This window comes from Cryptomeria japonica, chromosome 11 (assembly GCF_030272615.1).
Source record: "Cryptomeria japonica chromosome 11, Sugi_1.0, whole genome shotgun sequence".
In the NCBI taxonomy this organism is placed as follows: domain Eukaryota; kingdom Viridiplantae; phylum Streptophyta; class Pinopsida; order Cupressales; family Cupressaceae; genus Cryptomeria; species Cryptomeria japonica.
Window position 1 is genome coordinate 520,602,796 of NC_081415.1, and position 72,089 is coordinate 520,674,884.

At 34.9% G+C, this 72,089-nt stretch overlaps 2 protein-coding genes across 3 annotated transcripts; both read left to right on the plus strand.

Annotated features, from left to right (window-relative positions):
• Positions 1–9,744: 9,744 nt before the first annotated feature.
• Positions 9,745–51,966, plus strand: LOC131070499 (uncharacterized). Of its 2 annotated transcripts, XM_058006063.2 has the most exons (8): positions 9,745–9,897; positions 10,002–10,176; positions 38,658–38,804; positions 42,105–42,203; positions 42,878–43,069; positions 44,064–44,183; positions 48,884–48,955; positions 51,449–51,966. In XM_058006063.2, the coding sequence occupies exons 1-8, from the start codon at positions 9,827–9,829 to the stop codon at positions 51,671–51,673; spliced, it is 1,101 nt and encodes a 366-aa protein (XP_057862046.2). In that variant the 5' UTR covers positions 9,745–9,826; the 3' UTR covers positions 51,674–51,966. The 2 variants fall into 2 exon arrangements, with proteins under 2 accessions (XP_057862046.2, XP_057862047.2); XM_058006064.2 differs by lacking the exon at positions 42,105–42,203.
• Positions 51,967–56,985: 5,019 nt separating this feature from the next.
• On the plus strand, positions 56,986–62,021 carry LOC131070500 (uncharacterized). Its single transcript, XM_058006065.2, has 4 exons — positions 56,986–57,422; positions 60,003–60,135; positions 60,264–60,378; positions 61,482–62,021. Exons 1-4 carry the CDS (start codon positions 57,244–57,246, stop codon positions 61,544–61,546), a joined length of 492 nt encoding a protein of 163 aa, XP_057862048.2. The 5' UTR covers positions 56,986–57,243; the 3' UTR covers positions 61,547–62,021.
• The last annotated feature ends 10,068 nt before the right edge of the window (positions 62,022–72,089 follow it).

Below are 72,089 nucleotides of genomic sequence, written 5' to 3' on the forward strand. Positions count from 1 at the left end.
CCACTGATTACACTAACTCTGCACTTTATTGGTGCTTTGCATTCTTTCTCTGCTCTTCACACTATCCGAGCTCTCCACACTCTTTTCACCACTCTGCTATTCACCTAGCAGTTCTGTCTTCTTCACCTTGCTAGATCACCTTTCTTCAAAATTGCACACTACAAATTTTACGATCGATCCTTTTGGTTTTCGCCAAAAACCTTTATACTATATTTTGCCAACACATACCCGTTGATTCCTCAATCATTTTACACCTAATACTTAGTAGATTTTAAATTCAAATATTTCCAAATCTTCCTGCACTCTACATCAATCTCGTCAGCAACTCATCCTTATATGCCTCTGCAATTCATAATTTCACCAACCTCTAGGTCGTGTTCTATCTTTTTAATGTGAACCAAAAAATCCACACAAATCTCACCTTAACCGGTTGTTAACTACTGTAGACTTCACTATCTATTTGTTTGATGATATCTCGTCATGACTGACTCACCTTTGGTCATCGCATCCAGCTTACCAGTCACCACTCTGAGATTCTTGGTGGATATCATTCTTCAACTTGTATCAATGGTTCACCAGTGTAACTCTTCATCTTTTACCACCGGTCATTGATCATCAATCAGACTGATCACTTGTCTGTCTAGAGTGTTCTGGTCGTGCATATGACTACAAAACTGCAATCTAAGTCACCTCTTGTGACCACATCATCATTTCATCTGCCAATTTTAAGAAACAAATCTCAACACCTATCAGGTGCTTGACTAATTGGTCAACCACTCTGTTTATCCTTCAACTGATTAGTCTTCTACCAACATATTGCTTAAGTGTGTCAATAATGCATATTTGGGAAGCATTGAATCCTTCATACTATTTGCAGCCATTACCACACCTCCTTGCCTATGAGCTTGGCCTTATTCACCAATAAGTGTTAGTCATCGATGACAATACTAACTGGTGAACCGGATGTGCCAACACCATTAGTTTTGATAACAATAATACCCCCAATGGAGGACTATAGTGGAAATGATGAAATTGATGAAGGGCTTGACATCTTTATTGGTCCATAGCACATCCTGGAAGAAAAGGAAAATAATGATGAGCTGCAAGTAGCTCTTAAAAAGTTAAAGGATTTGGAACAACAACTGGCAGAGTTTAGAGATATAGAGAGATAAAGCTAAAGGGTAGAGTGAAAGAGTTGGAGACACCATTGACACTCCAACATCAAGAAAGGGTAGGATTGGGTAAGTTAGCCAATCTAGCTATTGTGGAATTGTAGAAGAAAGGGTTCCCTACCGTTAAGGCGAAGGATACACTAAAACCGCCCACTACACTTATCCTCGATATTGCCTTATGGAAGCACATTTGAAATTTGAATGGCACATGAATCAATGGGAAAAGGAAAAGCAGATGCTCATGGATAATTATGAGGCAAACTTGGAAGCAAAGGAAACAGAGATCAATAATTTGACTATAAATTTTGAGAAGATGTTTGATTTAGCCAATTAGCCCAGGAGTTGCCGACCCCCTACTAGAGTGTATGTAGTGTACTTGCAAGATTTTTTTTTGTATTTCCAGATTATCAAATTTCTCAACAATGCACCCATATCTATTATTACATTAGGGGCATTCCTTATTGCATACTCTAAAGGTATGTTTGACACACAAGATCAAATCTATGAGCTTTATCTCCATAATTTGGTAGTCTCTTACAATGCTAAGTGGAATCCCTTTCTTTATGTAGGGGATGTGAAACTAAAAGCATTAACATCATACTTGAAGAATGAACAAGAATGAGGGGAACTATACTTGGTTTATCAAGACAAGTAGAAGTCACACCCATTGATGGTTAGAGAAGAGTCAGTTGATCCCAACAAGATTGTGGTTGAATGGGTCATGATGACCAATAGGCTAGAGGTAGCCATGAATATTTGTGAATGCAAGGAATAGGATTACCACGTGTTCAAAAAATTTATGCATGAAACAAGGAAAAGACCATGGTGCACTGCCACAACTAATGGGAATAGTTATCCCCATAGCTAAAAAGAGGAAACCACACTCCATCCATCATTTTATTGCCTTGGATTTAAGAGAACGTAGGTATATGAAGGCCTCAGAAGAACTTGAGACATCTTGGATCCCACTGATGTTTCATTCTCCCCGTCTTCTTTATCCAGTATCACATTGGACTAGAAAGTAGGTGATAGATATGACAAGGGAGAGGGAATGATGGAAGCAGATTACAAAAGATAAAGGCTTCTACTTGCACCAGTTCTCAAGAATCACCAAGTTATTAAACTATAAATCAAATGTCTTAGGATTAAACCTTAGGCCCTAGTCTACTTGAGATAAGCATAAGGCAAAGTTGGGGCAGAGGGGGGGGGGGGGGGTGGGGTGGGGGGCGATGAATTCTATAGTTGTCATCATTTTACTTATTTCATGCTACTTCTATCAAACTTATTATATGTTTTAATTATACTAAACCATACCATCATCTAGTTTATGGTATGTACATGACATGATGATAAACAAATATGCTATGTATTTTTATAATTGATATATTGTAGATGATCATTTTTCGTGGATGAATGCTTGTTTTGAATGATTAACATGAAGCTTGAAGAAACTAAAACCAAACTTCATCTCAAGAGATCATTGTTTCACTCACAACCAAAGAGAGATTCATCTTTATGGTTCATGTGGAAGCAGTCAAAGGATTGCAAAAAGAAGTGTGGTTGTGTTGAGTCTCTACTGACTTTGTTTGCTTAGAAAACATGGAGAGAAATCATAGTAATGAAGAATGATGATGTTCTCCCTCATAAATTCATTTCAATGTACCTATGCACGTTCCTCATTTTATGTTACTATTGAAAAAAGAGTCTATTCTAGACTAGGACTCATGTTAGATATAGTTGTTGTTATGGTTTGGACTTGTTGAATAAGTTATCCTTAGTAGCAGGTTGGAGTGACATGTGTTATAGGATGAGTTTGAAGAAGTAAATGCTCCACTCTCCCAAACTTTTTAAAAAAGAGAGTCATGTTCAAGTTATTTTTTCTTCTCTGATAGATAGCTTATTCAAATCAATTATTAATTTTAATCGTTTATAAATGACACTGACAAGATTTTTTGAATATCAGTGAGTATCATTGTTGTTAGTATGAACGTATGAATATTAATGAGCAATAATTATTATACTCTGAGTTAGCGTACTATTTTTTTTTGGAGATTGCATTCCTCAAGCAAGGAGCACTTGAGGTAGTGTATCTCTCCCTCTCTTTCTTTCCATTAGAATAGTTTTATTTATATATGCATTAGATATATTATTATTATTCTCTTAATTATTGTTGGTTAGTTTATGAGTTCTATTAATATAGTCACTTATCTAGAGTCTCGATTGCAATTGAATTAGTACAATGTTACCAATAACCACCTTAGAGTCACTTTCCAAGTAACCCACAACAACTGTTGTATAAGATGATTTTCATTTCCAACGTTGTTATACTTTGCTTAGTTAGCATTTCCTTCATGCAATGATAGAAATCTTAAGAGCCCTTTGTTGCATGTATAGTGCTTCATCCAAGAGTTACGTCCTTGGTCGATAATTAAGTGAGCCTCTACGTAGGACATTAGGTTACCTCATTGGGCACTCAGACTGGGCTGAGTGGATGACATACTATGCCAACCTTATGTATATAATATATAATAGTTGTGCAGTCATCGATCACAACCATAGCACTATTAGTGGTCTAACACAACCCCAAATTCCTCTTTCATTAGTAGTAGTGGCCAATCATTTGTATAATGGGTACTGGGAAAAAAGCAATGGCATGTATGGTATCTGTTCCCAACAAATGTCCTATAGAGAGTGAGAAAGATAGGCTTCCACATGAGACATGAAGTGGTAAGTATCAAAGTGTATGTCATTTAATAATTTTTAGCTGTATTAATTTCCATGCGTGCCAAAAGAAACAAGAAACAAATTGGATGATTGAGATGTAAGTACATCTTTATTGGTTACTACAAACAATCAAAAGCCTTCAAGTTGTTAAATCCAATCACTAAGAAGATAATCATCAACAAAGTTGTATTCAAGGAAGAAGAAGCATGGGATGGAAGCATCGATAAAATAATCATAGTTGGAGCAGTTGCAGTACGTGAACATTACCTCATAGTGAAAACAATCAAAAGGTCAAATCTGAATAGAAGGTGATCAATCTAATTCACAAGAAGATACTCCATCAATAAATTCTCAACAAAATAATTCAAAGGATTTGAGAACACCAAGGAAGTTTGAACAAGAGAATCGTCAAGCCATCCTTATTTTAAATCAAAAGTAAGCGAGGAATCTAATCCTACACTTGCATGATTGAGATCAATAATTAAAGGTAAAAATACTAGAAGCTTACAAAATATTTATGATAAATGGGAAAGTATAGAATTAGATTCAATTTTTGCTTGATTCAACCATGATCTTGTATAATTTGAGGATGCAATCAAGGAAGATAACATGATTAAGGCCATAGATGAAGAGATGGATTGTATTGAAAAGAATGACACATGGGAGTTAGTAAACTTAACTAAAGGTATAAAATGCATAGGAGCCAAATAGGTCTATAAGGAGAGGTTGTTAGGTTTCGTGAAATGAGAATCCCACAAGCCCGGTTATCTTCTGCAAGAATACCTGTCACACAATAAGAGAAAATTGAACAACAAAGAGAATTGAAGACAATTAACAATAATTGAATGTATTGCTTTGAAATTGCTTAATTACAATAAAGAATATGAAATCCTTATAAAGAAATCTAACTCTAAAGATAGAAATCCTAAATGGTGGAGTCTTCAAGATAGATTGAGAGTTGAAACACAATGCATGACTCGGTCATGTATGCACAAAAAGCATAATAGACTAATTAATGCATGATACTCTCCAAATTCTAAACATAGTTTGCTTTTCCTAGTTTGCATTATGCATGGAGATAAATATTAATTAATTATTCATAATTAATTAATTAACTAACTAACAAATGCCAATAATTAATTACTAACTAAGGCATTGATTATTTAGTGAATTCATACAATTAAGTGAATAATTAATATATGAATTATTTATTCCAACATCCCCCCTAAATGCACAACTAGGAGAGAGGCAAATATATAGGAAAAAAACATGCAAAGATGAATGCATGATGGGTCCAGGCCTAAAGCCTGATGAGGTACCCATGAACAAACATGCAAGTTTCTCATAAATAGAGCAAAGGAGAAAAATCTGAATGGAACAAAACTCCTCTCAAAAAGAGAAACAAAAAAACAAGCATGAAGAAACATTGAAGCATGAAGAAGCTGCAAACACTGTCATAGAATGACAACTACGATGTTGAAAAAAGAACCTCAGAAAATAGGAATGCTAGAGTGTCGATATGGTAAGTATTCCATCTCACCGACAATGCATGGGTAAATGGCTGCGATGCATCTCATAGTACATAGGAATAAATACGTAACCGATCCATCTCATAGACAATGCATGGGTAAATGGCCCTGCATCTCCTAGTACATAGGAACAAGTATTGAATACAAAGAACACTCCAACGCAAAACCAAGGAAGTATTAGAAATAATAGTAGAAACCCCCTCATAATGCTGACAAGGGAGAGTAAGATAGGTAAACTAAATCTAAATGCTATTCTCCATGATGCTAAAAAAAATAGATATGTGTGCCAAAACGATGGAGCTCCGATCAAAGGAGGATAGAATAGGGCAAGAAAGTCACTGATTACTTCAACATGAAGAGGTAGTGGGATGGAAAGATATCTACAAAAATGGACTTGAGATCTGTATAAAGCTCTGAATCACCATTTCAACGATATCTCGTTTGTGAAAAACGGAGTCCAGATGCACAAGATATGCCTCCGGGAGTGCAAACTACAACTTCTGACTTCAACTGACAAAAAAATTGCAAAATGAAAAAATCAGAAAAATATACCTCCATCTCTAGATCGAGCTCGGAAAGAGATTTCCAATGGTATATGGTTTTCCCAATTTTGACTCCATATGACCAAGTTATGGCCAAAACAAAAAAAAACACCTCTTTTAGGGCACAAAGAGGGTCAAAGAAGGGCCATGCATGCTGATTGTACCGCTAAAGTCAGCATGATGTCACATAGATGTCAGCAGTCGAAAATCAAAATCTCTTTAATTTTTTTTCTTTTTTTGATGAAAAATTTCTGATGCAAGTACAGGTATGGTTGTATGGATTTTTGTGCCTCGAAAAGCGTGCCAATGAAAAAATCATGTCCCAGATGCCCCTGATATCGAAAATAGGCAAATTATATATCAAAATTCATGGAATCAACCTTCTGATACCAACCATGAGGTCTTTTTGGGCCCAAAAATCTCCAAATTTTCAGGTACCCTCTGGAACAGAGAAAACCCTCAAACTTTGAACCCTTGCAAAACGGACTCTGTATATCAGATTTCAGTGAAACGAAAGGTGATCCTAACTATCTTGAGCCTTTTGGAATAGATGGTGAGATCTAAATTAACCCAAAATGAACAATTTTCCGTCTGAATGCAAATAATCTCCCAAAAAGCAAACAAAAATCTTCATATCTGAGCTTTGATACCATGTTAGAATTCATGATTGTTGAATTCCCACAAGCCCAATTATAGTCTACAAGAATACATGTCACACAATAAGATAAAATTTAACAATAAAGAGAATTGAAGACAATTAACAATAATTGAATGTATTGCTTTGAAATTGCTTAATTACAATGAAGGATATGAAATCCTTATAAAGAAATCTAACTCTAAAGATAGAAATTCTAAATGGTGGAGTCTACAAGATAGACTAAGAGTTGAAACACAATGCATGAATCGGTCATGTATGCACAAAAAGCATACTAGACTAATTAATGCATGTTACTCTCCAAATTCTAAACATAGTTTGCTTTTCCTAGTTTTCATTATGCATGGAGATAATATTAATTAATTTTTCGTAATTAATTCATTAAATAACTAATAAATGATAATAATTAATTAACAACTAAGGCATCAATTTTTTAGTGAATTAAAATAATTAAGTGAATAATTAATATATGAATTATTTATTCCAACAGAGGTTAGTGGCTAAAAGATTAGAGAAACAACATGGAGTTGATTACAATGAAATTTCACACCTATAGTAAGGCTTGATAAAGTTAGAATGGTCTTAGAAATTGTACTTAAAATAATTGGAAGGTTTATCAAATAAATGTCAAATCATCATTATTGACTGGTTTTTTAGAAAAAAAAGAGGTTTATGTACAACAACCACCAAGATATGAAGTAAGCAGACATGAAGACAAGGTATGCATGTTGAAGAAGGCTCTTTATGGACTCAAACATGCATCTAGAGCATGATATAATAAAATAGATTCACACATGATGAGTAATGGATTCGACATAAGTTGTAGTGAGCCTATATTATACATGAAGATAAATAAGAACGATCAAATCTTATTTTTTTTATATGTTGATGATTTGACTTTTCCTGGTGATCTATCTATAGACATGTTTAATTAGTCATGAAGAAAGAAGAAAATGATCTATCTATAGACATATTTAAATTGGTCATGAAGAAAGAATTTAGAATGACAGACTTAATATTGACGAGGTACTTTCTAGATATTGAAATTATACAATTCGATAGGCATTTTTATTTGTTAGTCTAAGTATGCTAAAGACGTGTTGAGGAGATTTATGAAGTTGAATTTTAAATCATCACATACTCCAATTGCAACAAAAACCAAACTTAGTAGAGAGTTCATGAAGGGAATAATGTTAATCCAATCATATTCAAAATAATTATTAAAATTTTGTAGCAAAAATACCATATACTATGTATGAAATTAGTCTAATTTTGATGTTCATGGAGTCACCTAGGGACTCACATTGACAAGTTCTAAAAATGGTATCAAAATATATAGTAGGGACAATATGATGATATGAAATATAATTTTCCACAATTAATGATTTTGATTTGATTGGTTATACTAACAATGATTTTGTATATAACATGTATTATAGGAATATTACTTCAGAATGTGTATTTCATTTTATATTATATGTAGTTGCATGGGTATTAAAGAAGCAACCTATATTGATAATTTCATCAATAGAAGTGCAACATATAAAAGCAACATCTATAACATGTCAAGTAGTTTGGATGCGAATAATATCAATAGATTTAAGGTATGATCAAGAGGAACCAACAACAATTTAATGTGATAACAAATAAAAAAATTATTTGTCAAAGAATAATATTTTTCATAACAAGAGTAAGCGCATTGATCCAAGGTACCATTTCATTCAAGAGCTACTGAATGGTAGAGAAATCAATATGGAGTTTTCTAAATTTGAAGAACATTTGGCATATATATTTATGAAGGCATTAGCAAGAGAATGATCTAAATGTCTAAGAGAGAATATGAGTGTTATAGATGTCAAAGTAATTAGTGGTAAAAATTAAGAGGAAGTATTGAAATATTCTAGTAATTTCCCCCACAAACTAAAAATTTAGCAAATAGTTTGTTTTAGAAGTAAAAATTATATTTATTATTATTAGTATGCCATTATTTTTGGCATGTTAGCCTATCTTCTAAAATTATCTATGTAATCTCTAAGTTCTCTATATAACGAGGCACTTGTAAATAGTTTTCAATCATGTTGAATAGATTTCATTCTTTTATTGAAGCATAGTTTCTATCTTTGCCTTTGTCCAACAAAAACATTATAAGAAATAGATTTGAAGGGTTGTTTATTGTTATACTGAAGGATTAAACAATAACTAGTAATCACACATAATTCAAATATGAGCCAAGGCTGATAAATTAAATAGAGAATAAAGTGTGCTTAGCTCTTGTTGGTTTTACGTGTCAATGTGTGATGGTTTGTTGTTATATTGCAATCGATGATCAAAACTAGAAATTTGATTCTATATGAAAAGTTTGGAGCCTATGATAAACTTTGTTGCATAGTGAAATAATTCAAGAGAAGGTCGTGCCATGTGCCCTATCACGAGACTAAATTCTTTTCATGGATCTAGTCCTTCTGCTATGGATCTATTTGATACTTATGCGTCCTTTTGTGTTGTGCTGCATTTTGTACCTACTACTAGATTTGGTTTTGTATTGAAAAAACACTATGACATTTGTTGTTTGGAAAAAAAGAAGATTAGGGACTTCTTTTCTATTAGTCAAATCACTTATGTTGTTGACAATATTCATGGATATGCCATGGAGCTTATGCAATGTTTATGTTGTGATTAGGTTGTCTTTGAGCTTTTGATTTCTAAAATACTTCACTAATGTAGTGATATTCCAAATCAACAATGAGAACTGATGACATCAAACTATTTATATGCCCAATCCTAGTCATCCAACTTGAGGTATTTGACATATTGTTTGATAGGTTAATGATCAATTGTTGTGAAAGTAGCTTAAGAATAAGGTTTTCAAAAGTGAATTTTGGTGAACTAGGTTATATATTGCAACACAAAAGATACGATTGTCATATACCACCTAGTTTGAATTGACAAAAATCAAACTAATACTGATCAAGATAATGAATAAACCAATTTTAACCACTAAATTTAAGATTAGAATCAATTTATACATACAAATTAAGGAAATACACTCCCTCACAATTACATGTACATGGTCTTTGTAATAACCTAAACCTCGTAATGAAACATTAAACAGATATAATTGGACAATGAGTTTACTTAAAGAAGCCGGGAAAAACAGGGATCAACATTCGTTTTGTGAGGATCCACTCCTCCAACACATATGACATGCACTCTCTGGTAACTGTTGGGAGCATTTTGCCAAGCCTTCTCACGTTACGCCCACGTTTGTTCACACGGTTAGTGCAAATTTATTCAATAAAATAAATTTTACAGGGTTATATGATACGCTGAAAAGCTACTAGAGATCTTTGGACAGTTTGTTCATTTACTTCTGAAACAGGTTTTGTTTTTCAATGACGTCTGCGGTAAGGTCAGTTGAAGAAAACGAAAGTAGAGTGAAAAGAGTTGGCACTCATAATGGAACTTTTCACTGTGATGAAGCTTTGGGCTGTTACATGATACGCCTTACTGCTAAATATGCTGGGGCAGAGATAGTCCGCACCAGAGAACCAAAGGTTAGTTTTCTCTGTTAAAAGAATAAAAAGTTGATCATTAAAAATAATGTCTATTTTGGAATTCCGTAGGGTCATTTTTTTTCAGTCTTGTTTTAGAAACTTATCTTTTCCATCGGCTCTGCTGCCGATGTTTAACCTAATCCTTTTGTCTAATTAGCTTTGGGTATGGCGGAAAATAATGAATTTTGCATCACAGACCAGCTTCCATTTCCATGTATGGAGCACCTTGAGTTAGGGAATAAACTTATGGTAATGCATATCTTAAATCCATTTCTCTGTGTCACCATGGACGCGCTTTAAGGTACAGTCGAATGTGACTTCATTAAGGATCCAAGCCCGTTCCATATTGATGTTGGAGAACTAGGCGTCTAGTAGCCTTGGGTGACCTAAAAATAGTTCTTTTCATTTTCCTCTATTTTAGTTAGTGGACTTATTGCTGTTTTTGGTTTAAGTGTTTATTTTGAGTTATAATGTTTACTTGGTTGTGTGTTTGGAAGCTTGAGTAATTTATAAAGATGTTAACGTGGAGGCTATTGAGTAAGCCATTAGTGCCGCATGAGGCAAACAGGCCGAAGCAAAATTGTCTAAGTAAAAGTCAGAGTGAACTGTCGGGGAACAACACAGAGCTAAGCATGTCACCACAGTGCTGTATGTTATTGCACAAGCTTAGGAAATCCATGTCGGATCCAGTCTGTGCATTGGAGGCTGGCTATGTTGAAGAACCATTATTTGGCCAACAGGTGGAAAATGACAAACACTCTTTTCCGGTCATGTTAGACTCTTTAGAATGGTCAAAAGTGTTTGAGTGGCATTCAGAGATGTATAAAAATAAAAGGGAATATGCAAGACCACATGATGGAAGCTGAAATACCAAGATTCTTGAAGCTTCAGTTGCAAACATGTAGCATGGCAAGGAGCTCTCAGTTCCCATATATGGAGGGAACATTAGCCACCGTGTTAACATAAAAGTGGAAACTTCCATCTGTTAACAGGCTGCTGAAGTCTTAAGTCAAGCGCAAGAAGCTGAACTGTTGTAGATATGAGAGCTGGAGCAACAGTTGAGAGTGAGAATAAGGTGGTTTATAGGCATTGTAGATTGTCTTTGCATGTAGGTTGAATATTCATTGGGCTAGGTAGTGTAGATGAGTTGGGTTTCATTTGATTATGGGGTGGCCCATATGATGTACAAATCTTTTGTAAATAATATAGATTGTTGTTATCTTGATTCTTCATTGTTCTTCTTTGTGTATTTTTGAGCAATGGGTAGCTAATTGTTCATTTTACCCACTTCTAATTTGCGTCAACTGCTATATCAGAGCAAAAGATGATTCTTGTGAGTTAAAGATGTGTTGGCTACATAACAAAGTACATTTGTGCATATTTTGCATTGCAAGTGCTCTAGAACTCCGATGAACCCACAAAGGAAGAAGGGGAACACAAAACAATAGATAGGGAAGAGTTTTGTGTTTTGTAGACCTCGCTATCATGTTGAGAGCCCTTTAGGTGAGCTAGACACCATGGAGATTGTGCAAAGAAGAGAAATGGTTGTGACAAAGGACGTTAGCGAGGACAAGATCTTAGATATTGTTGTCATTGGACAAATAGACCTTAGACTTTGAAGAGGAAGTTATGATAGAAGATAGGTTTGCTAGAGCCATTATGAATGTTAAAATAAACTGAGTTTTGATCTCCCATCCTACTTAGGTAGCCTAATTCAGAAAAATTGATAGACTAGATGGTTGAGTTGGAGGAATATTTCTCGCTTAATCGATCAGAGATTGCCAAAGGGTCAAGTATGCAAGCACAAAGTTGAAGGGACATTCTACATGGTGGGACTTTTTACAAAGTGAGTATCTTAGGAAAGACAAGAAGAAAATTGCAATCTGGGATGGCATGGTTAGGGCTTAAGGGAAAGTTCATGCCACAAAACTTTATATGGACCTATTCAAGAAGCTCTAAAATATGTGCTAGAAGGAAATGTTCGTAAAAGAATAGATAGATGAAATATATTTGCTTAATATACATTCTCTAAAAGAGGCCTACCAACTAGTGTTCATAGTAGACAAGTTGTTCCGCAAATGATAGAGCACATTAGAAATCGGTGGATGTGGAAGAGCAAGTAGGGTATTGGAAGACAAACTTGCATGTAGAAAGTAGTTGTGGAAACAAGTCTTGTCAAAGGATGAGCAAACTTCAAGCTGTAGAGGAAAAGTAGGCCATAGGGAAGGTGGCTTTGGGGGACCTAATATAAATGTGGTCAAGTGAGTTGTTGCGCATATGAGTGTTTGTTGGCCAAGCAAGAGCAGGGCTACAAAGAAGCAAGTGCATGTTGCAGAAGCCAAAGGAGAGGAGAGTAAAGTGGAAAGCATAACTCTAGAGAATGCAGAAAACTTGATGATGCACAAGGTTGCTCAAACAAGCCAAAGATATTGTTATACTACTTTATTGAAGTTTATACTGCTGTTATACCATTGCTGCCATGATTTATTTACATGTTGATATTGTTTTTATCAGTTATTGACATCTCTCTCTCTCTCTCTCTCTCTCTCTATATATATATATATATATATATATATAGATATATATATATATATTAAAAAAAATTCATATATTGCTGTCCCTCCGCTGCCCCCCCAAAATGGTCTTCGGACTGCCATCTCCGAAATGTGTCCCCTGCCATCCCTTAGTCCCCATCCTGAAACGTTGTGGAACACATATTTGATGTTTTCTGCAAAATATGACCTAAGATGTGGTGAATAGATATGCTTTTTCAATACCGAGCCTCCCATATAAATTTTTGATAGTCCACTTCATGCGGTACACTTTGTAACATGCATAAATTTAACTGAAGCATTTATACATAAGATAACTTGCTGAAACGAAACTAGCCGTTACAAATATAACCGTTAGCATGATCAATTTCAAACTTAACATAAAAGGAAGAGATATTTAAAAAAAAAAAAAGAAAACATTAACTGGAAGTAATTACATTGAACTAAATAAAACATAAACGTAAAATAAGAAAATACAACATTGCATTAAATGAAAGAGAGAGAGGGTTTAGAGAGTACATTTTAACTGATGCTAACATTCTGAACTTCATAACTTTATCAAGATACCAATGAGGAGGAAAAATGTCATCAGGGCGCTTTTTCACCCAACCACGGACTATCTAGTCCCCTGTGCCATATCCAACTGGATTGGCTCGGCCCTTCACAGGGAGGTAACGGAAATCTAGCTCATGCCATTTGAACTGGTGGATAATCCTACACAAATCCCTAGTCGGTCATACCCTATAGGTTCCCCCTAACTGGTATGACCTCTGACTGGATTGTGTATTTGGATTAACATATTGGCTGACGCTTAAAGAAGTAACATCACTATGTCTAAGGGTTTCTAGGTTATTGTAAACACGCTAAAACATGAAGTCAATTGTTTACATCCTGCTTGGTTGGATTGAATCCCTGAAGATGACCAAATCCTCAAATCTGTCTCTATGCTACTGCATTCTGACTCTATGAGGCTCATTGGCTACCATACATGTTTGGACTCAAGTTTTCCATGCTGGTCAACAAACTCGAGATGACTTATACCTTTAGAATGAAACCTTTCTTGACAAACCTTATGTTAACATACTTGTGCCCTTGAGCTAGCAACTTGCTCTTTCATGGGTACAAAGATGAATCTAAGTTTAATGAATATGTAGAAATCACCGTCCTACTTCTTTCATGAATCAATGTTCTGTACAAATATACTAGTCTTAAGTACGATAGTTGAATAGTTCGTATTCCACACAGTCTCAATGCTATTTGCACAAGGAAAGTAGCCCATACCTGGCCTTTATTAACTGGCATCCGCCATTAAGTTACAAATGATTAACAAACGATGCCCTTTTTGCACATGAAGGTTACATGAATCTTAACCGTTAGTAGTTCACCACAGATTGGCATGTTTGATTGTATCGGCTGGTATTCTACCTCATCCTGAGGTTAAAAGTCTTATTTATTTAGATACAATTTGTTCCCTTCTAGTTCCATTGAAGCATGGTTTAAACCAAAATACTTACTTTAGTGAGGAATGATGAGATAGACGACATACTGCTATCACCCTCATCAACATTAGCTTCTATGTTTTGTGCGTATTGAGAGTATTCGTGCTGCTGCTATACTGTTAGAGAAATTGTTTACTTTGTTTGAATGCCAACTGCATTTGGGCTAAGAAGCTACGTATTTCTATACATAGGACCATAAGCATTAAGAGCGTTATAAGTTCTCTTGCCTATCAACCCCTTTCTTATGGAGGTAATATTGACTAAAGGTCTAAGTACTTCCATAATGTTTATTATGCCCAACTGCATTAATGAGCTCTGAAATGCTATTCTAGTGAGACGTTTCTTACCAGGCTGAAGATATTTTAACCATCTTGATTGACGCTTTGGTAGGAGGACCCCTTTGGCCCCAAAGGTATCCAAATAGCTGCGATTACACTTGCGAGTGAAATCATAATTACTCCCTTAATGACTGCAATTAAAGGCTCTATTACTCTTTAAGTTACTGTTTATTTCATCTCATTAAAGATTGCAATGATTTGTGATGGCTCAACAAAATCCCTAGCATGGGAAAATAGGGGGCATAAGAGCCGCCAGTTGTACATCCAACTCATAAGTATGGGATATAAACTTTGTCTGACATGACTCTGCTGTCCTAGGCATTTTGAGAGTAATCTCTCAACGGTGATGCTAGCTGCATCGAAAGTACAACGGTGCCCTTCTACCCTCTTTCTTCCTAGGCTCTTTCTTCCTAGGCTAGGGTATTAGTTAATTCCATTAACTAGAGATAGTAATCTCAATTAGAAATTTCGCCTGTTTCTGCTGTTTAATGTTATTTCAGTCTTAGATAAATCTGAAATGCTCAGTTAAGGGGTAAGGAATCTTCTTTTTCAGGTCAAAGGAAGAGCACCTTTTCTAAACTGAGAGGTAAGGTTATAAATCTTTACTAGTTTACCCTGCTGATTATCAGTTATTAACCATGCTGATATATTCTTACCAGTACATGTTAATGTACATGTACAAGGATACACATGTACAAATACCTTCACATACACATTAAGTATTACCAGTTATAAACCATACTGGTATATACTTACCGGTATATGTCAATGTACATGTACAAGTATACACCTGTACCCACACCTTCACATGTACATTAAGTTTTTTCAGATGCTTCAGATTTAGAGCTTAATTTTCTTAAAGCAAACGTAACAACCAGTTCGTATGCAGGGGTTTTGTATTAATTTACGTAAGTTTTCACAAAGGCTGCTGCCACAGTTTAAGTTTCATAAAATAGAGGATATAAATTTTACAACCAGACATTGATATAATGCAGAGCCAGTAGTTCTATTAAAGAACTCAGAGAATTGTAGTTTGCCTAGAAAATTTTAATGAAGAACAGAGCTTCTGCCGTTAAGAAGGAGCTAACAGCAGGGTCATAGCAGAAAATAATATATAAATTTCCTTATAATTTGCAAACTATTCAAACCCTTATCCAAAATCAGAAGTATAGGTTCTTTTTATGCTTTCTCACTTTATATTAGACTTGCAGAGACCGATGTATAGGTTTTTATACACACATGTTTATATATACCTTTATGTATATACAAATATATACGTGTACAAATCTAATGCATCTTCTCATAGTATGAGAAAAATTCAGTCAACAATATAACCCTCAGTCATCGATATAAACAGATTTGGGAGAATAAAATTATCTTTCCATTTTTCTTCAACAAAACCCAAGTGGAAAGAAAATAAGAAAACAGTAGCAGCTTATATTCCTTGGAAACCCCATTCTCTAGTTTCTTAATGCTGAAAGAAATGAAATATTTGCACTAAGGCATCAGAGATTAAGCTTTACATGACCTGAAAATGACGAGAAATGTCTGCAGCACCCCTCCTTTTGCCAAACCTCTACTCTAGGAAAAACGTAGAGCAGTAATGGTGAATCTCTAGCAAAATATGAAGTAGTAGCAGGCTGAAAATGATAAAAATGCAGAGCAAAACCCTTGTTTTCGCCGCAAGAAGAAGAATGAAGTGCCTCGTTCCCATTTCATATCGGCTTATGTATTCAGGAAACATATCGGTTTATGTATTCAGGAAACATGTTTTTCCTCCTTGATACGCCCTAATACTAGATGAAATTCCAAATCCACCAGAAGTCATGCCATACCCTTGCTCCATCCTCACGTGTTCTGCATTTTTGGCTTCATAGAGAAGCCTTGCGGGCTCAAAACAAAAACGCCCGAGGAAAAATATCTTTTCCTTCTCTATATTGATATTGTATGAAGTTTTGATAAAATATTAAGTCCCTATTCCTTACAAATGCTCGATAAAGAATCATGTCTATTCTTTTCAAAAAGCACGATGAAGATTTTATATCAAATGTTAATGCATTAGTAGCTTCTGCAAGATAAGACTTTCCTAACTCGTTAATCTCCTCTATTCTGTTTTGGTTTACTCATCTATGCTATTAGATTATCTGATTTATGCTTTCTGAACTGAATATGTTTATCAGACTGTAACATTGATCTTGATTATGATATTGATATTGGATTAGATCGACGACATGTTACGATCTAAAAGCTATTTGTTATCAGGTTTGTTTGCTTTGACACCAATTCATTATCGGGTGTGTTTATATCGATATGTTATCATTTGCTTTGACACTGATTCATTATCGGGTGTGTTTATATCGATCTGTTATCATTTACATTGGCACCGATTAGTTAACATAAACACCAAGTGAATCGGTAGACAGTCACGACTAAGTGACATCTTGGTCGGACATGTCCAAAAGACATGTCCGATCAAGGTGCCACTTGATTGTGATTGCCTTGCTATATATACATCATTCAAAAGAAAAGGGATGACATTGAAATCGATACATGTTCATCCTCCATACCTGCAGATAAGAAAGACGATAATATTATTGTCATAGTAATAATACCAAAATCTGAAATACACCATCTAGCATATAACTTGTTCATTAAATTGGAAATTGCAATAACATTTACATGGTATCAAAGCCACGTTGATCGAACTTGAGGCTATTCAATTTTGTGAATAATTTAAGAACAAGTTTATATACTACATCACATTTTTCCAATGGCCAACGCTATCAGATTTGAAGACAGACTCAGAGGTGGCGATGATTTTTCAGCCTGGAAGTTCAGAATCTAGATGATCTTAAAAGAGAACAAAGTGGATTCATTTGTTCAAACTAAAAATGACCAACCTGAAAATGAACCTGACAAAACAGCATGGATTGAGGGAAATGAAAAGGCCATAAAAATAATAGTTGATGGGGTAAGAAACAACATAATGCCCATCATAAGAAAACATCAGACAACCTATAAAATATTCAAAGCACTTGAAAGCACATTTGAAATATCAAATGCAAGTCGAACTCTGGCATTAAAACGAGAAATAAATCATATCACCATGAACAAGGGGGAGACAATCAACGCCTACTTTATGCAGATATCAATTCTAAGAGACGAACTAGCAACTCTGGATTACGAGATCCAAAGCAAAGAGTTAACACTCATTGCTCTAGACGGGTTGCCTAGTGGATGGAGTACATTCGTCCAAGGCATCAGTGCAAGGTCCAAGTATCCTAAGTTTGAAAGATTAAGGGACGATTGTCTCCAAGAAGAATCAAGATTGAACAAGATGGAAGAGGAAGGGTCATCAAGGTAAGAACACTTCAAAGAGAGACCTATCACATATTCAATGCTATAGGTGCGATAAGTTCGGACACTTTGTTGCAAAATGTCCAGAGAGAGCCAAACAAGCCACATTTGCCAGAGCAGGAAAATCCAAAAGAGAAGATGAATCCCAGAACTATGTCCTCTACTCAACACTTACAAGCCATGCATCAAATAAATCTAACTCCTGGGTGATCGACAGTGGCTCATCTAGACACATTACAGGGTTTAGAGAAGTGCTAGACTCCATGACAGAGGATAATGATGAGGAAGTAACCATCGGAGATGATTCCTCACATCCAGTTAGAGGAATTGGTTCCTGCACCATCAAACTGAAGACAGACATATCATTGCAACTCGAAGGAGTACTATATGTCCCTGCCATCAAGAGAAATCTAGTCTCCATATCAGCCCTAGAAGATAACGGATACAGAGTAACCTTCATGGAGAACAAGGTGTTGGCTTGGCCAAGAAATTCTTCCATCAAGAAAGCTAAAGTCATTGGTCAAAGACAAGGCTATTTTTATGAGCTGTGCACAGAGCCCAACCTAGCCCTAATTCATGAAGCAACAAATGCAAATGAGGTCTGACATAGAAGACTAGGCCACCTGAATTATAGAGCTTTATCATCTATGAGAAACCTTGTCACAGGTTTACCTAAGCTGCAACAATATCATTTAGAGACATGCAAGGGATGTGCCCTAGGTAAGAATATCAAGGGTGCCTTCCATAATAGTACTAGGAAGACAAACAAAATTTTAGAGTTAGTCCATTATGATGTATGTGGACCAATGTCCGTTCCCTCTCTAGGAGGATGTTTGTATTATATAATATTTGTTGATGACTACTCTAGGAAAACATGGATCTACTTTCTGAAGTGTAAAGAATTAGAAGAGATCCTTAGTAGGTTTAAAGAGTTTAAATCATTGATGGAGAACTACTCAGGAAATAAAATTAAAATCCTAAGGACTGATAATGGGGGGGAATACACATCAGAACTATTTAAAGATTTTTGTAAAAACTCAGGGATTAAGAGGGAGCTAACAATACCTTATAAACCTCAACAAAATGGGGTAGCTGAGAGGAAAAATAGGACAATTGTAGAAGCTGCCAAAGGCATGATTCTTGATCAGAATCTAAATATCAATATTTGGGCAGAAGCAACTAACACTGCTGTGTATATACAAAATAGATGTCCTCACTCACATCTTGAAGATAAAACTCCTAAAGAAGTATTTACCAAACTAAAGCCAGATATCAGCCACCTTAAGATATTTGGGTGTCCTGTCTATATACATGTACCTAAAGAGAAAAGACTAAAACTAGAACCTTTTGGAAAAAGAGGAATACTTGTAGGATATAGTGAAACATCCAAGGCCTATAGAATATATATACATGGTTAGAGAAATATTGAACTTAGTAGGGATGTAATCTTTGAAGAAGATTTAGCCTTCAAAAGAGCCCTAAGTACAACAATAGAGCCTGAAATCTATATCCCTACTCCTAACATAGAAGAAGATCCTACTCCTGAGCTTCAGAGGGAGAATCTTGAGGAAACTATAGGTGAAACTCCAATCCTACCTAGAGAAAACCTCAAGAAAAGACCTCTATGGGCCACCAAGACTGTAGCAGAAGCTCAAAAGTTTGCTGCTCCTTTAGGAACTTTCAGGGAAAGCAAAAGACCTAATAAATTCACTAGCTATGTTGCTCTTATGAATGATCTCTCTAAAGCTGAACCAAACAATGTATTAGATGCACTTAAACATCAAGTATGGAAGGATGCCATGTCTGAAGAGTATCAGTCTATTATGAAGAATGATGTTTGGGAGATCGTTCCTAGGCCTACTAAGAAATCAGTTGTTTCATCAAAATGGTTTTTAAAATCAAACATGCTGCAGATGGCAGTATTGAAAAGCACAAGGCCAGATTTGTAGCTAGAGGGTTCTCTCAAAGGGAAGGAATAGACTATGAAGAAAACTTTGCACCTGTGGCCAGATATACCTCAGTAAGAACAGTACTAGCCATTGCAACAACAAAGGGGTGGGAGATGCACCCACCAGATGGATGTCAAAACAACATTTCTTAATGGTGAGATCTCAGAAGAAGTCTACCTAGAGCAACCTGAAGGATTTGAAATTCAGGGTACAGAGTCTCATGTGTGCAGACTCAAGAAAGCTCTCTATGGGCTTAAACAGGCTCCCAGGGCCCGGTATGAAAGAATTGAGATTGACACCTATCTCTCTAAACTAGGCTTCTCTAAAAATGATGCAGATCCAAATCTCTACTACAAACAAAATAAAGGTGATATGTTAATATTGATTCTATATGTTGATGACTTACTAATCACAGGAGAAGATCACCTCATAAATCAATGTAAGAAAGATTTATCTAAAGAATTTGATATGAAAGACTTGGGACTCCTTCATTACTTCCTAGGTTTGGAAATATGGCAAAATTTTGAAAATATTATACTAAACCAGGGAAAGTATACCTTGGACATCTTGAAGAGATTCAGAATGCATAACTGCAGACCTATGACCTCTCCCATGGAAACAAATTTACATAAACTTAAGGAAGCATCAGTAGAGTCACAATCCACTGACCCTACTCTCTACAGACAGATGATTGGGTCTCTGATGTATTTGGTGAATACAAGGCCAGATATCTGTTATGCAGTCAATGCCTTAAGTCAGTTTATGTGTGAGCCTAAGGAAATCCACTTGATTGCAGTGAAACACATTATGAGATACTTACAAGGTACTCTAAACCTTGGTCTCACATATGAGAAAGTCGATCTAGACCTACACGGATTTACAGACTCAGATTGGGCTGGGAGTGCGACTGACAGGAAAAGCACTTCAGGGTGTTGCTTCAGTTTAGGATCAGCTATGATTTCTTGGATCAACAGAAAACAATCTTCTGTAGCACAGAGTTCCACTGAGGCCGAGTATATTGCAGCTTCCATGGCTGCTCGAGAGGCAGTATGGCTTAGGAAGTTGCTTGTGGGACTATTTGGTGAACCCATGAAACCCACTGTCATCCACTGTGACAACCAGAGCTGCATAAAGCTTTCTATAAATCCAGTATTTCATGACAGATCTAAGCATATTGAGATTTCATATCATTATGTACGAGACATGGTAGACAAAAATGTGATCAAATTGGAATATGTTAGTATAGGAGATCAGACTGCAGATATTCTGACCAAACCACTTTCCAGAGTGAAGGTTGATCACTTCAGAAAAGGTTTAGGTATGATAGAAAGGTAATCTGCATTGTAAATAAGATGTTTAATGTGTAAACTTCTTTTGTCATGTTGAGACATTTTGGGTTTCACCCCCTGTGTTCATATCTAAGAGGTGACGATCTCTTAGATTATGAACACTTGTATGTAGACATCATAAGGTGACGATCTTATTATTCTCTAAACCAGTTATCATGTTGGATCTCTGGTATGTCATGGATGTGCCATGATGGTGTTGTGATAACACATTTGTATAAAATGTTTGTGCACATATCACAACTAGGATAAGATGAGAATCTAACCATCCTCATATGTTTATCCTTAGTATTGCGTGTTTAGGCAATACTGATATCACGTGTTTAGGTGATATCTTGTCATAATGAAATGATGAATCTTTTATATCACATGGTTAGGTGATACTCTATGAATGATGTTTTATATTTGTATATTATGCCCTGATGATACTTCATATCATATGTATAGATGATATATATTCTTGGAGACTGACATTATGGAAAAAGAAATGTGATGTAGGTTACTTTATCTATCTTCCAAAGCTAAGAGGGAGTGTTAATGCATTAGTAGCTTCTGCAAGATAAGACTTTCCTAACTCGTTAATCTCCTCTATTCTGTTTTGGTTTACTCATCTATGCTATTAGATTATCTGATTTATGCTTTCCGAACCGAATATGTTTATCAGACTGTAACATTGATCTTGATTATGATATTGATATTGGATTAGATCGACGACCTGCTTAACATAGTTAAGCATCGATCTAAAAGCTATTTGTTATCGGGCTTGTTTGCTTTGACACCGATTCATTATCGGGTGTGTTTATATCGATCTGTTATCATTTACATTGGCATCGATTAGTTAACATAAAAACTGAGTGAATCGGTAGACAGTCATGACCAAGTGACATCTTGGTCGGACATGTCCAAAAGACATGTCCGATCAAGGTACCACTTGATCGTGACTGCCTTGCTATATATACATCATTCAAAAGAAAAGGGATGACATTGAAATCGTTGGACATGTCCGATCAAGGTGCCACTTGATCGTGACTGCCTTGCTATATATACACCATTCAAAAGAAAAGGGATGGCATTGAAATCGATACATGTTCATCCTCCATACCTGCAGATAAGAAAGACGATAATATTATTGTCATAGTAATAATACCAAAATCTGAAATACACCATCTAGCATATAACTTGTTCATTAAATTGGAAATTGCAATAACATTTACATCAAAGCTGTGTGATAATATTGCTTTATATGCCTATCATTTCTTAAGGCAAACCTCCTTATTGCCCGATAAATATCATCACCAAAATAACAAGGTTATAATGTATTGTGTTTTTAAAAGGTTTCAAAATTCTATTAAAATATTCCAAGCCAACTCACTTAGTGGCTTAGGAGTGATTAAATAACATACTGCCCCCTTTAATTTCATATACTTGTCTTATTGAAATTGCCAAATGAAGTTGGCTAGGTATTAATTTATTTATTAAAATAAACCTTGTCTATGCAAGATAATTAATGCGATATAATTATATATAATCATATATATTTATATATATACGACTTATACATCTTATGGATACTTGACTGCGGGAGTATGTATATGGTCGTGTATATGTACTCTCGTACCCATGTATTCACATAAAATATATATATATATATAATTATATATACGATATAAACATTAGTCACTGCAAAATTTGATTAATAATTAATAAGTAATTAATTAATAATAAATAATAATAATAACATATTACCTCGAAAAACAACAAAACCTAGGGTTATGAACCCTAAAATTTCTGTGCAGACCATCTAGGTTACTTGATGCAATGACTAGCAAGGTTTGACAAGGTCAATCGTAGGTCTACCTGGCTCAGGTTAGGGTTCCAGACGTCATAGAGTTCTTTCTTTCCTTTACCTCCTGACCTGATGATACCTTCCCTCCCTTCACGAAGGACGACGATCTCTTGCACACACTTGGCCAATGAAATCAGGTAGATCCAAAATCTTGTCCTGCTCTGTCATTTCATAATTCATTGACATAGGTAAAACATCATGTCAAAATGTTAACTATAAATTCATCAATTAATCAATTAAAGTCCATCACTGCAAAATTTGATTAATAATTAATAAGTAATTAATTAATAATAAATAATAATAATAACATATTACCTCGAAAAACAACAAAACCTAGGGTTATGAACCCTAAAATTTTTGTGCAGACCATCTAGGTTACCTAATGCAATGACTAGCAAGGTTTGACAAGGTCAATCGTAGGTCTACTTGGCTTAGGTTAGGGTTCCAGACGTCATAGAGTTCTTTCTTTCCTTTACCTCCTGACCTGATGATACCTTCCCTCGCGAGACCGGATGATACCTTCCCTCCCTTCGCGGAGGACGACGATCTCCTGCACACTTGGCCAATGAAATCAGTTATATCCAAAATCTTGTCTTGCTCTGTCATTTCATAATTCATTGACATAGGTAAAACATCATGTCGCAATGTTAACTATAAATTCATCAATTAATCAATTAAAGTCCATCAAATCATCATTGTAAGCATAGTGGGCATCATTCAAATATGCATGAACATCTAAACATATACTCTCAATTAAAGTATGGAAAACTAGGGCACATAAAACATCTTGCAAGTTTAGCATAAACACACTAGGGCAAAAATGTATCAGGGTGTAATTACTGCATATTAACAACTAGGGCACAAGTGGGATGTAACACACTTGTCTTCCTTGTAGGTACACATCTAGAATTGATTTATTGGTATGCAATGCTTGATTGATGTAAAATTTGAATCGTTCTAGTACAATTTTGGCCAATTGTTGGTCTCATATCCAAGAGGAGAACTTGGATTGGGGTCTATTTAACTAATTTGCTACCAGATGGACGACTAATTTGCTACTAGATGGACAGTTCCTTTTTTATTCTTGATGTTCAAGTGGAATTGTTCAAATGTATGAATACCACTTTTTATGTTTCACAAATTTCTGTGCATCTCCAATAACTCTTTGTAATTTGTATGGATGATGGTTTCTTTCTCTAGTATGCATTACTTTTGATAATATAAGCCTCTTTGATCATTTGTGGGATATTTTCTCAATGGAAGTGAATATTTCATTTTGATAAGCAATTGGGTGAACAAATTGAATGAGAACTCCTCCAAATGCATATTTAGATACATTTATCTCTGTCTGAAATGGTTGTTGAAGATTAGGAAATGTGAATATTGACACCAAATAAAGTTTGCATTTTAACCTCTTGAATGCTTTCTATTGTTTTGCTAACCAGCTAAAGGGTTTCTTTGTGACACCTTTGGTGACTTAATTCAAAGCCCGTGTGATATGAAAGAAACCAAGAAATAAAAAGTTGACAGCCCCAAGGAATAGTGAATTTCTGTGAGGGTCTTTCGTATAGGCCATTCTGGAATGATGGACATCTAGCCATATGTAGTCCATGGGCATCAACATTGTACCTACGTTATATTGTATCTCCTTTGTGTTAATTTTAAGGATCAGAATTATATATGCAGGAAGTGCAGAATTAAATTTCTCTGATTTAATTAACCTGAAGCAATGTATATCAATATATTGCTTGACATCAATTTGCTAGTCTTTAATTACAGCATATAGGAAAATATTCTTTCACAAGTTTTGAGTGAATGTACACAGCATATGATTTTTGGATGACACAGCGTATAACTTTCGGATGACTCAGCATATAACCTACACAGGCTTCACATGTAATCACTACAGGTTATACACTGACTATCGCATGTATAACAAGAGAGTGTGATTCCACAGATTATGCGTATATACAGTAATATTCTCACGGTTGATACAATTGTATACACAGAAGATTGGATACGCAGCAGGGCCGCCACGGATATTGTGAATATTCGCAATATAAACTTTATCGACAAAACTACCATTGCCTAAAGCTCTAGAATTAACAAGTAATATATCCGTCTAGACCATACGAAGGGACATGACTCTAAATGGAGTAACCCGTCAAAACAAGGGTGATTAGGATAAGTAAATTCGATCAACACTCCCTCACTAGCGTGTTGAATACTAATTAAATATTAGTTAAGTAATTAACACTCTCAATACATATTAACATGTAGGAAATGTAAATAGAAAAGAAATCGCAGAGGTAATTTAGCGATAAGTAAGATAATAAAAGGTTAAAGATAGCAGTCAGGGGAAAGTGTAATGTCCCCTGCTAGGTTTTGATCAATTTTAACCATAATTAATCTATTTTCAAAGTACTTATGACTTAAACTAAGAGTCAAGATTCCCTTAACATGAATCATATCTGGAATGTTCTTTCTTTCTTTAGTCAATCAAGTACTTGTTATCTTACCATGCTAAATAGTTAATCTTATTCTGATTTATTCATAGATCATTATGTATTTACCAATTACTATTCATATGAATTATTACTAATTTCTAAAGGTATTATATTAGCATTTATTATTATCAATATCTATATTTACAATCTTTATATTATTCCTTACTCTGATTTGAATATATGTATACATAAATAAATAAGTAAATTAAGTAATATTACCACCTATTATATAAATTACTAATACTACTACTTAAACATTACTTGTTAGTAATATGTTTGGTGGCTGGTAATGGCAGACACTGCATATGGAATTAAGGATGACTGTCATAGTTTATACCAATATTACCATTGCATAAAAACATCATCAGACTTCATATATTAATCATACGTATTAAGCACATCACCATGCAAACCCCCAAGAAAAAGGATGTTACTGCCTGTAACTTAATCATGGTTCTGATCTGATCTGATCTATTGGCTGACCTCCTTTTATGAGTACAGACTATATGATAATCCCCCATCTATAAGATGTTTGCCGATAACATATCCCCCCCCTTCGGGAATAATTGTAAATGCCTTCTTATATCTTGTTTGGGAATGATAAGTTATGTTGCCAAAAGTCATGCCTTATATTCATTTGTTTACTAATCGCATCACTTCATTACTATTTGGTTAATGATTATACTTGCACTCTTATCCAATCTTATCTTATATGTTATCTTGTCTTATTCAATCTGCCTCCTTGTGATTATAATCACTGTTTTTGGTTTCTTAATTCGTGTCTTCTATATACCAACGATAATGATTATCATGATTGCTGCATTAACACTAATTCGTTCTGTTTGCCGCCTCTACGGTATTAGCACAGTTGATCTATCTTCCATTGCTACTTTGATGATTAATATTTAATTGAAATCTGTATTGCTCATTTCATAACTACTGTTATATGATTGCTGAATATCGCACCATACTGGATACCTTCTTAGACTAATCGATATGTATACATATTAGTCTTTATCGATTGTGTATGGAGGGTAGGCTATTAACATTGATGAAAATAACTTAATCGATTGTTAGATGCTTAAGTCTTTGTTTCGTTGCTTATTCAGTGCTTCAAACCCTTAATGTAAGACATGTCTAATATTCCGTCATACATTAATCACGCAATACGTATAAATTCGATGACTTAGTATATATTTATTCTGTGTATGAATACATGAATACAATGGATGGCGAGTTGTTGTAGGTTGTTGTATATGTATATCACTCATCATGTAGCTTGCTGTATATGTATATTACTCCAGGTATATATAATACCAAGTATATCATAATGGTCTGATTATATATATATATATGTACATATAATCAGACTGTATTTGAGCATGTAATAAATATTAATATATAATAATATTTAATAAATAAATTTCAAATAATCATTTGTTGTTAATAGTAATACTTACTTCATTTAGGATATATATATAACGATCAAGGAGGGGACATGACAGAAAGACATCTCCTGCTGCTAAACATCAACACTTTGAGATAAAACAACACATCTCTAGAATTTTATGCAACTTGTGTTGCTGCAGAGTATTGACCACTTGTTGAATATGATTCAAATTTTCTTTTGTGTCTTGTTGAGGATGAATATGCCATCCAAGTAGACAATAACAAATAAAGGTGTAGATGGCTGGAGAATTTTACCATCCTTCACATGAATGTTTTAGGAGCATTAGTCAAGTCAAAGGGGACAATCAACCATTAAAACAAGCCTTGCTTTGCTTGAAGGTTGTTTTCCAAATATCTAAGGACTCAATAGGTCTTTGATTGTACCTTGGTTTGAGATCTATCTTTGTAAAGCACTTTGTACCACAAATTTGGTCCAGTGGGTTTTCTATCCTTGGAAGAGAATAGTAGTTCTTCATGATGATCTTGTGCAAGGTTTTGAAGATGATGCACAACCTATATGTGCCATCCTTCTTTGGCACACGTATAATTGGGGCCCCTCAAGGCTGGAAGTGATGTGTTGTCATAGCATTGTAAGTCGTTAGGAAGAGGCAGTACTAGGATCAAATCAATGGTACGTGTTACCATCGAATGGTTAGGTATGCTATTTAGGAATTGGAAAACATCCTTGTATTCCTTCAGTACTTTTTTCATCTGTTACTTTTCCACCAAAGGGCATGTAGTGTTAGCTTGTATCACAAGAATGTTTTCCTTGTGTTCAGGTCTTACCATTAGCAAAATAAATTTCTTGCTACAACTTATCAGTGTTTTACATTGCTTGGCACTAAGAACAAAACCTTGGGGACTGCTTCTAGTATGTGGTAACAATTCTCACCAACATCTTTGACAGTATTCCTGGGATTTGCTTCATATAGATTGCATGGCATTGGAGAGATATGGTTGCCCAATTAAGACAATACCTCTGATGGTGCAACGTCACAAAGGATGTCATTTTGAAAAGGATTGATTTTGTAGTCCAAAATGAGTGACACTCCAATGGTGTATGGTTGTGGGAGAGGCATTAGTCCCAGGTTCAATCTCTGGACTGTTTAGGAGAAATCAGGTCTTTCAACTCCTATTGTGAATAATGAAGTGTATCAGGTTTTTGTGACTCAAATTTTAGAATGGAACAAGCTTTTGGCTTCTTCTAGATCCAAACTGGAAGAAGATGCTATGTTGGTGCTAGGTTTGAAGTCTATGTTTTGTTTTCCTTTTTTTGGATGCCACTTTGTTGGAACTTAATGCTTCTAATTGTGCAATCAAGGCTTTCCAAGCATGACATTCCTTGGTAGTGTGATTTTTGGAATTTTAATTTCTACATTGTTTGCTAGTTATTCATTATCTCTTTTGCTCTTCAGGTGGTGTGTTCTTGTGGGAATGGCATAGAGATCCTATTTGCTTCTTCCAATTTGGCTTTGCTTCCAAACTTGGATTTTCTTACCATATGTATTGTTTCTTTATTTACCTTGGGAATTAGAATCATTATTCTTGAACTTGTGTTTGGCTTTTGCTTCATGTTGTCCTCATTTTTGAAAATAAAAAAATGTGACAACCCCTACAAATTTTTGCTTAAAATGTGTCATTTTTGTCTCCAAGGCACGTTTTACGAGGTGCAAAACTCACATTTGTTAGTGTCAAATCATTGGGGGGTGTCTTCGCCATCATTGTCTAAGTTTTGGTGAGTTTTGGTTTTCTTTTTCCTAGCTTTTTGTGCAATTTCGGGTTTCAGAGCAGTCACTGCCGGATGAAGATTTTACTCTTAAGGCACGCTTCCTGAGGCAAAAATTTTGCTTCTTGCCGGACTGGACTAATCTTCGGTCCATCCTCAATTCACGTTTAAAATTTCATCGCGTTTCGAGTTCGTTTGCTATGTCTTTCCTTCAATTTTGGGTTTTTTCTTCCTGACTGCAGGTGGAAAATTTTCCTTTGATTGCGAGTTTTAATTTTTTTTTGTTTTAGTGTTGTAGGGAAATTTTAAAACAATTACAAGTTCACTTTATTTAAAACTTGTCACTTGTAACTTACCTTTTATTTCCCCCTTGCTTTTTATGTCTTTTAAGTCATTGTAGGAACTTTTTGGACAAATTGCAAGTGAATTTAAAATTATAAGTTTAAAAAGAACTTGTATTTTCTTTTAAAAGTTTCTATTTAAGTGATTTTAAGTTGTGGTAGGGATTCTTTTTCTCTATTACAAGTTTTAATGTTCTTTTTACTTGTAATAGGGTTTTTATTTTCCTATTACAAGTCTTTTTGTTCCTTTATGTTTTTAAAACTTGTAATGAGGATTTTATTTCCCTAGTAAAAGTTGTTTTGCTCTTTATTTTTGTGTTCTTCTTTTAAAACCCGAATTTGACTTGGGAGTTGAAAAAGTGAAACAATTAAAACTTGTAAAAGGGTTTTTAAAACCCGATTACCTATCTTTTGCAAGCATTTTAAACTTGTATTTGCAGCTCAAGAACCCGAAATGCATTTTTGCTCCCCAAAAAACCCATTTTTTATGGTTTGAATCCGATTTTCATGGAGGAATGCATTGAATGAAGGAGGTGGGACGTTTTGTTCCTCATTTGCTAGTTTATGCGCCACGTTTCCTTGCTATTTGGGAGGCGTTTTTACTGATTTGGAGCCACGTTTTTGCCCCATTACGGACGTTTTTCAAACACATGTTGCTGCATTTTGATCCTCCATTGCAAGGCATTTTTCCTTCTTCATCTCCAACGTGGATTTGCAATATGATTGAAGGCGTTTTTCTTCCCCCATTCATGCCGTTTTGGTGCAAGAAGTTTGAATCCGAGTTTGTTTTGGTTGCCAAGGGTTTTCAGCATGTCTATCTATGGAGCATTTCAGTTCTTCCCAAGCTCAATTGTTTTGGTCTAGGGCATTTGACCAAGCAAAAATTCGGGTTTCTAAGTGATCTTCCCAAATGGATAAGTTCTTTGAATGCAAGTTGTAAATGTGCAAGATTTTCCCCCCTTTGGTAAAAAGAGTTAATCTTCTTTTATAAAATTTACAAATGTTAAAGAATTGCCATGAGATTCATTCATTTGATTTCGGGTTTTACAAATCTGATTGCAAACAAGAGTTTTTCCCATTTTCCAAGTTTGCCATTATCGGTTGGTATCATTCTTTCCATTTTCCCCTTATGTCAAAACCCGATTATAGTTGTGTCTTCACTTGCAGTCAGCCTTCCAGAATCTGAAATTGGTCCAAAATGCACTCAAAAAACACTTGAAAATGAGATTTAAAGGTCCAATTACAAGTGCAAACTTGTAGTTACTCATTACACATGAAGTTGCATGTTTGTTCTCCACAATTGCAAGATAATGCTCTTGTTTTTCCACACATGTAATGCAGTCTTCAAAACCCAAAATTCACTTGTGAGCCCATTTTTGCATCAATTTATCCCTGCTGATGTCAGTCTTGTTTGCACACATGACCTACCAAATCAGTAAATTAAGGCATGGGCCTTATTTTGCAAGCAAATAAAAAAACAATAACATGACGAAGCCACATAAGTGATATGAATGGTGAGAGCATAGAATGCTTTCAAGACATAGGTAGGCTTCTTACTTCAGCCTTGCAAAGAACTTACCTCTTGAAAAGCTAGTAGTACCCCAAGCAAGAAGATAAGGTTGAAGTTCGTTGGCCAAGGACACAAAGATCATTAAGGATGCAAATTCCTGTTTCCGGTTCAAGATGTCTTCACCAATCTAGAATACTTCAAGTTCTAGCATCCTGAAGCAGCATGAAGATCATTACAGACAAAGGATGATGTAGTTAGAGTCGTGTCTTCAGACACAAAATAATTTCAATTATGCATTTGTAATTTTGTTTTGACAAATTACATGTAATGTCAAATTTGTAATTGCAAGTGTCGCTTTCACTTTCACTTGCACTTTCGTAAAAATGTAATTACATGTAAGGTAACTACAAGTTGAGTTAGATTAGGACTGTAGTTGGAATAAGTCATGGTGGTTGAGAGTATAGATGAAAAAATCTGCTAAAAATTGCCAAAATTGCTATTTTTCTCGAGCCAAAACCCTAGTCGATTTAATCGCCGTTTAAATCGGGGCCGTTTTTTTTTAAAATCAGGGGTTTTTTGCCATTAAAATCACGAAAAAATCGCTCGCAAAACAGTAAAAATCGCGGTATGCAATCCTAAAAGTGGCTTTTGTTTTTACAAATGAGGGCAAAGTTGATTTTTTTAAGTGCGCGACTGGAGGAGACGCGATGGCCAACGGGATTGATGAAAGTTCTTGACGCAGCAGACAGTATAACTTTGACGCAGCATATTGAAATCAAGTATTTACAATATTTACTGTATAACTATAGAGTATAGTTTTTTGGCAAAACAATAAATCGTTAACGAGTTAATCATTGTTCTATTTTTTTGTTTTCAGATTAACAATTTATTTTTTGATTTTCACAGTCCCAGATAATATATATTCCTAGTATTTATAAATTTAGTGTATATATTTGTTTTTTAAGAATATTTTAAGAAATTATATATTTTCAAATGTTCGATAATTTTGCCGATTTATTGCGGATTTTTTCCCGATTCCCGATTCCCGATTTTTAAAAAATTTTCGGCCAAAAGATTTATTGCCAATTAAGATATTTACATCTTTGGTTGAGAGAATTTCTCAAGTTAGTTGGGATCCTACCACCTTTTTCTCAAGCTACTCTCCTATAAATACTTGAGGGGGTCTATTGTAATTGATATCTTTTAGCAATGCAACAAAATTTTGTCAGTCTGTATGTGCACTCTAAGACTTTGAGCTTAGATGTAAATCAAATTGCTTTCAATAAAAGAGGCAAGTTGTGTTGAGACTTTGTGCCAATTCAAGTTGTTATGTGACGACATTTTTTGGAGTTGATCGTGATTTTTGTTCTATTGTTCAAGAGAGATTTAAATTCAATCCTGCAGACTTTGAGCTGCTAATTGTATTTAGAGTTATATGTTTGGTTTTCAGATTTGGTCTTGCAGACTTTGAGCTGCTTATCATATTTGAAGCTAGTATGGAAAGCTCAAGAGGGAAGATAGCTTGTAGACTTTGTGCTGCTTATATTTTTAAGACTTGTGCATGTAAGGTGAAGTGCATCATGTAGTTAGACTTTGAGCTGCTACATACTGTGCTTGGTTACTAGAAAATCATCTAAAAAGGTTGAACGGTACTGCACATGAGTGGTGGCATAATGGACTCATCACTTTCCAACATGATGAGATTACCACCTACCAGGAGTTTGCTGATTTGTTAGTAGAGGTATTTGATAAGAAAGATCCCGAGTCTTACTTCCGGGTGTTAGCACAGCTAAAACAAATAGGGAACTTGGAGGCGTATGTTTCAGAGTTTTTGAAACTGTCATGCATGGTAAATAACATGTCAAATCAGCGGTTAGTAGTTTTGTTTATAAAGGAACTCATGGAGCCTTTGAGAGGTTGGGTAAAGGCATTTGATCCCCCAACACTTCTACTTGCCATTAAAAAGGCACGGAGTATGGATGTGATAGCCACTCAGAATAAATTTGGGTCAAAAGGATCAATATCTTTCAATGATAATAGGAATTTCAGCAAAGGGAAAGAAAAATCAGACTTTAGAAATGATTACAAACCAAAGCCAGCAGCCCCTCCCTTAGATCATGAGACACTTAACGATTTAAGGCAGAAGAAACTCTGTTTTTATTGCAAAGGTCCTTATGATGCCAACCATGACTGTCCTTTGAGGCCAAAGGGTAGGGCAAACAGAGTAATGTGGGCATATTATGAAGATTCAGAATCTGATCATGAAGGTCAGCCTGCTGGTTATGATGATTTAGAGGCTGAAAATGACACACAGGGTCCTTTGAGACTTGACAAGATGGATGCAGAAGGTGATGAACACCTTAAGGAGGCACTTCTCACGAGTATTCAGCAGGAAGGGTCATTCAGAATGAGAGGAGTACTTGCTGGTCAAAAAGTTATTACCCTGCTGGATACTGGAGCCACACATAACTTTATTGATGTCAGGTTAGTGGAGAAGAGAGGAATCCAAGCAGAGGAGTTTGAGGGCATCCGTGTGAGGGTGGCAGATGGTTACACGTTAAAGTGTAATAGGATGATTACACAACTCCCATTGTGTGTAAACAATTATGAGTTCAAGACTGATTTCTATGTGGTTCAGATGGGAGATATAGATTTGGTCCTTGGTATGAAGTTGTTGCATGAACTAGGGAAGTTTACACTTGACTTGCAGGAGATGGAGATGTCTTTCACCGTTGATGAAAAGACACATGTGCTGAAAGCGATTAAGGACAACAATTTCAGAATGATTACACTCAGGCGGATGGAGAGGCTTGTACGCCATGATCAGATTGAGTGGGCAGCAGAGTGTAGGATCATGCCCATACAACAGAATGCTCAAAAAGTTGAATATCATCCTAACATTCAGATACTGAGAACCAAACATAACAAGGTTTTCAGTGACATACCATTAGGGAGGCCACCAGATAGGGGTTTTGAGCACATCATTGAGCTAGAGGAGGGTGCGAAGCCAATAATGATTACTCCATATAGACATTCGAAGCTCTTGAAAGATGAAATAGAGATAACCATACAGGAGCTTTTGGCCATGGGACATATTTGGCCTAGTAAGTCCCTCTTTGCTTCTTTAGTTGTTTTGGTGAAGAAGGATGGCACATTGCGGATGTGTATTGATTACAGGGTTCTTAATAAGTGGACAATCACAAACAGATATCCCATTCCACGTATTGATGAGCTTATAGATGAAATACATGGGGCCTGTTATTTTTCATAGATTGATTTGAGATCAGGCTATCACCAGATTAGTGTCCGTGAGCAAGATATTGAGAAGACTGCTTTTCGTTGTCATTATGGACATTTCGAGTTTGTGGTTATACCATTTGGGCTAACCAATGCTCCTGCTACTTTCCAGTCCACAATGAACAAAGTCTTCAGACATCAGTTGAGGAAATCAGTATTGGTGTTCTTTGATGATATAATGGTTTATAGTTGTACTTGGGAGGATCACCTTAGTCACTTAGATATAGTTTTGAGCATTCTGAGTGGGGAGTCCTTGTATGCCAAGGAATCCAAATGTGACCTTGGAATGATTGAGTTATTGTACTTGGGCCATATTATCAGTGCAGAGGGAGTGCGGATGGATCCTGAGAAGATCTGTGCTATTGTAGATTGGCCTACTCTAGTGAACCTTACTCAGTTGCGTGGGTTCTTGGGCCTATGTGGTTTCTACCACCATTTTGTTAACGGTTATTCATGCCATGCGACACCTTTGACAGACTTGATGAAAAAGGGTGCCTTCTTATGGACTCCTGAGGCCCAGGAGTGTTTTGAGAGGTTCAAGGAGCTCATGACTTCATGTCCAGTACTTGCTACACCTGACTTCTCGAAGTCATTTGAGTTACAATGTGATGCCTCTGGCGAGGGCATTGGGGCAGTGCTTATGCAGGACAAGCACCCTATTGCTTATGAGAGTAGGAAACTCTGTGGACCTGAGAGAATTTACAGCATTTATGATAAGGAAATGTTGGCCACAATGCATGCACTGGCCAAGTTTAGACATTACTTAGTGGGCAGCAAGTTCTGCATTAAGATTGACCACAATAGTTTGAGACATTTCCTTGGGCAGCGTGACTTAAATGATAGGCAACAAAAGTGGGTCAGCAAACTTTAGGCTTTCAACTTTGATATTTCCTATATCAAAGGCACACAGAATGTTGTTGCAGATGCCTTGTCACGTCGTCCCCACCTGAATTCTATGGTCTAGATAGCAGAGGATTGGCAGCATATTATAGTGGCAGAGTATGCCAAAGATAGCTGGGTTGCAGGTGTGATAGAGGGGTCAGTAGTTGATAGCAGGTATACAATTGTAAATGAATTGATCATCTACAAGGGGAGAGTGTACTTGATCCTAGGATCGGAGTTGAGGAGTAGGGTACTACGGTTTTTTCATGATGAACCGATGGCAGGACATCCCAGGTTTTTCAAAACCTACAGACAGGTTCGTGAGCACTTCACGTGGAAAGGGCTCAAGGCGGATGTTCTACAATATGTTAGAGAGTGCCCTGTTTGCCAGCAAAATAAACAAGAGCATACATACCCTGCTGGTTTACTTTAGCCACTTCCAATTCTTGACAGGAAGTGGGAATGTTTGTCTATGGATTTCATCATAGGGTTGCCGAGAGCACAGGGACGTGATTGCATATTTGTGGTTGTGGATCGTTTGATGAAGTATGCTCACTTCTATCCGATCACCACCACTTATTCACGATTCAGGTAGCAGAGTTGTTCTTCAGAGAGGTATTCTGATTACATGGCTTGTTGCGGACTATTGTCAGTGATAGGGACACTCAGTTTTTGAGCCACTTTTGGCAGGAGCTTTTCAGATCTGTGGGACCGAGCTTACACCGAGCACCAGTTACCACCCTCAGACTGATGGCCAAACTGAGATAGTTAACAAATGGGTGGAGGGATACCTCAGGAACTATATTTGAGGGCAGCAAAAGGCGTGGGTGAAGTGGATTTACCTCTGTGAGTATTGTTACAATACCACTCACCACATGTCCATTCAGATGCCACCATTTACAACACTGTACGGGTATGAGCCTCCTAGTTTCATTGACTTATTGCTGAGTGACAGTAGGGTGCCTAGTGCGGGAGACATGATACAGGAGAGTCAGGACATTGTGAAGACTCTTAAGGAAAATATAGCCAAGGCACAAAATCAGCAAAAACAATATGTGGATCAGAAGAGGACAAAGAGGTCATTTGAGGTAGGAGACATGGTGTATTTGATGTTGCAGCCTTATCGACAGTCTATTCTCAGGAGGAGTGGAGCAGAGAAGCTCAAGCCTCGATATTATGGCCCTTTCAGAGTAGCCAGGCGTATAGGTGAGGTGGCTTATGAGTTGGATTTACCGACAGATACCAGAGTACACAATGTGTTTCATGTGTCACGTCTCAAAAAGGCATTGGGACACCGTATTGTTCCTTCCACGGTCTTACCACCCCTGGATGATGAGGGGAAGTTGATACTCGTACCTAAAGCTATCATTGAGTTCAGGGAGAGGAATTTCAGGAGACGTACTATCACAGAGTACCTGGTGAAATGGAAGGATTTGCCGGTAGAGGATGCTACTTGGGAGAGTGAGGAGATTTTACAGCATCCGGAGTTGAGATTGCTTGAGGACAAGCAATTTCAGGAGGGGTGGACTGTGATGTCCCTTTCTAGTTGACATTTGTCAGCCGAGTAGATTTATCACTGACCCTCGTAGGCTGATGAGGTTGGTTAGAGGGTCCTCCGGAGTTTGATTCGTCATCTTCAGACCGAGCACTCTAGGACTGGTTTTTGTTTGAGGTTTCTTGGACTCCGTTTGAGATACTTTCTATTTTTAGCAGTCCTGCTATTTATAGCCAGTGGGTTAGGCAGGGGTAGAGTATGGTTTGGCAGTCTCCAGTTCAGACGGCAGGCAATTCTGATGAATACTTAGAGAGATATTAATATTTAATTATAAATATTAAATGGGCGAACTTTAATGTTTTAATGTTTTAAAAGTCACTTTAAGTTATAGCTTAAGTGAGGGTCTATTTTTCATCAGATGGGGCCAGTTTTTATATTGAATGAAAAGTGATTTATTTTTGACACTTCAATAGTCAAAAATAAATAATAAAAGTTAAAACTTCATTAAATGCCAAATCGCACCCTTCTTGGGAATTGCACCAAACCCTAAGTGGAGAAGATTAAAGAAGATTTTAGGTCTTCTTTTCATTATGCTAAGTTTTGATATTTTTGATTGGAGCTTTGAGAGGAGTTTTTGGCCAAGGGTTTCAGCAGAAGATTCTTCTGCAGTGATCAGAGGTATCGGTGCAGGAAAACGTGGGATTCTTGTACAACAGCATCAGAGGCTGTGAAATATCAGTTGATCTTGCTTATTCAGTTGGTTTCATTCAGGGACCAAGTTTGTGCTAATTAGTCAGAGAGGCACCGCCAATCTTTAGTGATTTGTGCAGCAGCAAGAAGGAAAACAGAGATGCACAAAGGGAATATTATTTGGTGGCTGTATGGCTGCTTGGGAGTTGCGCCAATCACCTGAAGGAGACTGCAATCTGCATGTTGGAGGGTTGCAAAATATATTAAAATAAGCAGAAGGTGCGCCTAGCCTGGAGTCTTCCATTAAGCTATCATGCAAGCTGTTCGGGCCAGTCTAGAATAAGTTACAACATGCTGTCATAACGGACTGTATATGACCAGCAAGAAAGAAATAAGGGTTTCCAGAATTTCTTGGTATTTATCAGTTTCCTCTCTAGTATTGTTTGTTTATGTATTGAGGATAAATAAAGGTTGAATAAATGTAATAAGGGTTTGATCAGTTTACTATCAAATTATAATTGATTTTTAGCAATTCCCCATAGTTTCTTTTTGAGTTTGTAATAGTCAAAGTTATACTTGCTGTTCAAACTTAAAACGCAACAGGTTCAACTAAACTTCAGTTGTCAGAGTTGAGGGCCTTTTGAGGTTCTTACAGTAAACCCTTCATATGTGAGGCTGACTTATCTAATTACCAATTAGAATCAGTTACCCAAATTACCTCCCTCACCTAATACGTAAGTCACCTGTTTGCCCTTTTAATCTAAACACCATTAAGATATTAATACCATGGTATTGGAGGGATAAAATTCCATCTTACGTATGTCCTAACACATTCATTTCAAGAAATACAGTTAGACTATATAATTACTTATGGAGCTATGGTTTCCTTGACATGGCTTGACATATTGTAAGAATGTATGCAGTTTTAATTAGTGATTTTGTCTCCTATCATTGCCTGCATGCACATGCTTTAAGCCTTTAGTATAAGTTACACCCTGAACATAGATTTCAGGGTGTGCTCTTGATGCTAATGTTTAAATCCTTGAAAAATATGAGTGTAATATATGCAGTTCTTTCAAACCATTTGAATAAAGTGATATTGCATTTAATCCTGGCACTACATTAGAATTGAAATAAATGAAAAAAATCCCAAGACTATGTCTAAGTTTCATGGCTGTTCTTTTGGTAAAGGCCCTGTTTTATTTAAAAAGATGAGCAGTGTGATACTGAATAATAAATAATAACTGCTGTGAAAGGGAAATAAATTGTCAATACAATCTTAAGAAAAGCTGTGGATCGCTCTAGAAGTTAAACAACTTGTTTAAACTTAAAAACGTAATAGAGAAGTAGTTTCAGAGGTCCATGCCATTTTCATGCATGGGCTATAATTATATATATTGGTTTAGAGTAATAATGAATGGTTATCCTATGGAGTGTTTCTGGAAGCTTGATGTTCCAAGTGTTCTAAATTTTTGTTGCTTCTCCATGTTAAAATGTTTTGGATTTCAAACAGTTGTCTTAGTTCTAGTGAGCATCCATGCTTGCAATAACTTCATGTATTTATCACTTGCATTTCAGATTTAATCTTAACCAAGAATCCAAAAGTATAAGGAACTTTGTTGAAAATTTTTAGAACCAATTGAAGTTCACCTGAAACTTGTTCATAACAAAGTCCTTTCAACTCATTTATTTGGCAGGTATTAGATACATTAGATGCTGTGCTGGATGTTGGAGGAGTTTATGATCCAAGCAGAGACCGTTTTGATCATCACCAAAGGGGATTTGATCAAGTTTTTGGACATGGATTTGCAACCAAGCTTAGTAGCGCTGGGCTTGTTTACAAGGTTTGAACGACACCTAAATTTTGGCCCTATTTAGCATTTTTAATTTTTGGGTTTCAAATGTAGATTTATCTATCTGTACATGTATTATGAAAATGTAGTTTAGGCTGAGAGGTGCATTCTCACCACACATCAACTTGGAATTCTGGTGCAGGTGGGTGGGTGTCGGGAAACATTGATTGCCAAATTTGTAACTAGCAAAGTTTATCTTAACGTTAATCTGATATGCACTGAAAGGTATTTAAAAGACTTGAGGTGACGATGCCTATATTCTTACAATTGTGGTGGAATTTGCACCTCTAGTCCTTCAGATGTTTCTTAGTGCATTTCAGATCGATGCTAAATGCTAAAATCAATATGTAGTTATTAGTTATTACTGAGGATATCTACATATCGATTTTAGCATTTAGCATTGATCTGAAATGCACTAAGAAACATCTGAAGGACTAGAGGTGCAAATTCCACCACAATTGCAAGAATATAGGCATCGTCATCTCAAATCTTTTGAATACCTAACAGTGCATATCAGATTAACGTTAAGATGGAACTGTGCTAGTTACAAATTTGAGGTTGTCTTTTTCAGCCATTGGAAGAAGGCATATAATTTAACTTGTACTTTAAAATTCATATTTTTGCTTGTGGCTTGTGGTATGTTTTGTACTTTTAAAGTATGGTTCTTGAAGATGTTATTTTATATTCGGATGTTTCTTCTTAGTTTGAATATTTTTAACCAAAAATTCCTAGACTAATTGTAGGAGATGCACAAGATATTTGTTCCAAGACTCATCCAAGTTTCCAATCAATATTACAGTTGCTTTCCTTCATCGCTGTCATCTAGAGTTTTGACATTACAGGTCCAAAGATAAAATTTTAGAGATAGAATCACATATCCCTCTTTCTACTTTCTATTGGTATCGTAATTCCTTTTTTAACAGACTGTTCTCTGCTTATAGAGTGTTGCAAAAGTCTTATTGATACAGGAACATATTTGTATAACAAATTACATTCTGTCATTAATGACAACAGACATGAATTAAGAATCAAGATCATTTTAGTATGTAACAAAAGTTAAAACATATAATGTCTCCGATGATGCCTTTTGGTTCAAGCCCATGGTTTGGGTAAATTAATTCTGTGTGGCTCAAAGAAATTTGATTATCTTGTCTTTGAGTTGGAATGTGTGCATGTCCTGTCAGATAGCTTTTGATTTATCGTTCTTGATTGTGTTTAAAAATTCATGTTAATTTCTGGAAAAGGTTTGGGTATAGTTGTACATTATGCATCACACTAACTACATGTATATGCCTATTTTTGTTGGGTGAAAAAATCTTATCTTACACAAAATGGTTCCATTTCCATCTTATTCAGCAAGATGCTAGCATTCTCAAAAGAGTATAGTTGGTAGGGAAAATTTGGAAATACTCAGGGCCTGTTCATCCATACCAAGTATTTCTTAGTTTGTTTTTCCAAAACAATAGACTTAGCCTTCTTCTTTTTTATCCTTCCAATAGTGCCATCATTAAACTTTTGAAGGATTGGTGCATTGATCTTGATTCTGATTTTTGTGTTGCCCTGCTGGTTCCTTATCTCTTGATGAATCAACTGAACTGGTTTTAATCTAGATCTCTCCTCAGTCTCTCCTGGTCTATTGTCAACAGGATTGTATTAAATATTGTCACAGGTTTCCATCTATTCGTCTTTCTCTTCATTAGTATAATCTACCAGCCTCAATATCCTAAAAGAGTTTATCTCAGTGAACGTGGTTGGGCATTTCGGCCCATTCTAGATCATTCAATTATCATTTTCATATATGATTACTTTAGGCTTTGCTTCCAACTTCTTGTTGCTTGCATGTTGTTTTATTACCAACATTCATTATTTTTTCTTGAGTAGCTTTCTGGTTCCTTGAGAAAGACAGTCCTAAGTGGCCATATTGAAAACAATATTTGTGCTGAAGCTAAATTGTTTTAGTGCACCCTCTCATTCTTAGGTGCAATAAAGAAGCTCCAAGTTAATTGGGTTGGGTAATGGTTTCCGTAAGTCAATCTCGATGCAGATTCTTGCATAATTTATATTCAAACTACTCTTGAATTGCATAAATTCCTGCAAACTTTATCCAGAATTTCCTTTGTAAGATCCTAACTTGATTAGGCACCCTTTCTCATGACTGCATGACAATATTTGTATTTCTCATAGCTGAATCTTGCATATTTATTTCGTAACAATCATAGAAATTCCTATCTCAGAATTTCACAAAGTATGTCACCGAAGCTGGACTTTATCTGTTGTTGGATTGAATTTCCTTTTGTAATTGCTTTTGTGCTTTGCTCTTCTGTAGCTGCAGTTGGACCACTAACACTACCTCCATATTCTTACTGTGCCTGATATTATAAAGCAGCATGCAGAGTTCCAAGTTGTCTTAAGTACATATGGACTAGAACTAGCCAATATAGCTTCTAGTGCTTCCATCACTTAAATTGAATTTGTAAGAGCTGCAGTTGTTGCAGCTATTGTCTCCACTCACTCTCACCTTGATTTTTTTTAAAAAATCAGCCCTTGGCTATCTGTGTGCATACCCAACTTAGTTGATGACTATGCAAGTCAAGCCTTCATCCAATTTAGGTTGCCTTTTGAAAAATCAAGGCAATGCACAGAATCTACATGTATTTATTAATCAATCTTTCCAACCCCTAATCCATGCTGTTTAACAACTTTCTCGATTGCATCAATAATCAGCGTGGCTAACACTTTGTCCTTGCTGTTTAATCTAATTTTCATATACACATTGGGCGGTCTTGTCACCTGTTCCAGCTTCATGTCTAAGGGGTGACAGAATTGTTTCCTTTTAGGAATTATTAACAGCTTTTAGATATTATTGTAATGACATTACAAGAATTCATAGTTGCAGATACTTTCCAACCTTTTGTTTCTCCAATAGTAGATTCCAAAAATATAGCAGCCAGTGCACTCTCCTGCACAATTCTAATACTTGCAATGAATACTCCCCACTTAAAGTCTCACATAAAGTCTCAAAATAACATGAAACTTCTTAAAACTTTCCATAAATGATTTCAGATGTTGGTTTTTCACATTAGAAGCTGTATTTTGGGGATTTGTGGTGTCCAAGGTGTCTGTGGCATGTGAGGAAGCTCCTTACTGTAAATCACAGAAAAGTCCTGTGAAGAATTGTAGACTAGAGCAGTTTTAGTTTAGGCATGCAAATATAGGGTTTAGTGTTATTATACACAACAAACAACAAACATATTTGCTAAGTGGCTTACTTTTTTCCTATTTTGCATGCAGCATTATGGATTGGAGATCATTGCCAAGGAGCTTGGTCTAGATGCAGGGCATTCAGATGTACAACGTGTCTATTTGGCTGTATACAAGAGTTTTGTAGAGGTAGTGTCATTGCTGTTTTCTTTGACAGATTTCTTGTTCTTCCATTATAGAAAGGCATGCAGCTGCTAGTTAACTCTTCTAACTAATGGAGCTAATTCTCTGTAAATTTAAAATGGCTTTTAGATGATAAACAATGTTGAGGAATAATTATATTTCATTACATAAGGAGTATTACATGTTAATGGTTTAAATATTTATTTTTTAATTCATTTAGTCATTATACAGAATTGCTAACTTCTAAGACGTGTTGACTTAATATTATCACCTTACAGTTGTTTACAGCACAGCATTTGGCCTTGTTTCACAGCATGTTGCTTGAATTTTTCAATTTCGAAGAATCATATAGAATTTTATTTTTCTTAAATATAATCTAGAATGTTTGTTAAAGATATACTCTGTGTGTTTCCTGTAAGTATATGATATACTCTATGTGTTTCCTGTAAGTATATGGTTATATATTCTGACTCTTATGCTTTGTTGCTATCTTCTTTATACATTTTGTTAAGGATGTTAATAAAGGTTCAAACTTGAAAGTTCAAACAATGGCTTTTCTTTTTGCTTTTTATTCTTTGATGGGATGTGTGCTCTGCTTCTTTTCTCTCCTCATTGCACCTTTAGATGAATGTTAATATATGGCTTCTATAAACCTTTGACATGCTCTCTCTCTATTTCAGGCCATTGATGCTGTAGATAATGGAATCAATCAATATGATACAGATCAGCCTCCAAAGTACGTTAACTCTACACACCTGTCATCTCGAGCTGGGAGGTTGAACTTAGATTGGATTGATGAAGATCAATCCCAAGAGAAAGAAAATGAAAGATTTTATTGTGCCATGAATCTTGCTGGTGGAGAATTTTTAGAGGTGTGCATCTATCATTCTTCATGCAAGAAACAAAAAATTCTATTATTTTAGAATCTACATGCAAAGTTACCATTGCAACTAACTCAGTAGAGCTCACTAGCACAGCTAACTTCTAATGAACTCGTTTTCAAGATTGATAATGCTGTAGCATACCTTAATCAGTATAAATATTCAAATCAAGATAGAAAATACCATTTATCCTACATACAATCAATGAAATATTTATCCTGAAGTAGGGATATTCAAGCATTATGTCTTGCTGAACTTCAAGCTTTTTTTTCTTGTTTACGACATCACAAATGAGAACGCTTTCTCTTGGTATACCCACTGTCCTAGTGCTATTTTATTTTGTCATAGCCAAAATAAGTGCAAATGATAGAAATACTTTTTTAGTATGTATATACAAGTATCAACAATCTGAAAATATAGTACAACCTAGCCTGCCTTTAAACTTTACTAAATTGTTTGTGTTTAAAATTGTGAGATTACTTTGTTCTCTTCAATTAGTATTTTGAAGAAGGGGTGGTTTTCTTGTGAAATTCTTTGTGTATTTGCATTGCAATAGGGAAGGATTTAGGATTTAAGACATGATTGAGATAGCTTTTGTATGGTTGGCTACATGTTCAGCTCTTTTTATTTGCATTTAATTTATGATGGCAAGCTTTCCTGGTAGAGTAATTCAAGCTGGTTGTATCAATATCCTTTGTTTTCTGATTCTACAAGTGTCAAAATACATCAGCTCTATTAATTTCTTATTGTAGTGAAATTTGATAAGAATTATGCAAGCTTGGAGGTGCAATCTACAGCTACACATTCAAATCTCATAATAGTTATATGTTAGCCTTGGATTATGCCCCATCCTCTGAAATTGATGTCTTTCTGAGTGATTTTATGCATGGAGTTAGAGGGCAAATATGATTAAGAACTGAACTTATTTGTTCCATCAATTCTCAATAGCTCTGATTTGAGTCCTTTCTAACTATCTGAATGCCAGAATGTTCGAAGTCATGCCAAATCCTGGCTACCTGCTCGCTCTATTGTGGAGGAATCAGTAAGAGCAAGGCAAGAGATTGATTCAAGTGGTGAAATTGTGGTTTTGAAGCGATTTTGCCCTGTAAGTAAATGACATTGTCATATTTTATTTACTTAAAATCCTTTTGTTTCACCAGACATTCATTTTGTATTTCTATGTTTCTTTTTGCAATGAAACTTGTACCTCCAATTCAGTTGTCTCAAATTCTCAATAGTTGGTTTGCATACAACAAATTTTTTCTTGTTAGTCATTGCAGGCTTTGGTTTGTCTACATATGGCTGTCCAAAATTTTAAACTTAGATTAAAATGTGTTTTTTTAGAAGCTGTAATGGCATTTTATGAACAAAACATACCACATTATGGCCATAGAGCTTCCAAGAATACAATAAGAAATTTATCTTTAATGCAAGATTTTTTGTTTTTTCTGGGTGCTCAGACTCTGAGGAAAATACCATGCATGTGCCTCCAGTACCATAAGATTTACAAACAAAAACTTGATACAAGTGCAAACACTCTATGCCTATAAAGCAGAATCATGGTGCTGAGATTCCCATACATTAACCCTTTGAGAAGAGTAATGTGAGATTTAGATCTAAAATAATTTCAGTTGCATACCAGCATAAAAAAATAACACTTAAAACTAAACTAGAATGGAAGACAATGAAGAAAACATACAGACAAAGAGGTAACACAAGATGTATGTAGGGAAAATCCTTTCGGGTAACAAACCCCACACTTCAAAAAAATAGAACCAATGTGTTCCAGCAACAAAATCAGTCACAATATAGTACTGATTCATAGCCTTAGCATGGAGATCACCATGCTGCTCCTTTGGAGGAAATCTCGTAGCATAACCTCTACATTGCAAAGATTTCGACCCAAACATCTCATATAAAGGCAATAACCAACTAGGAAACCGCTAATGCTTTTGGAAAACTGTGAGCCAAAACATAGGAAGTATGGCACTCAACTCCATGGCCCAAACTCCAATGCCAAGCTTGCATGATGGATCAACAAATCGAGAATAGAATGTTCTCTTACATGTCATAAACCTACCCACCAAAGTTGGATGCCCCTTTTTGTCATTTTCTACCTTTTCCAAGATGCTTTATGAGATTTGACATGGGCTTTCATAATTCGGTCAAGATTCTAAGTCCGCTTGGTAACCTACCTCTAACATGCTCTTACTTGCATCATGGAATATGTTATTTACTTACAATGTCATAGATGCTCTTACACATCTTACATGACATAGTGTTTTCACATATTTTACATTTCATACCAAGGAATGCACATGACAGTGGTGAAGTCATAAGTGGGATGCTTCATTTCTCATGGGAGCACAAATAACACATAAATAAAGTTAAATAATTTCCAACATTAGGATTTGTAAGTTGAAGGACACACCTAATCCCGACAGTCTTCCACTTGTCATATACCTTGCAAGAGTAAAATTGAAACACCAAAAAATCTGTGAACTAACCGCCAAGGATAAAAACATGCTGCACCAACTATCTCCTTTATGCTCACGGGCTCAATGAAACATCAACACCATGTACCAAGTGACCAGCATCTTGACCGCAATTATCTCATCCTCCATTACACCTAAGCATAAAAGTTAATCAAACAGAGTCAAATGAAATATAAGAAAACCAAGCCAAGATGCTTCACAAACACACTATTGTTTATATCTTTCCTCAACTCCTTATCTAGACATAAATCCAGAAGTCCAATCTCCTCCAAATAGGATCAAATATGCACCACATACTCCACTGGTTGGAACAATGCCCAGAAGAAGTCACTCACATCCAGCTAACCCCAACATTGGTAGACAATCTGCTCGCGACATTCTCCAGCCCACTCTACAACCACCTACATATGACGTGCAAGTGACCTGTAACACATCTATTGGTTGGTTCCAGGTTAACTATAGGTGATTCATAATACTTTTATAGGTCAGTTATCAGGAAACCCAAAATCTCACTAAAGCCTCTATACTAGAGTCCAATGATCACCACTGCCACCAAGGACATATACACCTCCTAGGACTTCTTGCAAGGGCAATGTTGAGTCTACTGTTAACCGTAGCATCCAAAAGTCCACCAACAACACTCACACGAAGGTGCAGCTTATGTCATCAAAACCAATATCAAAGAACACAATGATTTGCACAACCACCCAATCTCTTTCCCTTGATCTCCTAAGCTCTGCCAAATTCTCATATGAATTGAGCAGATTAAGTTCCATACCAGGAACATAGTACACATTCAGGAAGATGAGATTCCTGCCACTAGACTGTATCTGAACAGTGCCTCTGCCAACAACTGTATACTCCTCACCTTCGCCGAATACAACGGAATCACTGAAAGATGAGAAGTCTGTAAACTAGTCACGCCGATGAGAAAAGTGACGTGACGCACCAGAGTCGATGTACCAAGCAGAAGAACTAGCATGATCTGAAGAACTCTTAGCCATAAAGGCATAAAAGGCAGACTCCTTCTGCTCGGAATGTTCAGCAACATGCGCCTTCTGGTGTGACCCTCCCTGCTTCTTTTGTTCAGAAGCGAGCCTCTGACAGCAATCTTTCTTCATGTGGCCGTACTTGTGACAGTAATTGCATTGCACATTCTTCTTCTTAGCATCATCCTGTGTCTGAGAAGAGCCTTTCTGCTGAAAAGGCTGAGAGGACTGAAATTTGCCTTTATCCTTGTGAAAGGATTTCGTTGTAAAGGCATTTTCCGAGGAGGCTGACGTAGTACTACTACCAAACTGTTGTTCCCAGCGATCCTGCTGTAGAAGTTTGGTGCACAATTCTGAAAACTTTAGGTCAACATTAGTTGAAGTAATATTGAGGGTCTCAATGAAGTGTTCATACAATTTCGGAAGACTTTTCAGAGTGATTACCACCATGTCTTCTTCCTCCATAGTCCGACCAATAGCTTCGAGCTGATCTCGAATGTCCTTAATCCTCGTGAGGTGTTCCTGTAAGGACATGCGTTCGTCCATCATGATGGAGAATAGCTGATTCTTCAGAAAGAATGCTCGGCTCTTGTCGGATGTCTCATGCAATTCCTTCAGATGCTTCCAGATGTCGGAAGGAATCTGCGATAACTGATCATCAGTCACGGAGAGTTTGAGAAGCATAATTGCCTCCCGATTGCGTTCATCAAACTTATCTTGATCTGCACCAGGTGTACCAGGACTGAGCTCTTTTCCCAAAACAAGCTGGTCAAGATGCCTATATTCAAAAATGGTCAACATACGTTGTTTCCAAATGTTGTAATTGTTGCCATTAAAACGTTGACTGCCTTCTAACATCAGGTTGGTTAGAGAAGCCATTTGCACGTTTCCCAAGGCACGAAAAATGACAGGTAGAGACAGGTATAATTGCAACAGGCACAGATTTCAAGAGAAGTCCCGGCTGATCCGGAAAAAACCGACAGGTGCCTAAAAGCTGAGAGGAAACCTAGAAGGAATCTGAAAACCAAATGCAAATCCACTAGCTCGAAAATTGAGGCACGGAAAACGATGCACCCAAAAAAATCGGACAACTACCCAGATTAAGTTTCGAAAGAACCCACCAAGAATTGCAAGAAAAATTTATTTTCGATGGGAAATTGAAGGTAAACACCTTAATCGAAAAATTCAGAGGGTTGTAGGAGCCATGGAATTCACAGAAAATTTGCAGAGGTTGGATCTTAAGTTGCGCGCGGATGGAAAAAATCGCCCGGACAAAGATAGACAGACCGCCAAAGGAAATAACGATCACAAATAAACCCACACGCATAGGCATAGGAGATGAAGTTGCATGGCCAAGGATGAAAATCGCGATTTTCCTACACAGCAAATGCAGGCGCCTGGAAAAACGCGCAAACCAAAAATCCGCGGTTTCAAAAAAATCCGACCACAACAGGCTGAAACAAATCCACGATTTTGTGGAAAAAAATTCCCCAAAAAAATTCGAACAGAAAAAAATCAAAGGATTTTTTTTTCAAAAACAATAGAACTAAAAAAAATTCACACTGAATTTTTTTTTTTTTTGCTTTGAAAAAATTTCGAATTTTTAAGGAACTAGCGTCTGATACCATAAAACAGTGCGAGACACGCAATGGATCTCAAAGAATTGATTAATTTACAGAATGAGCAAGACGCTCATAAATAATACAAGAGTATTTACAAGAATAGCAAGTTTCTAATAAGAAACTGCTGAGAAGATCGTAGAAGATCTTACTAAAATAGAATATACACTATTGAGCATTAATACTAAAATTAACATTATTTTAATATTCTAATAGGAAGAAACAATAGACCATAGAGAGAAAAGACTGCAAACTATAGCGAGGAAAGTACCAGAACCAACAGTGATTGTGCTTAAAATCCACCAAAATATTCTAGAAAAGCTTCACACACTAAGCCTGAATGCTCTCTCCAATTACCGTGATTGTTCCTCGAGTCCTCCGAGCATTATTATCTCCCACTATTATTTCCAACGCAGAGCTACATATTTATGAAATTAAAAGAAAGTTTTTGGCTTGGTTGAATTTTCAATTGTTTTGCAAGTCTTCCATGACAATATTATATATAGATGGAATATTTTCCAGACTTTCTGTACTCATTTTTCCCTTTGCTTATAGATCAAGATATATACTGTATTGTCACCAAACATTACTTAGATATAGCATACAAAGATACAGTGGAAAACATTTAGAATAATTTAAACTAAGTTATCCCATATTTTTATGGACACTTATTGACTCTAAATTTATGTATTGTTCTTCCAGTGGAAGCTGCACTTGTTTGAGCTTGAACAGGAATTAAAGATAGAGCCGTCCATTAAATATGTGTTATATGAGGTATGCATGCTGATGCTTTTTACTACAGCATTTGCTTCTATTTCTTTTTGTATCCTACTTGTATTTTTGTTCTATATTGTGTCATGATTCTATATTGTTTTAGCAAAATAATTGTTAAAATATCCGTAGTTGTGTTGTAAGTTCCACTTTCATTAGCTATAAAATTTCTTGGAGAACAATCAGGGAAATTGGAAAGAATGCTTATCGATCAGAAAAGCCTGTAGAAGCAGCAGCTTGGGCATAAAACAAAGATACGACAAGATCTATTAAATATGAATAAACTGAGCATAGATCAAAGTGTTGATGCACAAAGACAATGGTGAAGAATAGGGATATGAGAACAGGGTTTGCAAAAACAGCTTCAGTAGAGATGTAATTTAAGCCCCAAAACTGTCTTTGCTCTCATAAACTGTTTTATTAACATTATGTAGGAACATCATTGCATCCACCAAAACTGGCCAAATTTGTGAAAACTTCTTTGTGTGTCCTTTAGGCGAATTGAGGTCTTGTGTCCAGTGTGGAAGCACTGGCTTCTGCTGTCTCACAACCCTCACATGATAAGTGATTTTGTAGGAAAATGATTGAAGAATATCACAAGCTTTCCCATGAATATTGGTGGGATGGTTTGCTTTGAAAAATGAATAGAGGCTAAGAGGCCTGTGAATGAATGACAAACCTAGTCTGATACCAATGTTAGGTCTGGGAATGTAATGCAAGAAATGATTGATAAATGAATGGGATTTAGATGACTAGGAATAATAATCAATGAATCATATTCCAGTCAATCAAAATGTACACATTTAATAATATGAAGTGATTGTTTAGTTCATCTTCTAGATGACCGTTTAGCTTCTAGTGTAGCTAGGAATTATCCTACTATTCATAGGATTATGATATTTGGTACATAACAAACTACCGAGTCACTATGGTGACTTTGTTACAAAGGCAAGCCTTATATTCTAACAACAATTTCAAGCAGCAAGAACGGTAATGCTTAGTTTGGATGATGTGGATAATATTACTAACAAGGAAACATATATAATCACTCAACAGATTCAAGAGAGAAGCCTAATAAATTAGACAACAAAATCTTGATTTTATTTTCATCATTTGCTTTTGCTTTAGAATTTGCTGATTTCTATTTCAGACAAACACAATCTTGAAAGAAATATAATTGAAACTTCATCAGGAAGAACATTTAGACAGATTCTATCATCTTGATTGGTGAAAATTCCACTCTATTCAACTTTAGGTTTTTGCATTATTTAACATATATAATTTAATGACATTTAAAACAAAACTAAACAAATCTTAGCATGGATCTGATTGGTGCCCAGAAGTATCCAAAAGGCTTGATGTGCCAACACTTTTGTTAGGATTGCCGTCTCGAGTTGTTTTGATGGCTTTTGCTACATATGAGGTTCATTTTGAGGCTTGAATGTGCTTTGAATGATTCTTTGTAAGTTTTTTTTTTTAATATGTCGATTACATGTCCACACTCCAATGTTTCTCAAGCATCCGCTTATCTACCCATGCACACAACAAAAACAGCAATTTGTGAAGTCTGCCTTTCGGCCCAAATAATTTGATACATGTGACTGTTGTGTAAATACATTGAAATATGAGATTAAGGAAAAGTATTGCCTTTTAACAAATGGAAGAGAGTTATAAGCCTTGAGTGCTCACGATTGTGCTCCAATAAAACTTCACTAAATTTCAATATTGTATGTAAATAACTTCTTACTGTTAATGCTGAGGAATACTAATTGAAAAGAGGGGATTCATTTCTATGATAGCTTCCCTGAAAATATTACCAAATTATATCCCATTAATTTATTTACCTAACCCACATGATGATCTGAATACCACATGGCCAATAAAACAAGAGCAATACTCATATAAATGTCTTAATTTATTGAAGAGTTATAAGCCTGGAGTGTAATGGTTTTGCTCCAATCAAACTTTACTAAATAACTGTATGCAAATTACTTTTATCGTTAATGTTGAGGCATATTAATTGAAAAGATGGGATTCGTTCCTATGATAGCTTCCCTGGAAGATATTAGCAAAAACTTATCTCATTAACTTAATTACCTAACCCACAAGATGACGTGAATACCTCATACTAATAAAACAAGAGCAATATTCGTATAAATGACTTAATTTATTATGTATTTTTATCCAAAAAAAAAAGGCTCTTTATTTTGTGGATCATTTTTATTAAAGCATTCTAAAATAGAATGTTTGTTCACATAAGGAAAAAAAGCCTTCCAAATTATTTAATTTTTAACTATTTTGTATGGTTCTTATAATATCTGAAGTAGATTATCGTAGTTATCTTTTAAGCTGACATTTAGCTGGTTACATAGGTTTGAATCAATAAAAGAAAGAAAAATGCATGATAATATGAGAATAAGATAAAAGTAATGTTAGGAGATTTCGTTGATACGTCCTGTTAGATATGCTTACTATCATAGGATGATGACTTTGTAGGATGAAAGGGGTCAACAATGGAGGGTGCAAGCCGTTGCTGTTTCACCTGATAAATTTGAAAGTCGTAAGCCCTTACCAGAATCATGGAGAGGTTTACGTGATGAAGACCTTTCTAGGCAATGTGACATTCCTAATTGTGTCTTTGTTCACATTAGTGGTTTCATTGGTGGAAACAAATCTTTTGAAGGAGCATTGGCAATGGCAAAAGCTGCTCTCAAGTTGTAATTTAGTTTTGGTGTCTCAATCCCATAATGATTGTTGAGACTCGAGAATACAGTCTGGGTGGTTAGCACAAATTTCCATGTGGTAGCATTTGTTCTATTTATATGGTGAAAGTTTTAAAGATTATACTCCATGAATACCATCAAAGTATTTGGTGTCAAAAACAATGTTGTATAAGTGATGGTAGCATTAGTTCATGGAGCTATTTACTGGTGGAAATTCTTATAAATTCTCCTTGGATGCCATCATATTATTTTAGTTGAAGAATAGTATAATACTTATCCATTCCTTTGTTATCTTTTTATCTTCAATTATTTAAGAATTTCATTGAACTATTGTCTTTATCAGAAAACATTTCTTGGCGTTTATACCTTTTAAAAGAATAGTTCGAAACAGAAACCTCAAGCTTTCAGGAGACATTCAAATTGGTTGGTTGTGTATCTGTTGGATTTCCATGTCAAGTTATAATAACGTAGCTTTTTTTTCTTTGTTACATCTGTGGTTTGTTTATTAGGCAATATAAATTTAGAGCATTGTTTGGGCTTCTATGCTTGCCTAGACAATGGGCCATTAAATAATGTTTCCAGTTACAATATCAGTAGTGTTGTTTTAATACTCCTTTTTAAGTAACAAAATCTTGTCCTGCAGTATACTTACAATTTCTTTATTCAATTTGAATTAGAATTGAAGGGTTCAATAGGTTGTCACTTACAAGTAAGGTGATATTATTGTGTAGTATATTTCATTTATAATCTGCATTAATCTTATTGAAATATGTCATTAACTAATTATTGTTGCAAGATTTTATAAGTTGTTAATAAGAATAATTTATTATAATAGTTAAAGACTACTATAAAATTTGATTAATTTGTAGCATTATTTTGTGTAATACAAAATTATATATGAACATAGTCTTTTCTAGGTTGTTCTGAAAAAAAGCACTTGACCCAATATATTAACTAAAATATTAGATGTTTTAAAATATATTCTTATCTTATAAACTTAAATTTAAGGACTTATCAGATAAAATGATGTCAGTAGAGCTGTATTATTAAACTTGTCATAATAAATTATCTCCCCAAGCTATTCAAAAGCCATCTCTTGACAATGTGATAATGTGATATAAGAAAGTGAAACAATGGCTATCAAAGTTGACGATTCAACCCAACTTAAGCTGGTATATATTCTTTGTGTTGCAATAGTTTATTTTAACATCATGCATGTTCACGGGGAGATTTCACCTTGTATTGCCTCCCCAAACTCCTTGAATCACCCTTATATTTTCATTTTATGGTAATAACTCAACTTTTAAAGCATTATTAGTCCTTGCCAAGGAGATTGTTTCTTCCTAAGCATTACTTAAAAAATTGTTCAAACATTTTAAAAAGAGGTCATGTTCTAATATTATTATTTTCATATATTTTAATAAAATTGATTGTCTATATTAATTATAGAATTTTCCAAAAATAAATAAATAAATTCTTCGATATACTGTTGTTGAATACAAAATTAAAATGAGATCGAAGTTTCCTAATGAGGAAAGGATCGATACTTCTGTCATTGATCTTTTCAAGGGGTAAGCAACATTTAAGAGTAACATTGAACCATCCTCTTCTCATAGAGATACTTTGGTACAAGGGGGGCAAGGTAAACATGTTAGTACATCAATCACTCTAGATCCTCCTTATTCTCCTAGAGTTTATCTTATTCATGACCTATACCCTAATATAATATTGAGCAAAGATGAAGCCTTAGATGATAAGGATCCTCCTTCCCAACTTGACAAAATGGACATGAATAGTGATGATCTAAAGGAGTTTTCCTACAAAGGATACAACTTGCTAGACCTTTCAATTCTTCCTTTTGGGTAGGTTGACTAGCATAATATAACTTGCTAGATCTTTCGATCCTTCCTTTTCAATTCTTCAAGGTGAGTTGACTAGCATAACACAACTCACTAGACCTTTCAACTCTCCCTTTTCAATTTTTAGGATAAGTGGAGCTAGCATAACACAACTTGCTACTTCGACTCTTCCTTTCCACACGGATCACACAACACAACACAACTTGCTACTTCGACTCTTCCTTTCCACATGGATCACACAACATAACACAACTTGTTGTCTTGTGAAAATCTATGCTTCCATGGATCACCTAGCATAACACAGTTTGCTAGCTCATGAAATCCATTTCCCTCTTGCTTTCTTCCATGGATCACCTAGCATAACACATACTGCTAACTTGTGGAATCCATGTTTCCTTGTTCTCTTTCCCGTGAACCCATAAGTATAACATACCTCACTAGTTGTTGGAACATGGTTCATCACTTGATGCATGCTCTTTCTCTTTCCATGTGACCACTTGTACTCTTGTAATAGCATTCCACGAATGATATTAATAGTTGAGACATTTTGACTATTGAGGTCTCTTCGACTAGTTGACTTGGAGCCTTTGTTTTTAGTACTAATTCCTTTTGTGTCTTTTTGTATGCCTTTCATGTGACTTTTTATTTGACTTTGTTTTTCTTTTGTCGTGTTTCATGTGTCCTTGCATATGATTGTATGAGTTAAGATTCTAGGCTTGGGGGCTTGTTCCCTCGAGTCTAGTGATGTCTTATGTCTTTGTAATCTTGCTCCTAGTTGCTCATATCTCTCTCTTTCTCATTCTACTACTTTATTGTGAGTATGTGCATAGGCTCATACTCTTGCAAAAGTGAGGGCTAAATGTAGTGTCATAAATTGGAACCTTGTACAATTTACACCATTTTTTGTGCCCTTGCTTTAGCATGTCCCATCTTTAACTCTCTCCCAAGTCCATTTTCAACCTTTTTACCTCAAAATTGATGTCATCTTTCTGCACAAATAATTGAACTTGTGCCTTGGGATGTGCATTCTCAACTCCCACTTGTTGGCCCTATTTTTGGTGGAAAAGGGCACCCAAGGCGTCTTGGTCCAGGACAGGGGCATTTTGGTCTTCATTAAACATGACCTATTTTGGGTAGGTCAGTGCATTTCCCATTCCTGGTGATTTTGGTTCTCAGTGTTACAATTAGACCATTGGACGTCAACCTAATCGATAAATTACCTTGGGAACCCTATATAAGAACATCTTTTTAATTCATTTTCACAAGCATAAGATATCCTCAAGCATTCCAATCACAAGCATTCATTATCATCTTCAAGCACTCAAAGCAACATTTCATCCCACCATATCCTTCAACATTTTCAACATCATGGAGCAACAAATAACATCAATTTTCATGCAAGCATGTGTTTGTATTTAAGTCATTCATTTTTTGTCATGTTATTGCATCAACATGTGTGATTACATTCAAAGAGCATTGCATCATTGGCCTTGATCAATTGCAACAGATTTGAAGTATATCATTCAACATTTACTTTAATATTTCTATTTACAATTTCAATTCAATTTAAGGATTAATTCCAAATTCAAGGTTTGACTTAGGTAAACCCCTATCAACAACACATATTCTCTTCTTCTGTGTGTAGGCAATAGATTTGGAAGCTACAGATGAAGATTCTAGTAGAGGAGATAATGATGATTAAATTTGACTTTTGCAGAGGCAAAAAGTAGAGGTCTAGGTCGCCCCAGGCATCCCAGTCCTGTGAATTCCGACGAACTTATAAGAACAAATTCTGAGTGACTTTCTTATTTTGATAGTTTCCAATTCATTAGCACCCGATAACTGCAGGATCGGGTCGCTCCAAGCATCCCCGTCCCGTACTTTCGGGTCGAATTTTCTGGCACATGCTCTTCTCTGTCCCTTTTGCTTAGATCTAGCTCTCTGTCTTCATACCACATCTATAGCTTGTTGTTCATGTTGTTTTATGCCAATTTTCCATCATTTTCTCTAGATCTAGCATTCAATTTCAAATCCCTTATGCAACCTCAACTCAAACAAAGAGAGGGTAAAGTCTAAATAACATTCCATTCCATTTGAGGCTGAATCTATTAATTTTACTCATCTCTTTCATGTTTAGTGGAAATAAGTGGATTCATATTCGAGGATCCCCATTTCACCACCAAACAATATTATATTCCAATGTTTGTATTTGTTGATTCTTATTGAGTTGGTAAGACCTTCGTGTAGCTAGTAATGATGCTTTAAGATGTCATTTCTCGATTGTGTCATTTGACCCATCACTAGATCCCATCATTACTCATTCCCAAAGATGATAAATGTCATTTTTGTAGTAGTGAATATGAACATTAAGCTTGTAAAATGCAAAATTCAAAGTTACATCTCACCAACCATTTTACTAGTTGTTATGAGTTGACCTAACACACCTTTATGTTGATTTGTGTGACATTTTGTACTATTTAAACACATTCTTTCATTTAGTTAAAGTCATGCTAGACTAAACTATGACATACAAAAGAAGATAGAATAATATTCAAATAACAATCATAGTTATGCCAAAGGTGTATTATATTCACATGCAGATGAAAAAGGTTTGTCAATAAAAACTTGAAGCATTTAATTTGATGTGTTTTTGACACTATTTATTCAAGGCAAAAGACCATAGGCTTGTAATTTTATTAATATTAAATTTGACGTGTTTGTGACACTTAAATGCATGAGATTAAAAAATACAAACAAACAAACAAACAAACAAACAAACAAACAAACAAACAATTTATTATTATTTTTTAATTTGATATTATTTTATCTTTACTTCCACTTCTCAACTCCCACTCACTTTGAGTTTAACCAATTAATCAATTTTGTCTATCTTCATCATGCAATCAATTAACTTCATAATTATCTCAATCAATTCATCAAAAGATATAATGATGATGATGATGATGTCTTCATAGATTTTTTTTTGCTTTGGTCAATAGTTTAATAGAAATATAATAATATAATAACTTTTTAATTGGAATAATGAACATATATGATATCTTGAGCCTTGTATTCCTCCAAAAATAGGTATGCTAGTAGCAATTACATCATCCTAGTTCCATTGCACACTTGTTTGTTATCGTGGTCATTATTCTAGAATTGTTAAATAAATCATCCTAGAGACTCTAACAAAAAAGAATACAACCCCACAATTTAGTAGATTTCCTAGAGATGTTTATAAACCACCAATCCTTACTAAGATTCAAATATTAGAAAATCAAAATGAACAATTTCCAATAACTAGATTACTATAATACTAATTAACTTTTCTAAGTAGAAAGATAAATTCACAAGCATAGATTCAAACCACAAGCCCATTTATAGATTTTTTGAAAATAGTCTGATCAGATTCTAAATTTTATTATCTTTACAAATTATTTTATAAAATCTTATACGACATATATTCATCATAACAGATTAATCCATCGACCCGAAGCTAATACTGGAATGTGCAATAGGTAAGTTTATATTGGTCGAAGCTAATTCTGGAATGTGCATTAGGTAAGTTTATATTTTCGTTTTTTCTCAAGGTCCCGTTGCAGAGAGAATCAGAAAAACCCCATTACATAAGCGAGTGATCTCGATTCGGAGGTCAGTCGAACCTGGTTGGAATCTCTTGAGCTGGTAAAGTGAAAAATTAATTTGTGCAATGACGGAAGAGTCGGGTTCAGCGGAGGAAACGGCAGCACAACGGAGGGAAAGACTGAAAGCTCTGAGGGAGGCTCAGCAGCTCTTAGATTCGGAACATCCTCAACCTCAATCTCAACCCCAGCCTCAACCTCCACAGCAAATCGAGCCTCAAGTAGAGGAGGAAGCAGAACAAGATGGGTATGTTTCTGTATCTAAGTTCTCTTTTTCTTCATTTATTACTACCTATGAAATAATTTATTAAAAAGTTGAGTTTGAAATAAGGTGTGAATGTTCCGTTATGTCGAACAAGCATCCATTCTATTTTTGCTAGTTTATAGGCTTAGGGTTTCTTTGTATGAGTTTCTCTTCATTTCTCAGGACGTAGGAATTGACACTTTCAAAATAGTGAATCCCTTCATGGTAATTTAAGCGAGCTAATTTGAAGTTTGTTAAGGCATATGGGGAAACTATTCCAGTGGGAATTTCGAAACCCTATACGCACATGGCCTTCGATAGCCCCTTTAAATGAAACAGTATCCATATGTTTTTCTTCAGGGTGGCAAGGTTAGGGTTTCAAAATTAAAGCTTCTCTAAATTTGCCAGCAATTGATACTGTCACTAAAAAAATTTGTGGTGTTCTCTGATATGTGAATGAAATATTTGAAGTTAGTTCGCTGGCAATTTATTAAGGCATGTTGTGGCATACAGTTAAATGATATATTTTCTTTGAGCTGGAAGGGTTACAATTAACACACTCTCTTTCTCATCCCCCACCTTTGCGCGTGTACGTGTACGTGTGCGTGTGCGTGTGCGTTTGCACGGTTGTGCTTTTGAAACTTAGATTTTCCCAGTAAAATGTAGACCAGCGCTGTGGCAAAATGGTGCCATTGAAATCCTCTTAGTGCTACTTATATGGAGACTAATGCTGAAACAATATCCCTGCATTTTTCTTTCTGGCTGCCACGGATAGGTTTATGCTTGTGTGTGCACACCCGTACTCGTAAAACGTATAATTTTCTAGAAATATGTAGATTAGCGCTATGGTAAATTGGTGCCATTGAAATCTTTTTAGTGCTAGAAATATGGAGACTAATGCCGAAACTATATCCTTGCATTTTACTTTTGGCTGCCATGCATAATTTTAGGCTTATGGGGCTCAGGAAGCATTAATATACATATATCCCTTTACACATTCAAAATGGCTCTTAGAACTGATGTACCCTGCAAATGATATATTACTGTAAGGGGCCTGGTCAGACTCTTGATATTGTTTTTGTTTGAGTTGTCTGTCATGTTTATATTAGTATTACAGACCTTTTGCCAAGTTCTGTAATATATTGAATTCATGGTTTTATGGTAAAATCTTCTTTTTGTTGACTGGTTTATTATTTTGGAAATTTCTAGTTGGAGCCTAAGCCAATACAAGTGCCTGAAAAATTGTTGCATTTCTACTGGTGATATGCTCTCATTTCTTTGCTTGGGCAGCTATTTTATGCTCCTTGGAAAATATGTTAGTTGTAAAAGGAGTAGAAAAAAATTAATTCAAGCCCAAGTTATGAATTGTGAATCACAGAACAGAGCTAGCTGTAACTGTGTAATAGTTGATTGAGCTTGCAAAACATTGCTATTGTAAATTTTCCAAATCAGTCAATTGCAACCCTCACTTGCTTCCTTTTGAGATGTGGGAAATGCGATATCAAGCTTAGAGCACTATTCATAATAATTAATAGAAACAATGACCAAGGGGTATATATCTTTTCAAGTTGCCCGGGCATGGCCAACATTAACATTGTGGCTTTTGCACAGAAAGGATGTTTAATGAGGCTGTAGGTCATCTTCATGCAAATTTTAATTACCAGATGTTCTCAATCTCGAGTTGTCACTAGAATGTGTTATTATACTCTCCATAGTAGAAAAAATCTTTTTGGGGAATAAATTGGCAAAGCAAATTTTTTTTTTTTCAATTAATCAGGATTTAATAGGGGAAAAATGGGCAATGAGTTGGGGTTGGGCAGAAAATCAGGTCATGATTACGGTTTTTGAAAAATTGCAACAGAATGAATGAAACAGAAAAAATGCTTAATATACCGATTTAAAGCATTTAATTTGTGTTTTAGTGGCAATTTTAGTGCATGTTTTTTGGTCAAAGAGCACTGACCTGAGTTCTTCCAAAAATTGGAAGCTTTTTGTTGAAAAAAGCAGCAAACCCTGCAACTGCAAGCAGTGGTTTACCACGGTTTCAGCTACTATGAATTATAATATTATTTACTTTGTTAGTAATTATAATACTGTGAGGAGCTAGGCCTCAGTTTCAAGTGGCCACTAAGATGCCTTCTCATGCCCTAGTAGTGATGAAAGTACTGTAACACGTTAGGAAAAGTAGGATCATATATATACGGGATCTTAAAGCACTGTAGAGGCTACTGTAAGGAGGTAAGGCATACGAGTATGCACGTAAATCACTACTTTTCTTGATAGAGAAGATAGAATGATTTATATGGGGAGTGGATTAGATGTTCATGGACCTTTTACTCGGAAGGTTTTTTGCATCATGATGCAGCAGGCTGAACTGAACTTGTGATTCAGTAATAAATTGTCTATTCATCAGCTGTAGATCCAGTCAATTATAAATTACAACAGGGCCTCTTGTTTAAATTGACAATGATTAGTATTTGTAATGGAATTAAAGCCTTAGTGACCATAATGGTGTGCACTTTTATTCAGGTGGATTTTGAATAGCCTTTTGCAATTTGCTCACTGAAAATAACCAATTTTCAGGAAGCTGGACATGAAATTCCGGAATTATCTCCCTCGAGATAAGAAACTTCAGGAGAATAGAATAGCTCCACCAGCCCTTCCCAAATTTGATGATCCAGTTGCTACTGCTCCACCAATCTCAAATGGGACAGAGGTATCAAAGAATCATACACTTCTTTCTTTAATCCTTTTCTATGAAAATTTGAACAAAGGCAGTTATGTATGTGCTATTCAGCAGTTCTCTGCTCTAACCAACTTGGATGCTTATTTAAAAATGTGCAGGATCCAATTGTCAACATAGCTCCAAAAAAGCCAAATTGGGATCTTCGTAGGGACGTGCAGAAGAAGTTGGACAAGCTTGACAGGCGAACCCAGAGGGCCATAATTGAGCTTATGCGTAAGTTCATAATTAGGCTAATCTATCAAAAAAAATTCAAAATTACAGATTAACAGTTTTCAATCTCTAAGGTTGTAGTTTTGTAGAGATGTTTTAGAGCACTGATTAGAGTTAAACATGCTTAGCATTACCTGTTGAAGCATGTAGTATTCTTTCTTTTCCTCCTCCTAAGGACCTAAAGATATGTCACTTTAGCATAAGGTTCAGAATCTCAACTAATGAGTTTCCTCATGTCCACCTTTATGATGCTTGTTTTCCATATATAGAACTGTGTGTCTCTCCTTTATTACTATTTCTTAAGCATCTAAAAATAAAAATAAACTCAAACAACCTTTGTTTTATTGTTTATCTACTGGGGTTTGCTTACGAACACCATCAGAATAAAAGGTGAAAAATGTGGCATCTGTCATTGTTAGGTTGAGCATTTAATGTTTTTTACAGGAACAGTAATTTATTCTTCTTGCATGGGTAAAGATCAGCCACTTCAATACCAGTAAACCATTTTCAGCCCTCACAACAGGCAGATTTACTTATCCTTGCAATGTCTAAACAACTTTAACTGTCTAAATGATTCTTAACAATTTTGCTACCGACATTTTCTATTGGTTGCCAACTGCTAGCTCCTACTAGCAAGGCTTGTTAGTTTTTAACTTTTTAAACCAGGTAACGAGGCCAATTTTTTTTGGAGGGCAGTCTTCTCTTCCTCAAATCAAATGATAGTTATCTGAGAAGCCAACTAAATCTTCGCACTTATGTAAGATCACTTAATCATGGTCAGTCAACTCTTCTGCCTATTTTCATCTAGCTGCATTGTCATAGTAGAGTTGGGTTGCCAACCTTTTGAAACTGATGTATAAAGTTCACATGAATTTGTTATTTTACTCGTAACAAGATAAGAAACATTGAAAAATTAAAAATCAAATATGGATGTTGGAACATGTTGTTGCCACTTGTTGATGAATGTTCAAATTGATTTTATGCGAGTTCTCATCTGATCTGCAAAGAATTGGAATATGACTTGTTTTTACTGTTGTTTTAAACAACGAATGCGTCTTTAATTTTTCTAGTGTTTGATATGTATGTTTGCATTCTTAATTGTGCAGAGGAAGAGGAAAAACGCAGGCAAGAGGCTGCTGAACAAACAAATGAAGCTGTAGAGGAAGATTAAGCAATTTCGTTTGGTCTTTAACAACACGGGAGTATGTGGATAGTGAAATCTCAAACAGCCTCATTGTTGTAAGCAGGAGTTGGGTTTTCTTCAAGAATAGTCTAAGGTTGTTATGGAATGTAAGATCAAAATATTGCAAGTACAAGGGAGGAAACATTCGGAAGCGAATTAATGTGAGTAATTTGAAAGAAAAGATAGCTTAGCAGTAAATGTTCTTTACGATTGTCCGACCCGCTTTCACAGTTTTGTATCCAGAGTTTTAGAATTTCAAGACCAGAATGAACGGATTGACTTTTATAAATAAATGCAAAATGTCAAACAGGATGAGAAGCAATATTGTGAAATTTTGGATTGGGTTATTCATATTGTCTGGTACGGACGTTAAATGTTATTAATTCATTCAGGGATATTCCGCCTAAATCTGTAACTTTCGGTCCTAACAACTAATCAATTTAAGGAAATATTTAACTGTCAAGTTTTGCTGTGACTATTTTCTTTTATGGTTTAAGCCATGGTAGCAATAATCGTTTGGCGCAAAAAATTTCGGAAACCAAAAGTATAAGGTATTTTAAAAAAATCTCAAAAAAGAAAAAAACTAGATTGAAAAAAAAACATAAAAAATTGTAGAAAAAGAGAGACTATTTTAAAAAAAAACTAAAGCCAACTTCCATAGCATAGAGATATAAAGAGCAAATAAAATAGAGTTCAACCCATTAATTGTAGAAAGTAATTTTTTGATGTTTATATTCATATTGCTGAGTACATTGTGATTGAGGCAAGGAGTTTTGTAGGTTTAATTCAATATTTTAGAAAGCTTATCAAATCATATTCCACAATTGCAATGCTTTATATCATAGCAACAAAAAGTGTTTGGGGAAAAAATAGGCAAACCAAAAGTACAAGATTTTTTGAAAAAGTGGTTTAAAAATTGGATTTAAAGAATTATAAAAAATTGTAGAAAAATAAACACAAGCTATTTTTTTTAAAACTTAAGGGCATTTCCATAGCATAGAGATATATAGAATAAATAAAATATAGTTTTAACCCATGATTGTAGAAAATAGGTTTTTGTTATTTATATAAATATTGTTGATTGCATAGGCAAATATTCATTTAACTTTTAAAAAGAGTAGTCACCAAATGCACCAAATAGTTGTCTTAGGTTTGAGATCAAAGATTAGCTAAGTTTATGAAGTGAGTGAGATTATAATTTATCAAACAAAGATCCCACTATTGTTAGGGATTTAGTGAAAGTGGAAATCATTTTGAAGTGATCCAAGACTTTCATTGTGATTGAGGTAAGGAGTTTTCTAGGGTTAGTTCAATATTTGAGAAAGCTTATCAAATCATATTCCATAGTTGCAATGCTTTCTATTCCCCGATGGCAATTGGTAAGCCTTTTATATAGGTTAGATTTCAACAAAAGGCATTTGTTTAGCTAAAGTAAAAGATTAGCAAGCCATTGGTTTTGCCAATACCTAGCTTGCGAGTACTATTTTAGGTAGAGATAAATTTTAATGATTGTGCGTTGGAAGTTCTTTTATTACAACTATGTACGCTTGTTTGTTGACATTCAAATTTATTTCGTGGAGCACTTTGGATAAATTGCTCACATAATGAATTGTATGTCTTTGTTTGAGCAAAAATTAACTATTATCAATTATAAATTAAATATCATATATCCATATCTATATATATTATAGATGTCTTCAGATGTTTAGTGTTGTGGTAGAAACACTCCATTGGTGAGGCAACCACCAAGGTTCAAATCCCTATTGGGCCATTGAGCTCGCAGTCTTTTTGCCTTTGGTTGGGTTGTTGAGCTCATGGGTTTGAACAAGTGAAGTGTGGGGAATGATGAACCCCCCCAAAAAGGGCAAAATAACAAACTTTTTCAATGTTGATTACACATTGACTCTAATTCCGTCTTGGATCAACTCTATTTCTAAGCAATTAAGTAATTTCACGAGTTTTCTAGGGTTTTGCAAGTCCTTACAATGATTTTTTTTTCACTTTTTTTGCCATTTTTTTGAAAATTAAGCATGATTTAAACGTGATTTAAATGCAAAAAATCATTGAAATTCGGGTCAATGATTTTTTTGTGAATTGCATTTTTTGGGGGGAATAAATTGATTGGCTCCAGGATTCTGGATTAACTGGGTATAATTGTGATTTTTCGCAGACTATTGCTTCTATGATTTAAGCTACTAAAGAACCTCTTAAGCTATTCTAGATGGAGTTTCATTATAGAGGTGCCCAAGCAAATGCTGAGATCTCATAAAACAATCTGAGATAGGCCAACTACAATGGCCATCCCTCTAGAATGTAAGATATAGGTAGAATATTGACAATTGATCAAATATTTTTAAGAATAATAGGTGCTTCTATAAATAAAATTAAAAGAGCAGTTACAACCATTCTAATGAGGGATCACAGAGTGTGATCTGAAATGTTAATGTTCAAAAATCTTACACAATCAAATTCAAAAACAAAGCAGTAGTTACAACCATGTTATTATACTCGAGGAATGCTTTAGGGATGTGGTCTAATAGTAAGCCCTTGGTAGGAATACTGATCAAACTGCTAGGACAAAGATGGCACACAAACATACCCAATACGTGGAGGAATCAAGATGGCACAAAAATATGCCCAATACGTGGAGAATCTAAAAAGAAGGCTACGATAATGGTTGGAATAATTTTATTCTTCAGTGTCTTCATAAAAAGATAACCAATAGGGGGAGGAATATGGTAAATGTGGTGATGGATGAATCTTAAAAGAAAGCGAAATAGGTAGGTTGTTTTTATATTCCTCGTACATACACATTCTAGGAGGAACATTGTCTCTACACAAACTTGTGTACAATTGTCTTACTATTTTAACATTTTAGTGGAAATAGTTAATTATATTTCAATTTGTATGTATATCTATTTTTAATAAATGTACAGGTGAGTTTTTAAATTGGTCAAAATCTTTTCATAAAGGTAATATAAACAATAATTTTAAAATCCAACAATTAATTAACAGTATTAAGCCTGCAAATTAAAAAATGACAAATAAAACATTAACAATCGAGAAACAACTCACATAAATGGGACAAACAAACAATATAGAACATATTACATTAAATAAGATTTTCTCAAGCAATTTAAAGTTGTAGAGTTGTATGGTTTTGAATAATAGCAACAACCTTGACTACTAATTGTTGAAGTAGATTTTCCTATTGACTAATCTTTCATTTTTATTTCTTGAGTATAAATATGAACTTGAATGGCAATTTTTAACCTTCATGAAGTAATAATTTCGGGCTTAAATCCTCCATTTTTCTTTCTGCCTTGAATGATGATAGTATGTAGCGAGAATATAGGATCACTCATAGGATCACTCGTAATGGGCTAGTAATAGGTCCCTTTGGAAGTTGATTGTCTTCACTCTCCTCACCCACTACCTTTGTATTCCTCATAGTTGAAGAAACCTATATAGGGTCTCAATGCTAAGAATGTCACTAAGACTTACTTTTTAGCCAAACCTATCCATTGGAGGGCATTCCTAAACACCTTAGTTGTCCACCACATGGCTACTAACCTTCTTAGAAAACACTTTTTCATTCTCTTGTGGTAGGCTAAATTCAAGTTTATCATTCTTTCTCTAGAATTTCTTCTTCTTATTGACTAAGCAAGTACCAATAAATGGTTAGCTTTGTTACATTTTTGGTATGTAATTCCACTATATATATATATATAAAGAGAGAGAGAGAGAGAGGACAAGGTGATCAAAGCTAAAATCTCTATCCACATTAGCATCTACATACAATTTAGCAAACATAGTTTTTTGGATTTGGTAATTACATCAAAATGAAGTTGTCCAAACAAATTAACAATATCCTTCATAACCTCGTTCCCTCTCAACATTCTAGTGGTAAACTTGGGAGCCTTACTTCTTGCACAAGGACCCTCTTAATGCACTCCTCTAGATCAAAACCTAATTTCTATTTTATTGGGAAGATCCTTGTTTTCCCGGGAAACCAAGAACCATTTAATAGGGTCCTCACAAAATTCACATGTTTTGAAAAGAAAACCATTAATTAGAATTGATACCTCTATTTGGCTACACAATTTTCATTTCCTTTGAGCCCATCTTCTAAACATATCCCTATTAGATCTACCAACTAGAAGCTTCATACTAAGATTTTTTTCTAACTTGGAGAGTGTTCTTTCATCAATTGAATTTGGAACTTTAAGAGAATGCTCCTTCCATCCATAATAAGAACCAAGGAGGACATGGGGCATAGGAATCGAACAAGACTACCATTAACCACTTTTGCCCAAGATTTTTGTCCTTCCCTTTAACTTAAATGTTGCAAAATTTCAATTATCTCAACATCACCAAGATCTACTCACCTTAGAAACCCTATTATTAAAAACTTACCTTCTTGCCAAACCCAATGAGCCAAAACACCTTCATTTGACAAGAGATAGAAGGCAATTACAAGCCAAACCAACAAACACATCTTCTAAGCCAAAGGGTGCCAACAAGAGCATTAACATGATAAATATTATCTGCAATGTGCGTAGATATAGGGAAGAGAAAATCACATTTAATCCCTACTTCAAACTAGAGCCGATCTAACTTCACAACCCAATAGTAGATAGAATAATTGAGGTCAACATATTTGAGGAACCCTTGGCACCAACGACCACCTTGTTTTAGCACTTGCAAAACTCCTACATATTGCACCTCATAAACTTTTTGATGGTCATTAAACTAGTGTTTGATTAGTTGTTATTCCTTTTGCTCATCTAATGAATTGAAATCACTCCTCATCCTCCTTGTTTGCTTGCTTCAAGTCTTCCTCAATCCTTGGTGAGAGCAACTTATCAATTTGCAAACCTTTTTTTAATTATATACATGTTGAAACATTCAATACCCCAGTTTACATGTTTATCAATTTAAAATTTATGTTTTATGTTTTTTAATACTTTTTAAAAAATAATTCAAATTTTATATAATAAAAATAAAAATGATAAAGATAGTTTATAAGGACAAAGGCATTGATTTGGTTTGGCCTTGATATTTCATTTCTATAAAAAAAATTTAACCAGATTAAAAAAAATGAATGATGTATAAAATTTAAATCTCTTTTCATTTGAACATGTAGCTTCATGATAAATTCAAAATATCTTCACAAACATAATTTATTTATTGAAAATGTATTAGATTAAAAGACACATTGATTAAACACGTGAAATTTGGTCAATCTTCTCGTAATTTTTTTTTTAGTAAAAAGTTCTCAATGATCTTAAATCGTATTTTAAGATGTTTTTCTTTTTCCATTAAGCTAGCTTGTGGCAACTTGATTTCAAAAACATTTTGATAAACATTTTTACTTTGAAAATGTAATTTTCATTTTTAATCTAATACCTTTGAGATATTTAAAAACAAATAAAATTGAAAAATTTATTTGTGAAAGAGAATGTTCAAAATGAGCAACATTGATAAGTTAGAGCTAGTGTGTAGCTTTTAAGTTTTATTGTCCCCTTTTTCCTTTTTGTCAATTCATTTGGTTTTAGATAGGAAAGTTTAATAACTTCTTTCTTATTAGGTATTTGAGAAGAATTGGATTTTGGAAGTGTTTTATAATAGTTTAAGTTATAAGGTGTCTTGAATTGTCTTACAAAATTTTATTTTAGTGTTTATTTAAATCATCAAAGTGTTTATTTTTATTAAACTTTTTAACTTAAGATATCATCATATTATTTGATATATGATTCATCCAAATTTTTTATTTGTCAATAATACACATGATTATTATTAGTTAATTTAAGGTTACATAATCAAATCTAGTTGCCACCGTTGATTAAAAATATAATCGAACAATTCACATTTCATGAGGTAAAATGTACCTATGATTTGTAATGCTCATGGGGCTCAAAGTTACTTTTGGTTTGTTGATCTCTATAGAGATCAATGGTCTAAAAGCAATTTTGGGCCCCATGAGCATTACAAAGAGTGGATATATTTTACCTAACAAAATATAACAAGGGCATTAGATTATATTTTAAATCAACGGTGACACTAAACTTTATAGAGTCTTCTTGTTAAATCAAACAATCATTTCCACTACTTGGGCCCCTACTTTTCATAAGAATTTCATTTTTTTAATTGAAACCATTCATTAAGATACTTAATGCATTTTCTTATTACTTGCCAAGATTTTCTACAAAATTTTAGTGATATATGATAAAATCACCAATAATTTATTTTTTTGAAAAAAAAAATCGTTAATAGAAATTAATTTTTTTCCAAAAAATGAAAGATAGAGGTTTCTTAAAATTATCATTGGCTTTGTGTCTTGTTATATTGTTGATTTGAGTTCTTATAGAATCGATTTTAAATCTAAAAAAAAACCATAACTTGCCTCTTATTGGACATTTGAGAGGCGTTGGACTTTATAAGCATTTCATTATATTATGTTCTTTTGTGTGGTCCTTGTTATATGATTGATTTGAGTTTTTATATTTGATTATTATGATGTTTTTAGATTTGGTATGTTTGTGTAGTCTTATATGCTTTATGCTTACAACTATATATTATGTGGTTTTGTGTCTTTCTTGTTATATGGTGCATTTGAGTTTTTATATTTGATTATTATGATGTTTTTAAATTTGGTATGTTTGTGTAGTCTTATACCTTTTATGCTTGCAACTATTTATTGATGTGGTGATGAAGACAAGTGTTGATATTGATTATAATGTCTAGAAAGATATGTAAATTTATGTTAAAAATATTTTAATAATCTTAAACATTATGTATGTGGAAGGAATATGCTATTTTTTATAAATTTATTTTGGAATTTAGGTGGCAAATTTTAACTAGAAATTTGGGCACCATAATTTAAGTGATTTTAGCTCATGGTTAATATTTTCATTTATTGTTTCTCCTATTTATTGGGTTCTTAAGGTGGAAGTTTTGGTATTGAGTTTTGTATGAACTATTTTTTGTTGTTGTTGCCACAGGGTATCCCCGTGAACTAGCCCAACACCCATTTGGGGGGAGCTGAGGCAAGATTAATCCCTGGGATGGGCCCAACGACCCGCTTGCCAAGCCCATTGGGTAAGTACAAGGCCTCAGAGTCGAACCCAAAAGCAATGGGGAGCAAACCCACGACCCAAGCCGACTACGCTACTTCATCGGGCTAGTTTTGTATGCACTATTATGTTCTTAGAATTACTCTAGATTTCTTGTTGGTAATACTCATATAAAGCCTAATAATATCTTGATTACTAAATAATACATTGAGATAGTCTAAGGTTTTTTCTTCTTAAAAATGAGTTCTCATGCAAGTCATTATATTATATTATATTATATTATTTTTGTGTTTATTTTCTTGTAAACATATCATTAGTTTATTTTTTGGCACAAACTTCCTCTTCTAGACTAGTGTAGAAAGTGTATTATGCCCCCTCTACGTCTTTTTAGTCTTTTCATTTAAGATATGGGGTTTTATGTGTTTGATAGAGCTTGTCAAAAATATCATGGGTTGAATTCCTTAGTTTACATTGACTCCACAAGATTTCATTCTTTATCAAACCCTTTGAGAAATTTATCAGCATGAGAGAAAAAATTTGATTAAACTAGTACTTAGAAATGCAATTGCATTATTTTATTTAGCTTCCAATCTTCATAATCTAATGTTATTAACATAGGAGACTAATATATCTATATTGGTTTTTTTTGGTTTTTTTAATTTAATTTTATTTTATTTTTTATCTTAGCTTGCACAACATTTTATCCTCCTATTTAATGACTTTCTTGAGGTCAAGATTTTGATTATGAGTTTTGTAGATACTATTATATTACTAGAATTGTTTCAAATTTCTTATTGGTGATACTCTTTAAAGGCTTTAAATATGCAAGTGTTTTGTAATCATTGATTAATGAATAATATATTGAGTTTCTTTAGAATGTAAAGTTTTTCTCTTGAAAGGGTTTTCCCCACAAATCATTATGTTTTGGCATGTTACTTTTGTGTTTATTTCTTTGCAACTGCATGATTAGTTTTATATTTGCATGTACCTCCTCACATAGATTAGTGTAGGAAGCCTATTTTTGCCCTTTCAACCAATTTGTATTTGGTATCAGAGCTTATCACCTTAGATTCTAAGTGTTAAAGATAATAGGTTTTGTATGTATCTTGGATTGAGTGTGAGCTTGTATAAATGAAATTTGGAAGAAAAAATGATAAGCACAACAAGGATAGAAATATACAAGTTTTTGGACACAAACTTTGAGCTTACTTTGACCTTTAGAAACTCAAGATGGATGATATAGTCATGAATAAAGATTTGGGGGTTGCAGTATCTATATCTTGTCAAAATTACCTCGTATCTCTTATTGGCGATGCCCTTTAAAATCTTAAAATTTGCAAGTGTATCATAACTATTGATTATTGAATGATACATTAAGTTTCTTTTAGTGTGGAGTTTTTTGCTTGAAAGGCTTTTCCCCACACAAATCACTATGTTATGCTATATTATGTGTGTGTTCATTTCTATGCAAATTTATGATTAGTTTAATTTTTTGCACATACCTCCTTTAATAGATTAGTGTAGTAAGCCTATTTTGTCCCTTCACTTGTCTTCATTTGGCATTAAAGCTTAAGAACAGGTTTTGTATGTATCTTGAATTGACTGTGAGCTTGTATATATAAAATTCACAAGAAAAAATAATAAGAACATGAAGAATAGAAATGTACAAATTCTTGAGCACAAATTTTGAGCTTTAGTGTTGAACACACACCGAATGTTGAGAGGGAGGGGGGGTGAATCAACATTAACTAAAATTTCAAACTTCAATCTCGCATCAACAAGTTTATTCACATCAAAGAGAACATCACAAAAACATTCACACATGAACACCAACATTTTATACATGGAAAACCCAAACTGGGAAAAAACACGGTGAGTGCCAACTCACATAATTAATCCACTATATAGAAATGTTTAAAAAAAAGGGAGCTCACTGCTCCAAACTTGTAGACTAAGGCTAACTACACTTGGTGCAAGATACAACAAAAGACTTGCACACTGATGCTGACTACAATAGGGCAAGATACAAAATTACAACTTGTTGGGTGCAAATTTTGTAAACTCGGGGAGGCTTACACAATGTAGATTTTCACCACAGTGTGTGAGACAATACCTCTCTGAAGGCAAGATATGGTCTATTTAATTTATAAGGGAAGGATCCCCTTTTCTACTACAATCTATATCTATTCTAATTCTACCTACTAAATCTACACTAATTCTAGGATGATACAATAACTTAGTTCTCTTTTCTCAAAACAAGTGTTTATCCAATTCTTTATTTAGAACAAAACAACAAAACTATTCTAACTTCATAAAGCTATGAAGGTTTCTGTTGATACCATGAATGCCCTTGAGGCTGAGGTCATTGAGACCCTTAGAAGCCTAATGCAATTGGGTTGTTTTCTGTTGCTGGTTCTTTCTGTGTCTGGGTTTGGTCTTTCTGTTATCTTTTTGTGCCCGACTGGGCTTTTGTTGTCTCTTTGGCTGCTGCTTTTTATGCCTATCCTTGCAGCCCGTTTTGTTTAGGATGTTGCTTTATGATTCTATACCTCTTAGAATCATTTTGTAAAGGGTCTCAGGGGCCCTTCAAAACCTTTTTTTGCCTTAATCCAAAATAAAACAATTCTAACTTGCAGTAATTTTAAAAACATATGCTAATTGGAAGCAAAGTATCCATGAAAGTACAAAGCCTTATATTGCTTCCTTTTTTTTTTAAATGACTTAAGGGACAAGTTTCTTGTATATAAGGAACTCAAAGTCTCCTTCAAATACTCAAATCCTATCAACCATTGTAACCCAAATATTGATTATAACTGACAATGAAATAAGATTCACAATATATTGTAAGCACAAAGTATTTCAAGATCATCCTTCTTTAGAAAATATTCATATTATTGTTAGGTAGTCGGTATTTCAAATTCATCTAGTGTTCGCAATGTTTGATGTCATTGACGATGGTGGGTGTTGGTATTTTGATAATGTTTAAGTTGTGATTGTCATTGATGAATACACACTTATTTTATGTATGAGTTATTCTCCACCGGTAATATGTGTTGTGTTGTTCACACCGGTATTAAATGCCATTGTTTGTATAGTCTTTATTTGTAGAAGACAATCGGTGTTTTGAAGAAGAAGCTTACCAGTTATAGCGGTATGAAGACCTCAAGCAGAATGAGGACCCCTAGCGACAATTAATCTTCTTGATCGGAACATTATGTTCCAGTTTTCCAATCTTTATTCATTAACCAGTAATCGGTATACTGTACCAAACCGGTATAATTGTAAAATGTGACAAGTTATCATCCACCAACACTTTAGCAGTATTTTTGTGTCATGTTACCAAATGTGTCCAGATGCAATGTACCTAGGAAATTGTAGTCTAATCTTATTGGATCGACATGAAATCAGATTCCTATATGAGGACATCATGACTAGGGTTTTGAAGAGTTGAGATG

Excerpts from the sequence above, each read along its gene's own strand:
- LOC131070499 (XM_058006063.2), top strand. The coding sequence starts at position 9,827 with ATGCACTCTCTGGTAACTGTTGGGAGCATTTTGCCAAGCCTTCTCACG. Across the intron at positions 38,805-42,104 it reads GCGCTGGGCTTGTTTACAAG|CATTATGGATTGGAGATCAT; the intron begins GTTTGAACGACA and ends TTTTGCATGCAG. Across the intron at positions 42,204-42,877 it reads TATACAAGAGTTTTGTAGAG|GCCATTGATGCTGTAGATAA; the intron begins GTAGTGTCATTG and ends TCTCTATTTCAG.
- LOC131070500 (XM_058006065.2), top strand. The coding sequence starts at position 57,244 with ATGACGGAAGAGTCGGGTTCAGCGGAGGAAACGGCAGCACAACGGAGG. Across the intron at positions 60,136-60,263 it reads CAATCTCAAATGGGACAGAG|GATCCAATTGTCAACATAGC; the intron begins GTATCAAAGAAT and ends AAAAATGTGCAG. Across the intron at positions 60,379-61,481 it reads GGCCATAATTGAGCTTATGC|AGGAAGAGGAAAAACGCAGG; the intron begins GTAAGTTCATAA and ends TTAATTGTGCAG.